Source organism: Gekko japonicus, unplaced genomic scaffold (assembly GCF_001447785.1).
Source record: "Gekko japonicus isolate JY-2015 unplaced genomic scaffold, Gekko_japonicus_V1.1 scaffold1141, whole genome shotgun sequence".
In the NCBI taxonomy this organism is placed as follows: Eukaryota; Metazoa; Chordata; class Lepidosauria; order Squamata; family Gekkonidae; genus Gekko; species Gekko japonicus.
The window spans coordinates 30,777-102,865 of NW_015167573.1; positions in this window are offsets into that span (position 1 = coordinate 30,777).

Below are 72,089 nucleotides of genomic sequence, written 5' to 3' on the forward strand. Positions count from 1 at the left end.
ACAACAACAACAAACCTCCGACGCCCGCTGTGTGTGAACGGGTATACAGCAATGGGCTCCACAAACAGGAGGGAAGTGTGATCGCGTTTCAGCCGGCATAAACTGCAACGGTTCCAACCGGTACAGTTTATGTTGGCTAAAACGCCCCTTCTGAACGCACCCTGTGTGTGGTACTCAGGCCAGCATGACTTCTAGAGGCTTAGCGAACCAAAGGAAAACTCCGTAGGCAAGGGCTGCAGTCCTTCATCTACAAATTCATACAAAGTCGCTGCCTGCTAATCGAGGAATCACTTGGGATTACTCCACTTGCGCCCAATCACTGAGGCCAAAGAGATGTTTCCCTCCCACTTCCTTCATGGGAAGCACAAAGCATTCAATATTTCGCCTGTCACGGGCCACTCAGGAACGGTAAATGCCTGTGAAATAGACCGGTGTGATTCAAAGATCTAAGCAGAGAGACAGTAAAGCAGCATAGTGGATAAAAGGTGAAATATGGACTAAGAGAGATTGGAATCTCTGCCCGTTCTAGGGATGCCAGCCTCCAGGAGGGACCTGGGGATCTCCCGGAATTACAGCTCATCTCCAGAGGACAGTTCCCCCGGAGAAAACGGATGCTTTGGAGGGTGGACTCTGTGGCTTTGCACCCCACTGAGGTCCCTGTCCTCCATCCTCAAATCTCCAGGAGTGTCCCAACCTGGATCGGGCAACCCTAACCCACCCACCCCAATTCCCTGGGGTTGCCAGCCCAGCCGAAATCAGCCTTGACGGCTATTTGTGATGATAAAAGGTGGATAACCCCCATATATGTAACCTAAGATCCTTGAAGACGGGGCGATCTAAGAGTTGATAAATACCTCCTGTGAACAATTAAGTGCCATTCATCGGTCCTCCACCCTGAGATTCTTGAGCGGGGTAAGATTCCTGAGACTCGGCTCCATTTTCATTCTGGCTCAGTTCCACGGCCTGCAAGCCTCCCTTTAATAGATTCGACTACAAGAATGTGTGTGTTTCAATTTTATATGTGTGTTTGCGGGGGAGCTATAAACAACTGCTGCAGCACAAGGATAATCTTCAAGCAAATCTGATCTCACCATCTGGATCTTCTGAGTGGGTAGGAGATAGATGGTCGCTGGGACAAACGACGCTATCCTGCCATTCAAATATTTGGTGTGAAGTTTGATTGAACTCACCACTGAAGGCTTATCTATAATGCAATTCAGTTGGAAGTGTTGGGTATGTGAAGCAAGACATTGGTGAAGCCTCCAGGAAAGCCAAAACACTTCTGATAAAACTAGTGGATGCAACAGGTCTCATTCCTCCCCCTATGAACTTTCAGACTTCAGCCCAGGCTCCTGATGGGGTGAGTCTGCCACCACCCTCAGCAATAACATGACTAACAGCAATAAGCCTGCATTCAGACATTGCTGGATAATTCACTATAGGTTTGCTATAGCAATCATTTGCCATGGGACCATCCTTTCCTTTCCTTTTATCCCTTTAGAAGCTCATTCATTCACAGATCTTGAGCAGCAGAACATACCTACTTCTTTTCTCTTTTTTATGCAAGGCCTAAAAGGACCGAGACATTTTAAAACATTTTAAAAGGTGTGTCCTCCTTTAAGCAAAGTGGGGTGCTGTAGTTGACTAATTCCCACACTGAGCAAAAAGGTTGGAGTAGGTGACCTCTAGGATCCCTTCCAACTCTGTGTCAAGAAACCGATCGCCTTTAAGAGATTTTTTCTGCCTAAGCGTTAGCTTTTTTGAGTATGGAAGTCATCACCCCCACCTGCCGGCTTGTTCTCAGAATCGTTGCTTAGGCTGGCAGAAGTGATTAACTTGCAGCAGCTGAGAACTGACATCGAAAGTGGTCGACATCTTGCAGTTTAGAGATCTATCCTGGTAACAGCTTTCTTTTGGCTAAATGGTTTTTCTTTCTCAACTGAAAACTTCAGCCGCATCAGGAAAAAAATACATAATTTGTCCCACAAGCCACAAAATCCTGGCCACGGTGCTGACTATCAGCAAGAAAGGCAGACTGTAAATAAACTAAAGAAATAAGAATAAATCATAGACAGACAGATGGATAGATGGGATTGATTTCTTAACATAACAGGGCTGGGGAAAGCAGTGTGGGAATGTGCAGGCGCAGAATAGTTTAAGATCCCAGCTTGAGCACTCGAACCCCCCTCCCTCCCTCAAATGTTGCTTTCCACTGGGTCTAAGGATCTTACTTGCAGTTTGCAAGCCAGTTTGTGATCCAAACAAAGAGGTGATTGAGAGTCCCTGATTCGTGCTCAACAAGAGCTCCCACCGCCCTGTGCGCAGCAGAGCTCCTGCCAATGTTTGGATTAGGGTAAAAAGATTCTTTGGACTGAATAAACTCCAAATAGATAGAAGATGGATTTCCCCCCCTCTCCACTGTTTGCAGTAGCTAGCAAATGTAACTTTCTCAAGGTTTATTTTCTAGCAGCCTTTCTCACAGGATTGGCCAAATACCTTAAGCCCCTCGTCTCTTTCCAGCGAGCTCTGCAGCAATCAGACATCATTGCTACCGAACGCACAAGAAATAAGGTTGCAAGGTCCTGACCTAGATTCTAGTCCACAGGAGCTGGCGTCAGAACATAAAAATTGCTTTTCTGCACTACGCTTGACTAAAACTGTATGCCAGACTGAATCTAGAAGGTGCTATAGAGCTCTTAACACCTTTTTTCATATTTTCTGGGAGGGGGGGGGATAAAATTTTCCCAAGATTCTTTTGTCTTCACTGTTTTTTTCTCTTTTTTTGTAGTAACTTAGTCTCAGTAGAAGGGGGAGGGTGCTTTTGTGTTAAATAAACTGCTACCGTTAGCAGAGAAAATATCTCTGCAGCTCATGACCAGTAAGAAAGAAAATCTTCATTAAATGCATCATTACATTTTAATAACAAAGTATGGAGACGCTCTCCAGAAAATCCATACAAAATTACTTGCATACAAACATTTTCTTAGTGGTTCATCCAATCTGCCCTGCCACCTTTCCCCCCCCCCCTTTCCTTTTCCTTTCTTTTCTCCTCTCCCTTCCTTTATTTCTTGTTTTTGGCCATGTGTTTAGCTAAACCCAGGTTTGACATTTCAGTGTCATAATAACCGTGTGTGCTACGTTTTGTCAAGCTAAGCCCAGGTTTTGAGTCATCAAGCCAAACCCAAGTTTGGTATTTCATTGTCATAATAACTGTGTGTGTGTGTTATCTGCCATCCAGTCACATCTGACTTATGGCGACCCTGTGAATTCATGACCTCCAAAACACCCAATCATTAACAGCCTCGCTTTGGTTTTGCAAACTGAGGGCGGTGGCTTCCTCTTTTTCTACTGCCTTCAGCATTTCCTAGTCAGGGGTCATTTCCTGCAGGAGCGCACAGGAGCGGAACTCCGGCAGTAAAGAGCCCAGGGGGTGGGAAAATGCAACAAGCTCCACCCCCTACACCCAGCAGCCCTCAGTCAGAGAAAAAAGCACCCGGGAAAGTTACGGAGCCCCCCCCCGGTCCAAAACAGTCCAGTGGCACCTTTAAGACCAGGTTTTATTCAGGTACAAGCTCTCCCTCCTCTGCGAGGACAGATCTGCACATTCCCAGGGCCGGCCTGAGGAGTTCCTGCACCCTAGGCGAGGCGCAGATGCCAACCTCCCGGTGGGGGCCTGTAGACATGTGGGGGGAAGGGAAACAAAGCTTCCCGAAAGTTGCAGTAGCGCTGAGCCCCCCCCCGCACCTTCCTCCCGCCGTAACACCTCCCTCTCCTCCCTCTCCCCCCCGCTTGGATGCCAGCACCTGGCGTGCACAGGAGGAGGAGGACTGTGCAGGAGGCGAGGGGGACGTGGCATCTCCTCTGCACCTCCGGCCATGTTGGCGCGGTGCCACCAGCCGGCCTGGAGAATGGGGGGGATTGGAGGGGGGCGACTCCTGGGGGGGGACATGCACCACATCCCTTCCTCCCTCCCCCAGCCGCCGCACTCACTGGCCTTGCCGGGCGCTCGCTCCCTCCTGCCTGCCTGCCTTCGCCTCCTTCCTGCCTTCACTGCCGCCGCCGGGGAGCTCCCGGCAGCGGCAGCCTCCTCCTCCATGCAGCCCTGACCCGCTGCAGCAGTAGCAGCGCCCCATGGCCAGGCGCACCAGAGCCACAACTTCCCCACCACAGAGAATTCGCCCAGAAGTGCCAGGCAGCCTCTCTCCTGCCCCTGCCTTGCCGCGGGGAAGCTGCTGCAGCAGACAGCGGTGCTCTGGGCTGGGGGCGGGGGACGCGGGGCTGGCTGGCTGGGGACGCAGCTGCTTCAGCGGCAGAGCAGAGGAGGCAAACAGCGGTGTGCGGGTTTTTTGGGGGGAGGCAAACTTCGGTGCCCCATCCAGGACCCGCCATCCCATCCAGGGCCCGCCGCCCCATCCAGGGCCCGCCGCTCTAGGGGAATGCCTAGTTTAAATTATGCTAATGAGTTATGCTAATGAGCTCCTGCACTTCTTTTTCTATGAAATGACCCTTGCCTAGCATGATTGTCTTTTCCAGTGACTCTTCTCATGATGTGATTAATTAGGGTGGTCTGTAATAAGGGTCTCTGACAGGTTGTTCGTGAACTCTCAACAGTTCACTAGCTCCTGCAGGATCGTTCGTGAAGATCCAAAAAGAAACTGCTCTCTGCTTCTTCTTCTTCTTTTTTTTAAAGGCTTTTATTTCATAGAATTTGTCTCTGTGCAGCTGAGCTGACAGCTTCATTTCTTGTGTTCTTCTGTTTCAGCTTCAGGAGCAAAACTTGGTGATGTGCCAGGAGGGTGGGGGGTAGAGAAGCTCTGGATAGCCTTCATTACCCAGAAGTAGCTTGCATTTTAAAAAGTCGGTCACCCCTGCCGCACAAGAATACAGTGCATCTTAGAAAGCAGGAATATTTGCTATTAACAGTGCAATCCTATGCAGTCACCCCCGTGGTTCTATCCTGGTAGTCTGCACTGGATTGCTCTTTAACTCTCCCTCAGCATGCTACATGACAATGAAGACCTAACTAGGAAGGAGTGAATGTTCTCTATTGTATCAGCCGTTTTGGTACTCTGTTGGCTTTGCAGAAATACGTGTATGGAGTACACTTGTTAGCCATTAATTAGTCTAATCCCCTTTTATTTGGCTTTAGAAGGGGATTAGGCAAATCCATGGGAGAAAGGTCAGTCCGTGTCTATTAGCCATGAGGGCTAAAGGAAACCTCCGCACTCACAGGCAGTAACCCCCTGAATACCAATGCTGAGAAGGGCAACAGCAGGGGAAAGCTTTGGCCACCAGGCTGGTTTCTGGGGACATCTGGTTGGCCACTGCGTGAAACTGGTTGCCTTGCTAGAATGTCCACTGGTCCCATCAGTATGGCTGCTCTTAGAGTATTTATATGCAATCTCTGTGGTTTTTATATGAATGATGAATGATGTAAGGTAAACAGAATAAGAAGCGAAAGGTGGGTATGGCTGGATAACCACACTTCTGGTAACATGGGGGTGCAGCCTGATGTGCCAATGAGCTGTGCTGTCAGGGGTGTGGCCTAATATGCTAATGAGTTTCTGCTGTTGGGTGTGGCCTATTATGCTAATGAGTTCCTGCTGGGCTTTTTCTACAATGATGATTTATACATGCAATAATAACGCTGCAGAATGTGTACATTATGTGGGGAAAATGCGGTGCCATGAGCCTGGCCCTGCGTAGTTAGGCCTAGTGGCCCCAGGGAAGCATATACTAGAGTGACTACAGGGCCTATATTTCCCAGGCTCCCTTTGGACCCTTTGATTGGTAAACAGTTCAAATATGTGCCGATCCAAAGCCCGTCCTAACCATAGGCGTAATCTTCGTGGGGGCGGCGGGGCGTGAGCCCCCGCCGAAATTTTCAGGAAGGTACTCAGCCTCTAATCCATCTAAACGGAGAAGCGAATAAGTAAAATGGATTTCAATTTCTGGAGGGAAAACAAGGAAAAGAGAATTGTGTACCAGATACATACGAAACATGATGTATGAAAAAAATATACAATGCATTTGTATCTTGTCTTGCTCCATCACAGTGATAAACCGTCTGCTTGCACACACTCTGGTTATAATTCAAATCTATTAAAAATTATTATCTACGATTACCCAACACTTGTAGCGTATGAATCATCCTATCAACCACTTCTATACTCATTCAACTTTCCGATAAGTTTTCATTAACAGCCTCTCATAAAGCAAATACATAATTTCGCAAACCGAACACCCAGCAGCAGCTCAATAATTCATCCTCCCCCCTGCAACAGGTGCTTGACAGCGGCACATGACACAAACAAGCAATTCGTTGGAATTGACAATAAAAGAAGTGGTTGGAACATGGCTGCCTTCCGTTTTCAGGAGAGTATTGGCTCTGCCATCTACTATGTAGCCGTGTGAGAGGCCATCCAGTTAAGGACCATGCATGATTGTCATGCTTCCCTTCTAAGCCATTGTCTAGACGTGCTCCGATATCTGGTCAAGGAAGACTCTTTATGGAAAGGTATTGGTTCATTTGGCTGCAAGCCAGTGTAGTGTAGTGGTTAAGAGTGGTGTACTCTAATCTGGGGGACCGGGTTTGATTCCCCACTCCTCCTCCACATGAAGCCTGCTGGGTGACCTTGGGCCAGTCCCAGTTCTCTCAGCCATAAGAACATAAGAGACGCCAATGTTGGATCAGGCCAAAGGCCCATCCAGTCCAACACTCTGTATCACACAGTGGCCAGAAATAACAGTGCCATCAGGAGGTCCACCAGTGGGGCGAGGACATTAGAAGCCCTCCCACTGTTGACCCCCCCAAGCACCAAGATGACAGAGCATCACTTGCCCCAGAGTCCCTATCTATACCTTGTGGCTAATAGCCACTGATGGACCTCTGCTCCATGTGCTTATCTAATTCCCTTTTGAAGCTGTCCATGCTTGTAGCCGCCACCACTTCCTGTGGCAGTGAATTCCAAGTGTTAATCACTCTTTGGGTGAAAGTTTGTAAGTTGCTTTGAGACTCCTTAGGGTAGATAAAAGTGGGGTATAAAAACCTTATCTTCTTCTTTATGTATGTTACTACTGGACAGGACAATCAAATAGTTGTACCTCCATGCAATATTGAATACAATTCAATTGAATACAATTCAATTGAATACAATGCTGAGCTCGGGGCCCTTCAGTTTGCATTTTTAGGTCCACATCTGCTTTAAGTATAAAGATAAGAGGGAGATAAAGATGTGTTCACCAGCATTTCTTTCATGCAGAGGCAACTAGTCAAAGAAGCCATTACTGGCCAACAGAGTTGGGTCCAGCATAATACGTTAAATGGCCCTCGGTTTCTGCAATCCAGATTCAAAGTTCAGGTGAAACCTCACTAAGAACAAGGCTCTGGACCAAGTTTCCCCAGCATCTCCATCATCCAAAGAATCACCACTTCAGTCCTCCATAACTGATGGCTGACAGTTCAAAGTGTTGGAATGACCCCACTGAAAAGTATCAAATCTCAGATCACATCAAGTGGTATGAAAGTTCTGTGCGTGTTGTTAAGCCCAAATTACACATAATGGTTTGCAATGTATAGGGAAGGGGTTCCCTCTCTCTTGACATCTGAACCCCAACCACACATGTTACAAATCGTGACATATAGTTTGGGTCTCAGACATTCAATGCTCCCTTCGTAAGTCTTCACTTGATTTTGTAGTCATTAAGGGGGATAAACATGTATTGGCCAGCCCTGCAAATCTGAATAAATCTCTAAGTGAGAAAGGATTTTTATTAAGAAAAAAAATACCAAATGTTATATTTGACTTTGTGTGTGTGTGTTTGTTTACAGCTCTAAATGATCAACAGAGAGAGCTTGTGACAAGTGCATAAATTTTGTAAAAATACAGATTGTGCTAACAAAGTTGCCCAGCACTGTCAGATTACAAATGAATAAAAGCTCCTTAATCTGGATACTTGTACTTGAGTCTAAACAGAATGCTCTGCATGTTCCCCATTACAACAATAAATTTGGAGCAAGGGGCATAATGGTATTCTTTTTTTAGTCCCAACTGATGGAATGAAATAATTGCTTTTTGGGAGCTCGCACTATCTCTAGCTTTGACGGCTTTACAAGGAAAGCACTTTAACCTAAGAACAAATGTATGAATTTTTAGAAGGCATTTGCATTGCACTCAGCATCCAGGACAAAGAGAAATCAACTTTGGCATAACATGGCAAGAAAATAAGTAACCAATTATCACTTCAAGTGGAAAGTTATCATCGGAGGTGACAACAGAGCCCATTGCTTTGTTTTAGGTCAGCATATTATGCAAACAGTTACCAAAATCACTGAGATTTGGGAACATGGTTTTTACGCATGCATTTTACACACAAGGCCTAACTATTTCAGACATATCCGAGTCCAGTAGCACCTTAGAGCCAGCAAGATTTTCAGGGTGTAAGCTTTTGACAGTCGATGCTCCCTCCATCAAATGTAATGAAGGGGGCATTGAGTGTCGAAAATTCATACCCCGAAGATCTTATTGGTCTCTAAGATGCTACCAGTCCTCAATCTAGCTCAGTGCCCAAACTGCAACCCAAAACCCACTTATTTATCGCAAAGTGCCAACACGGCAATTTAACCTGAATACTGAGGTTTTACTTTAGAAAAAAACAACTCATACATTAACTTAAGATGATCCAAACAAAGTAAGGAAAGCAATCCCAAATGCTTTCACTTACTTAAAATTATTTGGCAGAGAATTTGACACTTTAATGACGGTCTGGGGCTGGTTGAGGCGATGGCACGCGTGCCCACAGAGAGGGCTCTGAGTGCCACCTCTGGCACCCGTGCCATAGGTTCGCCACCACTGATCTAGCTGTTCTACTGAAGACTAATATGGCTGTTCTCTGAAACTGTTTCAGTAGTCTGCTTTGTTCCCTCCTTTTCTCTTTACGCTCCGTTAGATATAGAGTTGGATCCTATGACTTTGTTCTGCTAACAGTACCCCTGATGGGAAGGCACCTTGTCCTGGAGGAAGGGTCTACCATTAGTGGAACAAATCCATAGAATCCAAACCAGAGGTCATTTCGGGGGGGGAATGCGGGGGATCGCAGTTCTCCCGGTCGAGGTACAGGGGGCGGGGCACATGATGAAGCCCCACCCCCTGCTTCCGGCCGCACCGCTTCCGGCCCTCATTCAGCCAGGAGGAGGCAGGAGAAGAGGGAGGGTAAGTTGCTTCCTCCCTGCCTCTCCCCACCCCTGCCTGCCTGGGGCCAGGGAGGGCCTTCGCAGGGCTTCCTTGTACTCCCGCTGGCCTTGCAGGTCCACCGCCGGGCCCCTCAAGGTTGCTCGGCAGTGGAGCTGCAAGGCCGGCGGCGGCGGCTGGGACCGTTGGGGGCGGGGTGTGTGGCCTTATGACACACTTCCAGTGATGTCAGGGGATGTGGCCTTATGACACACTTCCAGTGATGTCAGGGGGTGTGGCATATGCTAATGAATTACGCTAATGAGTTCCCCTAGCTCTTTTTCTACGAAACGACCCCTGATCCAAACCACTGTACTGAATGAGACCAACCTTTTTCTTATTTTGGTATTCTTGGCTCTAGCTGTTAATGCATCATCAGTAGGGTTTTCAACAAGAAATTGTGAATTGAGAATTTACGTTTTCTGTAGATGAACACCGGAAGATGGCTGTTGGTCTACCGAGGACAGTACCTTGACTGGCAGTGGCTCTCCAGGAACTGAAAATGCCAGGGAGTGAACCTGAGACCTTCTGCATGCAAAGCAATACTCTGCCATTGAGCCAGGGCCCATCCACACTGGAAGGTCTGCTCCTCCTTTAGGACAATCAATCAATTTGGCATAAATCTGGCCTGATTTTTCAGCACAAACCAACCAGTACAGTCTAGATCAGGGGGGTCCCCAACGTTGTTGAGAATGTGGGCACTGTTAGAATTTTAAGAACAGTGAATGGGCACCACCACAAAATGGTGGCCATACAGGCCTGGGGCCAATGAGAAAATGGCTGGGATGGGAATACTAGGGCCAATCACAAAATCTCGGGAAGGTACAAACCAAGCATCTTTCTACTACTATGAAATCAGTTGTTTGGTGGCTCTCTTTCTTCAGTGAATCGGAAAAAGCCAGGATTGTCTGGTTGCTTTGACACAGAGATGCTTTGGGGAAGAAGCGAATGGTTCCCAGGAAACCCACTGGTGGGTGCCACGGTGGCCAGAGGCCCCATGTTGTGGTTCCCTGGTCCAGATTCTTCCAAATGCTACATCAGATAATTGATTCCTGTATTAGGCCTTAATAGAATTGCCAGAGAATTGAATTGAAGGCTTAACATGAGACAATTTTAGAGGGTTTTGCTCAAGCAAAATATCTTTAGGATGGAAATCGGTTGTTAGGAAAATCAACGACATTTCTCAGGAGTCTTTTGTACACATGGCTGCCATGCAACTGAATCGTCACAGATTGCCCTTTGTAATCAGTCACAACTCATCCACTACTATCTGTAGGAAACCTCCAATCTGATTAGGAGCTTATCAAATGACCTGCTAGATCTGAGCCCAGTTAACACCTTAGAGACCAAGAAGATTTGTGTGTGGGAGGAGGGTTCTTAACACAATGTTTTAAGGCTCTGTTCCATGCCATTGTCTCCAAAGAGATTTGAACTCACTCTGCCCATAAGATGAGTACCGAGACACATTTAGGGGTGCCCGAAATTGTATGTTAAAAGTGAAATAGCAGCTTATCAAATTTATCATATAGCTTTGATCCCTTCAATCCATAATAACTGTGCTTCAACCTTTGCCACATAGGCCGCAATGTCTGCTGGGATATACTGTCCTCCATCTGTACAAAAGATATGAGAAACGGCCACAGCTGACTGAATTGCCAGCTTAGTGAAATGTGAAATATGGGGATACCATGAAATACGAGAATGAGACAGGATCCCCAGGTAACAACATTGGGAGACCTGTTCAATTCGTCTTCTATCTAATTCCCATGGATATATATGCTGAACGGATTGAAATATCAAAACTTTAGTTTTATTATATTTTATAGAAAGTTTCTCCTTTTGACAATAGGCCAATAATTGATCAAATAACTGATCAAATGACCTTGTACTGTTGCAGACCATTGGTCCATCCAGTCAAGTAGACCAGAACTACACACCCTGACTGGTAAACAATTGGCTCAAGAAGATTTCCCAGCCCTGCAGTCTGAGAACTTGCAATTTAGGACTGAAACATGACCTTCTGCTTAGGGGCTTGGATTGTATCTCAGAGCTAAGGTCTCTCTCCTGATGAGGAAGAACGCTTTCCTGGCAGACTGGGAATAATGCCTTGATGCAAAAGGCAAATCCAGTTAGTGTAGTTAGGGGGGAAAACAAAACAACAACCTGTATTGCATTAAGTGATTACGTAAATCAAAGCTATGCTGCCGTAAAGATTAACTTGGCAATGGAAACAAGCATTCTTTGTTTACCATTATATATACTATTCATTATAGATGCCTCCTTCTGACATTATGTACATTATAAGATACAATAAGACATAATGCATGTTTTAAGAAAATGGTATCCATGCTTCAACAATGAACTGGTAAACCAATATGGGGGATTACCCTTGCAGGATATCACTTTACCACCCTATGGCACAGTGCATAGCAATAAATCTGTGGCACGTCAGAGCAAATCCTTTATTGTTATGGATTCCTACTATTTAAAGATATTTTAGGAATCATCTTAATACATAATCCCCTTGCTAAACTTCTGAATAATAGGTGGCTCTGGCATGGCTAGAGTGTAACGACAGAGATTCAGGTAGCCGATACGGCCTCCTTCTCAGTCATGGGAAAACCAAAAGCAGATGGGAAAGCCGAGGGATCAACAGACCCGAGTGCAAATATCAGGTGAGACACGGTGGCAATTGCAGCACCACGGAAAAAGGGATGACACTGAGGTGTGCGACCAGAATTCCAAATCACATGTCTAGCTATCATCAGATTCCATCTCCTGAGGACCAGCATGATGTGCTGGATAAAGTGTCAAAACAGGATCTGGGAGACCCAGGTTCAAATCCAAACTCTGCCACGGGAGGTTGCTGGGTGACCATTGGCCAGTCTCTCTCGCACTCTTCACCCAACTTATCTCACAGTTGCTGTAAGGGGAGAAATGCAGGGGAGAACAATGTCGTAAGCCACCACAGGTCCCCACTGGGAAGAAAAGCAGGTGATAAAGATCTAAAGCAGGGGTGTTAAACATGCGGCCCGGGGGCCAGATCAGGCCCCTGGAGTAGGGTTGCCAAATGGGCCCGGGGGGCGGGGAATCCCCCGCTTCGGAGGCCCAATTTTCGCCCCAGCGGAATTGGGCCCCGGGGGGAACCCTGCCCCCGAAGCTGCATCACCAGAGGTGACACAACCACGTTGCTGACGTTGGGGGCGTGGCCCAGCTCGTTGGGGGAAAACCATATGGTTTTCCCCCTGACGAGCTCAGCCACGCCCCCAACGTCAGCAACGTCGCACGTGTCAAGCAACAACTCCCGGACCGCGGCGAGGCTCCCCCGCCGCGAGGGGTAAGTCCACTTGGCAACCCTACCCCGGAGGGCTTCTATCAGGCCCGCAGTAGAACTGCCTTCCAGTTCTGCTGCTGCTACATCATCGTAGGTTTGCAGCTTGCAGTTACACACCTGAACAGTATACTCAAGATTGCAACAGAGCAGACATTTTAATGCAATAATTCAGAGCGAGAGGTGTAAGTTCTCAGACACCGTTAAATAAACAAAATATTGCAAGAGTGCTAATGTTTTAAGCATGTTTTAAGTTTTAAAAAAAACTTCGTGTTTGTGTCCTTTATAAAGTTTATATCTCGGCTACCTGGCATTACATTTTATGACACACATGGCCCGGCCCGACCCGACAGGGTCTCATTTATGTCAGATCCGGCCCTCATAACAAATGAGTTCGACACCCCTGATCTAAAGTGTATAAATAATAGCCAGGCACAATTTTCACTTTCAGAGGTACTTTAGCTTTAAATAGTAAATCCTAGCAACAATTATCAAGGAGGATATTTGCAACCATGACCTAATTCTGCAGAAGCCTCCACCTGGTCACCACGGGGGACAGGACGAGTTGGGCTCTGGTCTGATCTAACAAAGGCCATTCTTATATAAAGGAAATGCCCACAATTTGTTCCTTGTCTCACCCACTCTCGTAATGATCTGGTAAGGTAGATCATTATTAATTTTCTTTCAGAGACAGGGAATGGCTAGAAAATCTCAGGCTTGTCCTAAGTACATGTCTACTATTCACTGTTTAGCACTTCATTAGTGTGGGGAGCCAACTTGGTGCAGTGGCATGTCAGGTGATGTAATGGGTACTATCCAATCAGTCCTGACTGTGTCTATTTCTCCCCATTTGTAATAATCGATTAGGAAAAAAACAGCAGAACAGAGCCTGCTTGGGAAGAGAAAAGATGTGCGCTTGACCTGAACCCTTCAAAGCTGCTTCCAAAACAGCCCTGCTGTTCCTATAAATATTAAGGATGTATTCACTCAAAGGGTATTTTCATACAAGACACTAGAAAAACAATCCTTGTATTTCTGATCTCTACAGTTCAAATTTTAAAGAAATTGTCATGGGTGAGAACATAGAGTACTTAAAGAACATCTCTCATCTTCTTCCTACCCAGCATCGACAGCATTCTACAAACACGTACCAAAGCACCCACCAGGAGGTTAAAGGTACCTTGATGCATTCTGAGACATTATAGCAAAAGTAAACGCACAGTTCAACAACTGATGTCAAAGAAGCTTTAGAAGAACAAAGGAAGAAGAGACACTCAGCGAGCATTTATGTCTCTCTCATTCGGTTGATGCCAACATCCACACACATTTTCTGGCCTCCTTTCCTTTCATTTTGTTTTCCTGTCTCTAGGAGAATGGATTTGTTGGCCCTTGTGTTTGGATGCAGAGATTAATAAGGAGAAATGAACAGGCGGGATATTTTCATGTTTGCCAAACCCTCCACTAGAAAGAGGCTCCTGTTTGGGCTTCATTTTCATTTGAAAAGGACGCGGTGTCTGTGTGGGAGGGATTGTCGCTGGGAAGTTAATCCTTGTTTTCACAGACTGTTTGGACCCTTCTGACTCAAACTTTACACAGCTTCCGAAAGGTTAATTTTTATTATCGCAATGACAAAGAAGTTACCATGTATAAAAACTCTCTCGCGCAAGCCAAAAAAAAATGACTAATCCGAGAGCTTACTGTCCGACTCTTGGAATAGGCATGTTAATGTCAAATGGAAGTCAAATCCCATCAATGACAGGGACATTCAGACACTTGCTGGAACTAACCTTTCTCTCCTTTTAGAAACCAGGGAGATTTCCTTCTAGTAAAGCGGTGCCAAAGGTGCAGAGAACAAAACTGGGTGTTTTCGCTATTGGACTTTGGCCAATATATCGTCTAGGACAATGGTGGCCAAGCTTTGGGGCAAGGATCCTACAAACTAAGGTTGAAGCATTTAGATAGTGCCCATCTCTGACTTCCAAAGTCACATGGAGGATATATTCAAAATGAGATCGAAAAATGAGATCGGCAAAATCAACAGCCGCCTGTACACACTTTCTCTGTTGAGGCTCCTGCCCTGTGGAACGGCCTGCCCCAGGAGTTGAGGGAAGCTCTCACTTTCCGTAAACTAATTATGCTGAACTTAGTGCAGACACCCGATCGGCACAGCCCGTTGCAGCCCAGAACTCCTGAGCTCACGCGATCCGCCGACCTCAGCCAGCCCGGTAGCCAGGATTACAAAACTGAGCTATTCAAGAGGGCTTTTCTGTGCAGGTAATAGAGCTGCAGTCACAAACTGGTTCGCAGACTTACTTGGATAAATGATTGGAGACTGTGGTCTATACTGCTGTGGACCACCTATTCAGTAGGATAGTACTGCGTAATTTCTGTACCACTTGACGTGTCATGTGAATACTTATGCTGTGCTTCAGTTCTTTCTGGTGGTTTCCAGACTTCAAAAATTTTAATGTGTTGGTTACTGGATGTCTCCTTTTGTTGACTGCACTGACTTGCTATGTGCAATCCACCTGGAGTCCCCATGAGAAAAGTGGACTATAAATAATATAAATAGACATATTCACAAATCAATAAAAATTATTGTGAGTTGAGCCTCAGGCCAGGGCCTCCTTAGATGGCCAGATGGCTTCCCCATTCTGACTCTACCTGGGCCCACGTTTACTTCATTGGCCCCCTTCTTTCTTCACAGATGGCGCACCTCCAGTGCTCTCTCACCCAAGTGCCTTCCTTACAACATCATGCCTTCCTCCTTCCACAGTCTGTGGCTCCAGTTAAGTACTGTTGGGGGACTCAGGTTGTCCTCCCTGGGTGCTGACATATCTGATTTGCCCCAGGGTTCCTGAGGGCTCCTTCTCCCCTCCAAGGGTTCTCTGTACCCATTCTCAATGCCCCCAACCTCTCCCTTCATTGGTTCCTGGCTGTCTCCCATTTGACTCAGTGGTCCATGGGCACGGGACCTCCTTTGGTGCATCACTTCCGGCCCAGATATATTTACTTCTGGCCATGCTGGATGGAGTGCCCCGCAACCACATGAGCCTTGCGGGCCCAGCTCACATCTCACAGCTGGATTCTGTGGATTCGTTTCCCCTTCTTCCGGCATACGGTGCCTTCCCACAGTGCAAGAAGCTCAGGGAGCATGCCTTGCACTGAAGGAAGATGCTACTGTTAGGGAAAACAAACCTACCGGTTTCAACCCCTAGGTTTTCTCAGCTGCAGAAAACCCTGATCAATTTCATTTTCAATACAGGGGGTGAGCGCAGGGCCATGCAGGTTTACACTTGGCACAAACCAAACTGAAACCACTGAGCTTAGACTGGAGTAACTACTCACAGGGCTACAGAGTTAGCACAATAGATTGTGCGGAAGCTCGGCTCCACAGCTGGGAACTTGAATTGTAAGCAAGATCGGGGGGCATGGCTCAGTTGCAGAATCTCCGCTTTGAGTGCAGAAGGTCTTAGGTTCGATCTCTGGCACCTCCAGTTAAAAGGACTAGGCAGTAGGTGATGTGAAAGACCTCAGCCTGAGACCCTGGAAAGCAGCTGCCAGTCTGAGTAGACAATACTGACCTTGACGGATCGATGACCTGATTCAGTATAAGGCAGCTTCATGTATGTTTAAGGTATTCAAACACCCCTGGAGCAACCAGAGCCAATAAGATCTGGGCTAGGACTGCATAGCTCCCTTGAAAACATCACTTACAATCTATGCCGGTACAAGCAAGACACAAATCCATCACCTTGGTGAGAACCAAAGCTGTCAAGCACACCCAGAAGAAGTTGTTGTCATTTTAAGAGAACGTCGCTTTCATAGAAGCGCAGAGCATGGAGCCACTTCACGTGTGACATATTTTTAAGGTGCAAACGGTACACCTAAAAACAGAAAGGACAAATGCAACAAGCACCTGCATGCAAACACACAGGGACACAGATGCAGTGGTGAGGGATCTGTGCCTAGTTGCCAACTCGGGTTGGGATATTCCTGGAGATTTGGGGGTACTGCCCAAGGAGGGTGGAGTCTGGGGAAGGGGGGGGAGCTCAGCAAGGATGTGATGTCATAAAGGCCACCCTCCAAAGCCGCCATTTTCTCCAGGGGAACTGATCTCTGCAGTCCGGAGATCAGTTGTAATTTCGGGAGAACTCCAGCCTCCACCTGGAGACTGGCAACCCTAGTTGCAACCCCCCCTGACAGGAGTACACTTGCTACAAGCTTTCTTTTTTTAGTCTCTAGAAGAAGTGGGCAATGGCCATTGTTTCAGGCTCAAAATAGTCCGCAAGGCATGGCTGGTTTGGAAGGCATCTTCATCCGCGATCGATCTGGAATGAGTGAAATGGATTATCGACGTCTCCTCTTTCGTAAAACCCAAAGCTCTGTCTTCTTGGAACTATCAGGAATTCCAATGGCCAGCAGGGGGATCTGACAGTCTTTGTGCCACCTCGGTCCCCATCTTGTTCCTAAAAGCACCATCTGCATGTTCTTCCAACTGTGGGATATTGGCAGCCATTGTAGCACAGAACACATGAACAGTTTGTGTGTCTCTTCGCTTGTGCCGCATAAACCACGGCAGGCCCTTCTCAAAGGCTCTGTTTACTTCTCTCCACACACACAACCCGCAAATTTACTCATATTGCTGCTTTTCTATTTCTTTTCAGCTTATCAGACATATTGTCATTCGCAAAAAAATTATGCTCAGCACCTTCTTGCTACTTCAAAGACAGGGCAGAATTTTCTTCCTCCACATCAGCAAGCAATACTAAATTATAACTAATTATTTGTCTTCTCTCCTTCCCATGAATTCTCTCTCCCGGAACACCTTCTAGAGCATCATCTTTATTACGCACAGTAAAAGGCTGTGTGAGTAAAATTACAACTGATCCGGAGATTCAAATAGACCTGCACAACTGGTAACCTACTGGGAAGAATGTTAATTTCCCAGCTGTGCATTGGCTCACCAGGGGCTTGTTTCTGGAGCCAACCGGGATTGAAAAAGGCAAAGGTGTGTAGATTCCAAACACCTGGCAGGCAACAGTATAGTAGGGGGACTGGCTCTCTTGGCTGGGCTTGGGTTACAAGTTTTGCAGGTCTGATTATGAAAATCACAGACATGCTATGTAATTTGACACAACAGAGAAGAACGGGGTGGTGATGAACAAATGTCCAGATCCCTTAGAGATCCATGTGGCCTCCTACTGGACTAACAGTGCCATCCAAATGGAACGTCAACCTCTAGGAGGCAGCTGGAGATCTCCTGGAATGACAATAGAGGGCAGTTCCGCTAGAGGGAAAGGCCACTTTGGAAGGTGGACTCTATGGGATTATAACCTGCTGAGGTTCCTCCCCTCTGCAAACCCAACCATCCCCAGTCTCCACCCCCAAAACCTCCTGGTAGTTCCCAAACCAGAGTTCGCAACCCTACATGCAGCGTTCCCTCTGAGCTGAGTTAGTGTGAGCGAGCTCACAGTTTCTTAGCCTCCGGCTCACCCATGTTTGTCTCAGCTCAGGAAGGAAGGCTCCAGAGCAAACTAATTTATGCAGCAGCCAAATCGCTCGCTCACAACTTGAATGCCAGTAGCTCACAGAGTAGAATTTTTTTCTCGCAAGACTCCACAGCTTAGAGGGAGCCCTGCCTACATCCTAAGCAGAGGTACACTCTTCTAAGCCCATTGACTTCAATGGGCTTAGAAGAGTCTAAATCTACATAGGATGGCGCTGAAAGTGCTGAACTTAAGGTAGGAATTGCTGAAGCCAAACTCTGCAGTTCATCACTGGGGGCTTTAATAGTGTTTGAACTGAAAGGAAGATTTTTGCCCGACCTGCTTTGTAGTCACTTTTATTCTTCTAAGGATAAAGAATCACAGCTACAAACTTTTCCACTTTTCCTGTTAAAGGGGTATAGGAAGAGACCCTTGAGATGATCTTGTATACCAAAGACAGTAAACCAGAAGGATTCTATTACCTGCTGTAAAAGTAAAATTAGATATAATTGTTAGGATCGATAAAAATGGCAGCTTTATGACAGTCGTTTCATGATATTGATGGGGGGGGAGTGTTTTGTCATCCTTAAACACAGATTAGATTAAAAAAAATAAGAACTCTACCTGCAAGCAAAGACAAAAGGACCTTGGGGTTTTGTTTTTTTGTAAATCTGGTGACAGCTTGATGAAATAAAGCTAGGCCCCTTTTCAAAATGAATTCTAATGTTATGGAACAAAGGTATTGGACATAGAAGAGCAGGAGAGGATAACAAAATGGGATTGTCCAAAGACGCAGTCCTCAGGACTAGGACACAGGCAGGGCTCTTTTTGTAGAAAAAGCCCAGCAGGAACTCATTAGCATAATAGGCCACACCCAACATCAGGAACTCATTAGCATAATAAGCCAGAAGTTACCAGAAGTGTGCTCATCCAGCCACACCCACCTTTTGCTTCTTATTCTGTTTACCTTGTTTGTTGTCAAAACCCAGGGGCTTTTTTGTAGCAGGAACTCCTTTGCATGTTAGGCCACACACACCTAATGTAACCAGTCCTAATGAGTTTCTGCTGTTGGGTGTGGCCTATTATGCTAATGAGTTCCTGCTGGGCATGGCCAACTCGGGAGCCAGCCGGAACTCCGTTCCTGTGTGTTCCTGCCCAAAAAGAGCCCTGGACACAGGAGAGTTGAGAATCCACACTATACAGGTCAAACATATGAATTCCCTTATGATTCTTCGCACTGCCACCTTCTGCATAAAATGTGTTTTATGAATGACACAAGATGGGATTCCCCAAGTGTCCCTTAGTTACCAAAGCTCTTGGCCCCTTTCATCTTCATTACATTGAGGAAGCAGTCTGAGAGCAGGTTCAGACATAAAATGAAGCCGTGGTTTGTTTTAGCGATGGTTCGTCTGTGAAACCAGAATTTAGCTCAGAGAAGAGCATACAAATGTCAGTGCCTGTCAGAGTATCACCAAGGAACACACCAAGATTAAGGCATTCAGCATCACATGACACCATAGTTATAAGGTTACCAACTCTTGGTTGGGAAATCCTTGGATATTTGGGGGGGGGGGTGAAAACCGGGGAGCATGGGATTTAGGGAGGGGAGGGAACTCAGCTAGGGTAAAATGCCACGGAGTCCACCGTCTGAAGCAGACATTTTATCCACGAGCTCTGGTCTCTGTTGTCTGGGGCTCCGTTGTAATTCCAGATCTCGAGCTCCCACCCGGGGGTTGGCAACCCTACGTAGCTAAGACTAACTGCAGTTAATAAACCACCTTCAAATCCTGGCACCAGATTCTGCTTTTAATGGACCCCAACTAACCCTAGTTAGTGGAGTGGCCTACATTCAGACAACCACACTAACCACAGTTTAAGTAAACCATGATTCTGCATTATGTCTAAACTAAGCCTGTATGTCTGCTAATTTTGGAATCCTAGTCCTATATGTATTGGATGTTTTATGCGGTGGGACTGTATCCCCCCCCTGTTTATTCTGTAATCTGCATTCTTTGCACTGCCCTCTGATTTTACATTCTTAGTCCTGCTGCATTATTAATCGGATGACTTACACTGCACGATGGCATTGTGTTTTATTCTGTAATCCACCTTGAGTCACAGTGAGAAAGGCGGGCTACATAAGAATATAAGAGAAGACATGCTGGATCAGGCCAATGGCCCGTCCAGTACAACTCTCTGTCTCACACAGTGGCCAAAACCCAAGTGCCATCAGGAGGTCCACCAGCGGGGCCAGAGCTCCAGAAGCCCTCCCGCTACAAATAAAGACACTGCTGATGTGCTAGTCTGGAGACATTTACTTTAGATTTGTTCATTACAATATTTATATCCTGCCTTTCCTTGCAGCTCAAGACAGTTTACAGATCAAGGGATACATCATGGAGCCTCGGAATCTTGAAATGAAATTGCTTTCTTCAACACAGAGGTGTGCACCTTTGGTAAATACATAAGAAGATAGAGAGGATAAAGGTTTTGGCTGTTATGTGCCAGGGAAGAGGAAAAGAGGGAAGAAAACTGCCAATTGCAGATGTACAAAAGTAAAGGTAAAGGTAAAGGTTCTCTTGCTCAAAAGCCAGTCGAGTCCGACTATAGGGTTGCGGTGCTCATCTCCATTTCAAAGCCAAAGAGCCAGCGCTGTCCGAAGACGTTTCCCTGGTCATGTGACTGGCATGACTAAACACCAAGGCGCACGGAACGCTGTTACCTTCCCACCGAAGTGGTACCTATTTATCTACTTGCAATCTCTTGCTTTCGAACTGCTAGGTTGACAGGAGCTGGAACTAGAGACGGGAGCTCACTCCGTCATGCGGCAACTCTCGGGTCTCGAACTGCTGAACTACCGACCTTCCACAGCCTGCAGTTCAGCGTCTTAACCACATGAGCAGCTCCCTAGATGTACAAAAGCAGCATGTAAACTCAAACTAAACTGCTTCCAAAAGTGACAGCCCGTAATGAACCAAGCATGTGCAATCAAAGGCCACCAGACATTATCCAGAGTCCATACTAAATATCGGTACTGCACAGATTATGGTTGCCAGTCCATTTACTTGATTCTGGCAGGGGATCTCCTGACAATGCTCCCCATTCGCCCCCTCACCACCCTTGCTCTAAAAAGCAGAGTGGAGGAAGGGGGGCATCAGTTGGTACCTGGATGGCAGCGACAAGTGTGATAAATAATTTTTTTTAAAATGGAAGTGGGGGGGCCTTGGTGGTAAGTGGGGAGGCCGGGCTCCGAACAGCCCCACTGTAGCTATGGGTCTGTGTTACTGGACAGTGCTTCCGGACAGATGCAAGGCTGTTTGTGAGCATATATTGTAGTTGGTTAAACCGGGCATTTCAAACAAAGTAAGCTGAAATGTCAGTCACCATTTGAGGGGTAAAGTTCTTAGCATCCCTGCACAGAATCATTAGGTTATTTATGATCACAGTATTTTAACAGACGTTTCAATTTATATCCTCAGACCAAAAACAAGAGGAAAGGGGGTGGTGGTGGAGGAATGTAATGAATGTTTAATGTTTCTGCTTCCTTCTATAATTATACTGGGTCCTTGCTTAACGACAGCAAGAATTAAATCTGCAATAAAGCACAGTCAGATCTCCATATGTTTAGAAGAAACATACACTTATATTTATTTATGTGCAAATGTGTGAAATACATTTAAGATGACATGTTTATAACATTATTCTACTGCAGATTGGATGTGTTTCACATGCAAAGATAAATGTCTTCTTTCTGAAGGTTCTATTCTACGTGGTATCCCCAAAGAAATGAACAATCAAGAAGCTTGCTCATACATACAATTTGCAAGGGATTATAAAGGGATTACTGCTATGCAAAAATGTAAGATCTGCATAGAGTACACTATTTTTTTAAAAAATGTAATTTTCAATGCCTCAGAAGAACCTTTTTTCCAGATTTCAGCAAAGACATGCATACAACCATCCGGTATTGTTTATTTAATTTAACGATGGTAAACATTTGTAGCTGAGGCTATCAATGCAATTATTTCTGAAGAGGCTTATAATGCCCATTAGAAACCGTGAAATAGGCTTCTAAAAAGCATTAAAAAGAGTAAGAACAGCAGAAAGGTGGGGATTAATAAAGGAAGATAATAAATGAGCAATGAGACTCTAATTTCAAACTAGCAATAAAAATATCAGAACTGCTAGCAAAGATAAAACAGTGCTGGGTGAATAATTCAACCATTCTATCTATCTATCTATCTATCTATCTATCTATCTATCTATCTATCTATTGATATCGATATATTGTATTTGCCTGACTAAAGAAAAATAGGTTGTGGTGTCTCCAAACATGACTGACTATCCCGTTTTGCCATATTTATTGCTTCGCTGTCCATTCCCCCCTTAATTAAATCAAGACACCTGTTGACCGTATAACCTTAGCTTGTTATTTAGTTTTGTCTTCGCATATCTTAAAACATCTTCATCATGTTACATGTTAATCTGCTGTTCGGCCTCTGTCTATAAGTTTGAATGCTTCCTTCCATTCCAATGTATTTGAAAAAAGTGTGCCTGCACAGGAAAGCTTACGCCTTGAATAAACCTTTGTTGGTCTTAAAGGTGCCCCGCTGGACTCTAAGATAGAAAAGTAAGTTCCTCTCTATGCCTCACAGAATGGAGATGTAATGTATCATACTTACTGTGAGAAAAAGTCTCATGGTGAAAATTAGTGGAACACACTGAGAACCAAGATTTTTTTTGCTAAAGAACTCTATACCACACTGGCTTTGCCTTTGGGGTTTTTTTGTTTGTTTGTTTGTTTCCCTCCCAGTCTTGGGAGTAGGCCAAGGAACACTGTCAATTGGTCCTTGGTGATGCAGAACATTCCCTTATCCACTGGGCACCCAGTTGGTACCGAAAGCTGTAGAACAATCTCATAAAACCTTGGCTTGAGGTCATGATAACTCCAAAATAGCAGCTGTACTGATGTTAGCGTCTTCCCAGTGGTGATGGATGTCAGCTGGGCAGTACTTGACAGAATCAAGGTAACCATATAGTTGCAGAATTAATAGAAAAGAACATATACATAGCCCAATAAGGAATAATGGAACTAGATCTATATAGTGGAAAATTAAGAGGCTTTTTACTTGTATATTAAGTGGGATTTATCACCCCCCATCTATGTTTTTTTGTCTAGTATTTGTATGTCTGTTTGTTTATTTCTGTTTGTAGTGAAAATTATAACAAAAATTCTGTCCTTCAGGGCAGTTAAAAAAAATATAACCATATAGTTAAGTCTAAAATTTGGCATACGGAAACTTACCAAAGCAAGGCTTCAGAACAGAGGAGAATTCAGCACTCAGTATCGCTAGCCATTACACACAAATAATGCAGAAGCCATAGTTCTCATCACAAGAACACGGTCTTCCAGCAAGTAGTGTAGCCAACGTCAGGTTGGGAAACCCCTGGAGATTTGGGGGTGGAGCCTGGGGAGGACAGGGACCTCAGTGGGGTACAATGCCATAGAGTCCACCCTCCAATGTAGACCTCTTCTCCAGCAGAACTGATCTCTGGAGTCTGGTTGTAATTCTGGGAGATCTTCAGGTCCTACCTGCAGGTTGGCAAAGCTCTACTTGGAGGTTACCAAGTTATGGATTGTTACTAGAGGGGATACAAGTTCTATGCTGACCTGGTGCTAGAGAAAGAAAGATCATTGTGGGATCATCTTGGAAGGAGGATTGTTAACAAGCCAACAGCATACAAAGTCTTGTGTCCTCGCCTTCCAAATCCACTACAAACTTCACATTACAGAAAATACACTTCCCACTGTTGTTATGGCCCTCATTCACACTGCCCACTGTACAAAGAGCCTGAGAATGATCCAAGATATTGTGGGATCCCTTCACACGACACTCAAAGTATCCCGAAGGAAGAATGGAGCATGAAGAAAACCAGAAGTGGTCATTCTACGCTAGTAGGGAATGCTGCCTGTTCCCCCCCCTCCACAAAACCACCAAGGAAAGCATGTCTCCTTCTTGCCCACTGCAATGTGGTACAGCAGAGGCAGCCTTGCATTTATGTTTCACTACTCTGCATACCTACTATGATCCCCTAAGGCAGGGGTGTCGAACTCATTTGTTATGAGGGCCGGATCTGACATAAATGAGACCTTGTTGGGCCGGGCCATGTGTGTCATAAAATGTAATGCCAGGTAGCTGAGATATAAACTTTATAAAGGACACGGACACAAAGATTTCTTTTTTAACTTAAAATAAAAACATGCTTAAAACATTAGCTCTGTAAACTGCAAACCTACTTTTGATTTATTGGCATTCACCACAGAAATCTCATGCTCAGAGTTCTGAGTCTAGGACCCAGGTTGAAACATGGAATGGCTGAGCGATTGAGAGAGTCTGGCGAAGCAAGCTATAATGCAGCAGCAGCAGCAGCAGCGGAAGGGAAGACCTATCTCTGGCCGCCAGGATGGAAGCACCGACCCGAAGGCCGCCGGAAGAAGAGGAAGGAGCCGAGCCGGAAAAACAGCGAGCCCCACCACCTGGGTGCCAGTAGGCAGCCCCCCGCCCCTGCACTATGTGGCCGTAGATAGGGAAAGCAGACCTAGACTCCTATATAAGCCGAATTCACTGCCACAGGAAGTGGTGGGTGCTACAAGTATGGACGGCTTCAAAAGGGAATTAGATAAGCATATGGAGCAGAGGTCCATCAGTGGCTAGTAGCCACAAGGTATAGCTAGGGGCTCTGGGGCAAGTGATGCTCTGTCTTCTTGGTGCTTGGGGGGGGGTCAACAGTGGGAGGGCTTCTAATGTCCTGGCCCCACTGCTGGACCTCCTGATGGCACTGGTATTTCTGGCCACTGTGTGACACAGAGTGTTGGACTGGATGGGCCTTTGGCCTGATCCAACATTGGCGTCTCTTATGTTCTCTTATGTTCTTATGAATGTATAAATAAATAAAATAAATAAATAAAAAGGTGAATTATCACCCGCCATATGTGTGTCAAGCAGCTGAAACAGCAAGAACTGGTGGAACTGTCCAGCATCTCACAGGGCACCATATATAGCTGATGTCCTGCATTCAACTTGGTGGCTCATAAGAGTGTGTGTGTGTGTGTGTGTGTGTGTGTGTGTGAGAGAGAGAGAGAGAGAGAGAGAGAGAGAGAGAGAGAGAGAGAGAGAGAAATGTTGTCACGTCGCAGCTGACTTATAGCAACCCCAGTGGTCTCCCTTCCAAGTACCAACCCTGCTTTGCTTACGAGATCAGGCTGTACCGATGCCACCTTCCCTCCCTCTTAAGAGCCCAGGCCTGATTTATTAGTACGAGTTGCAATCATAAGTGCTGGCGGATAAATGCAGTCTGTCAAACCACAGTGGAGGGAAGGCTTGCACGTATCATTGCAATTCTAAATGCTGGAAACCCTTCTGTTTTGATCTCCTCGAGGAAGTTGTTTTCCGACTGAAAACTGAACAGATCGTGTCATCCACTGTCCAAACACTCAATGATATGAGCAAAACAATCATGCAGCCCTGTGGAAAAGGACAATTTGGAATGGCGGGACGAAGCAACCATTTGGAGCCGGCAGCGTTCCACTATGGAAAGCTGGGAGCCCGGCCCCCCATCTGCCAGTGTGGCATCCCTTTAGCCATTAAAAATGGTAGTCCAATAGTGCAGTAGTAAACAGAGTTATACCCTTCTGATCCCCTTGACTGCAACGGATTAAGGCTTAGATCCTATGACCACGCTCTGTGTGCCCTTTACTAATCCAGCCAAAGCACAGCTTACTTTCTCTGCCTCTAGTACTTTCATTGGCTCAAGATCAGTGTTTGTCAAGGAGCCCTTGGGGCAACCAAAGTGTCAGCAGTGGAGGAAGAACATGGTCATAGGACCCAAGTCTTAGAAGTAGGGTCACCACCTCCAGGAGGGGAAATTCCTTGGGATTTGGGGGTGGAGACTGGGGAGGGCAGTGGTTGGGCTTGGGAAGGTCTTCCACAGAGCATAATCACTGCACCGCACCAAGTGTCCCATTGTGACTAGTAACAGCACCGCTGTGAATGTTAACTGGCAGCTCCTTTCCAAGGTCAGTGGCTCAGAATGCTCAGCCAATGTTCTCTCCATGGACAACAATGGATCAGAGCTTGTCCCCGATGTACCAGTTCAATATCCACGGGAATCTGGTGGAGGTGACCTTGCCTGCTAAAAGGGGAGACAAATGTATGTATGTAGTTACACCCATATGTAAGTATGCATGCAAGGGGAGACAAATGTATGTATGTAGTTACGCCCATATGTAAGAAAATGCATCAGCTGTCATTTCTGATCAAAATATAGGCACTTAACACAAATCATGATCAATTTAAATCCTCTGTTGCAAAAAGAAAAAAGTGATTTCTGTAAGGGAAATAAAAGAATGACATACAAACATCTACTCTGTGTGGCAAGGAGAATCTGTAGGAATATTCACCAGCACCCAAAGCAGAGGAGAGGAAGGATCCTCTCAAGCCTCATTGATCTCTAAAGACGAGATTATTAACATTCCTACTTCTGCTTTCCATAGGAAGGGAAACCACATCGATAGGGCGTAATGCAGCCCATTTACAACCCTGGGAAGCAGAATGGATTGTGTTTAAGGGCTTCTCATAAAATAACACATTTTAATCAATTCCTAAAAAATACGTCTCAAATCAAACTGCTAAAGGAATAGACAATTAAAAAAGTAATCGAACTGTAGCAGCAAGAAGTCCTCCAAAGTTGGGTTTTTGGAGAACAGCCAAGGAAGGTATGAAACAGGGCTCCTAGAACACTGAAGAACCCCTAAAGAGCCCATTATTCACGAGTTTCTGCATCCTTAAGCACGAGGAGAACAAAAAAGAGACTCAGTTCTTGAAATATTTAGCTTAAGAAAATGAGCTGAGCCGTCCAAAAGAGACTGTAAGACGAAGGCGAAAAAGAAGGCAGTGAACGAGTATTCAGGAGCCGCAAAATGTTAGAATGACGGGATTTAAGTGCAGTCAGAAAACACAGCTGTGCTATACTCTTCTATGAATTGTGAAGGGATGTCAGCATTTTCTGGGGTGTTTTTTTCCCCCCCATGACTGCTGAAGTTTTAAGAAACCCTTTAATGTAAGAGTTTCCTTTTTCTCCCCACCCTCCCCGTTTTTAGCTATTCTGTTTACAGCAGTCAAGAAAACAACAACAGGTTAAAATATGCCAGGGGGCCATATCAGGTTAACATGTTCTGGGGAAATTTGTTTATTTTCTTTGACCCACCCAAAGTCTGTATTACTGCAACCCCCACTCCTTGCTAAATGGTCAGCATCTTATTAATTGGGTTACTTTCCTCAATATAAAGCAACGGATAAAAGGAAGTACTTCTTCACCCAAAGAGTGATTAACACATGGAATTCACTGCCACAGGAAGTGGTGGGTGCTACAAGCATGGACGGCTTCAAAAGGGAATTAGATAAGCATATGGAGCAGAGGTCCATCAGTGGCTATTAGCCACAAGGTATAGCTAGGGGCTCTGGGGCAAGTGATGCTCTGTCTTCTTGGTGCTTGGGGGGGGGGTCAACAGTGGGAGGGCTTCTAATGTCCTGGCCCCACTGGTGGACCTCCTGATGGCACTGTTATTTCTGGCCACTGTGTGACACAGAGTGTTGGACTGGATGGGCCTTTGGCCTGATCCAACATTGGCGTCTCTTATGTTCTTATGTTCTTAAAATAGATCCTGAGGTTAAAAAGAGGGCCATCATATCCTCCAGCAAGGAGCTCTCAGAGGTCCACTCACACACACAGGGTTGTCACGTGCCCCCCCAGTCACCAGTGGGGGATGGGGGTAGGGGGTTGCCAGATCCAGGTTCGGGAACTCCTGGAGATTTGGGGATGGAGCCTGGGGAGGACAGGGACCTCGGTGGGGCATAATGTCACAGAGTCCACCCTCCAAAGCATCCATTTTTCTCCAGGGGAACCGATCTCTGTAGTCTAGAGATGAGCTGTAACTCCGGGGGATCCCCAGGTCCCACCTGGAGGCTGGCATCCCTGTCACCACCTCATTAATTGATTTACTTTCCTCAATATAAATTAAAATAGGCCTTGAGTTAAACAAGAGGGCCATCCTTTCGTCCAGCCAGGACCTCTCCAGTCACACATTGTGGGATCGATTTGCAGTATCTTCAGCGGCAGGACTTGATCGAAGACCATTTGGTGGGAGTTCGCTGAAGTGGCTCTTCGGTCGCTGGACCAGGGGCAAAACAGCCTGATGATACACCATGGCTAATTAACTGGGATCCACACAGGAACGAGAAGCAAAATTTTTTAAAAGGTAGACTGTAGCCCTGTCAGCAAGAATGCACCTGGGAATTCTGCCGCTGAGTATTCAGCTTTCTTATGAAAGAGCGACTGTCAGGTGCACTGATCATTGTTTCATTACTGGAGGAATCTGTCTTTGCCCCCTGGCTTGCACCTTATAAAAAATAATGTTGCCTTTTCCCCTCATTTTTTCCCCTCCATTTCATATCGTTGCAGTGCCTCGAAAATGACATATGTGTCACAGTTACTGCCCAGTGTCTGTCAGAACAAGTTTTTCATCTTCTCCTGATCAGGAGCCCTGGTGTGTGCCTAAATGAGGACCTCCGGAACCAGTACAAAAGTTTCTCTTCTAGTCTTGTTCTTCGGGATTCAGTTTTACGGCTTTAGGGTATCAAGACTTTTTTCCGGGAGACTTAAACCCAACTTTTGTCGCTACTTAACTGTTTCCTTGCTGATATGTTGCCCCCCCCCCAAAAAAAATTAGTTGCCTATTACAGACAGAGTGCTGTTTACATCACAAACACACCACACTTCTGAATTCTGGACTATTCTAAGGATTTTGAAAGCTGGTTGTCAAATTCTTAGTCATGCTTCATTTCTAAGCAATAGGGTACCTCTTCTTCATCATCATCATCAGAAGAAGAAAGGAAGTAGGTTTCAATATTCCGCTTTTCTCTCCTTTAAGAAGTCTCAAATCAGCTCACAATCATCTTTCCCTCCCTCTCCCCACAACCGGTACCTTGTGAGGTAGGTGGGGCTGAGAAAGTTCTGAGACAACTGTGACTGGCCTAAGGTCATCCAGCAGGTCTTCAAGTGGATGAAGGAGCTGGGTATGTTTAGCATGGAGAGGAGATGACTGAGAGGTGATATAACCATCCTCAAGCACTTGAAGGGCTGTCGTAGAGGATGATGCAGAGTTGTTTTCTGTTACCCCAGAAGGTCAGACCAGAACCAACAGGTTGAACTTAAATCAGAAGAGTTTTCAGCTAAACATTCGGAAGGACTTCCTGACAGTTAGAGCAGTTCCACAGTGGAACAGGCTTCCTCGGGAGGAGGCGGGCTCTCCTTCTTTGGAGGTTTTCAAGCAGAGGTTGATGGCCATCCGACAGCAATGCTGATTCTGAGAACTTAGGCAGATCATGAGAGGGAGGGCAGGAAGGGTTGCCTCAGTGCTTAGTTCTCATGTCCTTTCTTACACACCCAGGGAAATGTCAATCACCACCTTGGGGTCAGGCAGCAATTTTTCTCCGGGCCAGTTTGGCCAGGGATCCTGACTGCCTCTGAATGTGGAGATTCCCTTTAGTCACCATGGCTAATAGCCACAGATAGACCTATCCTTCATGAAGGTGTCTAATCCCCTTTTAAAGCTGTCTATGCCTGTGGCCATCACTACATCCTTTGGCAGTGAGTTCCACATTTGAATCACTCATTGCGTAAAAAAGTATTTCCTTTTGTCCATCCTGAATCTACTGCCCGTCAGCTTCATTGCTAATATGTTTCAAGGGGGCACAGGTGAGAATCCTTTCCCATAGGCAGGAGTTCTTTCATTGCCCCAGGCACAAGGAGGAGGTGAGGCTGAGCACCTAATCTCCTCCAGCCCAGGCTGAAGCTCATGTCCCTTGGTATGGTGTAAATAAACCATGGTTTGTTCAAACTCTGCTTTGAGCAACAAACTTTGGTTCCTTTTCCAGAAACAAATAATAGATGTTAGCTTGTGCTTGAGATTTTTCACCTGCCTTCGAGCAACGGCTGGGAGGTACAGCACTACTCAACTAACTGTAGTTTGTGAATGCAGTCATTAGAACAGTTAATACCAACTGTGGCTATAAGCCAGCTATATACCCTGGTTTGAAACCCAGTTTAATGCCATGCAACACACTTCAGTTTGATGAACCAGTTGCACCATAAACCAAGATTTATAGTTATGGCTGAATGTAGCCATTCACTTAGACCAGTTGTCAGATGTTACCTAAAGTGAAATTGTAGGCAGATTTGAAGACAAAAAACCTGAAGAATTCTTAGGAAAGTCATAAGAATTCTGATAAATTCTAGCCATGATCAATCACCCACCAGTTCAGATTATTTCTTGTTTGCCCATTGTAAGCAGAGAACTGATCACCCGGTGAATTGTTTGGATATGTTCACATTCAGATGTATCCATTTTAAACAATCACATTGCTTTCTTATCCTGTATCACTGTCTCACCACAGCTGTTCCTGCAGCCACCATTGCCTCCAATTTTTAAAAGACAAGACAAAAATTATTTTTGTGTGTGTGTCAAGACTTACTACTTAGTTGTCCCCATGTGCTTTCAGTATCTGTCCATAAATACAGCTAAGCCTTACACTTAAACATTATACTTGTGACCAGTGTTCCCTCTAAACTGAGTTAGTGTGAGCCAACTCACAGTTTTTTAGCCTCTGGCTCACACATATTTGTCTTAGCTCAGAAAGGATGGCTCCAGATCAAACTAATTTATGCAGTAGCCAAATCACTTGCTCACAACTTTAATGCTGGTAGTTCACAAAGTAGAATTTTTGCTCACCGGACTTCACAGCTTAGAGGGAGCTTTGCTGGTGACTACAAGCAGACTATATGATTTGGCTGATACTGGTCATTTAAAGGATGCCTCTGACTGTACAAGCACAAAGAAAAGAAGTACTGCAAGTGATTCCCTGCTTTACAATACGAGTAAGTCACATTAATGACATGACCATATCTACGTGGAAAATATGCTCACGAGCTGCCAATGGCCTGACCCTGTAGCAAATCTGGATACTGCCCAGCTGTTTTAGTCCAACTTCCCCAGGGGACATTGGGGGGGGGGATCTAATAGCATTTTGTCTTGTGTGTATTTAGGAGGATTCAAGCATAAGGTAATCACGTTCATGTTGAGGTTCTCAGCAGGTCTAATGCATTCCTCAGGTGGAATTTCACACCTTGTTGACTCCCATACTCCTCATATATTCTCGTAGATCTTCAGAGATGAATCATGCATGAATTTACCTCCTCTGACCATTCCAACCATTAGGCCCAGCCTCTGAACTGTTCTATTGATTCAGAGAGCTGGTAGTCAAATTCCTGCCACAGTTGATTTTGTAAGCAATAGGGCAAAGCCGCTGCAGCCTGATCCACGGATTCCCCAGAGGAACGCCTGGTTCTCAGCTGCCGTACTCCTACAGCATAGCACACATTGTTCTCTTTGAACAAGGCTAATGACCTATCATTTCAAGGGCTGCTTTTTATCTCCTCAGGAATACGGCTAGACTGAAGCCACCTCCACCGATATAACTATTCTAAGCTTCTATTATCTCAGAGAGAAGTCACTGCAGCTCATTGAGGGTTTGGAGGATACCTCACTGTTCCGGATGATATTGCTGTGCTTAGAAAAATGTACCAGCCGGGGACTGGTTTCCTTGTGATAAAGCAGGCCTCAGCATCCCTCCTGTGTTAAAGGTGGAGATAAAAAATACTCAGTTGCTTGATCACAGACCGGTCAACTGAGGGCTCAGCTAAACGAGACGGGCACGGTGAGTTCCGTACAGGCAACTCCCGGGATTATTTTCATCCAGTTATCAGGAATACGGGGAACTGGTTCTGAGCATGACCGTGATGTGAGGGAAGGGCTTTTTGCTGACCTAAAACAGCCCTGGGGATAGGGTTGCCAGCCTCCAGGTGGGGCCTGGGGATCTCCTGCTTTTACAACTGATCTCCAGCTGACAGAGATCAGCTCCCCTGGAGAAAATGGCTGCTTTGAAGGGTGGAGTCTATGGCATTGTACCATGCTGAGGCCCAGGGGTCGTTTCGTAGGAAAAGAGCTAGGGGGACTCATTAGCATAACTCATTAGCATATGCCACACACCCTGACATCACCGGAAGTGTGTCATAAGGCCACACCCCCTGACATCACTGGAAGTGTGTCATAAGGCCACACACCTCGCCCCCAACAGTCCCGGGCCCCCGCTGCCGCCAGCCTTGCAGCTCCACTGACGAGCCCCATGAGGGGCCCGGCGGTGGACCTGCAAGGCCGGCGGGAGTGCAAGGAAGCCCCGCGAAGGCCCTCCCTGGCCCCAGGCAGGCAGGGGTGGGGAGAGGCAGGGAGGAAGCAACTTACCCTCCCTCTTCTCCTGCCTCCTCCTGGCTGAATGAGGGCCGGAAGCGGGGCGGACGGAAGCAGGGGGTGGGGCTTCGTCATGTGCCCCGCCCCCCGTACCTCACCCGGGGGAACTGCGATCCCCCGCGATCCCCCCGAAATGACCTCTGCTGAGGCCCCTCCCTTCCTCAAACCCCGCCCTCTCCTGGATCCACCTCCAAAATCTCCAGGTATTTTCCAACCCAGACCTGGCAACCCTACCTGGGGAAGCACTGTTTGGCCCAACAGGGCAACTATATCAGCACTTGTATGTTTTCCATGATACTTGGTACTCTTTTGACTGCTTGAGTTTGCTCGTTCTCCAGACCAGATGTTTGTATAATTCCCATCACTAAGTTTTGTTTCTGTTCTTCACTCGGTCTGGAGCTCAGTATTACTTCCCTACTGCTGGACCTCCTGATGACACCTGGTATTTTGGGCCACTGGCCTGATCCAACATTGGCTTCTCTTATGTTCTCATGTTCTTAAAAGGGAACATTTCCCAGCAACTCCCAGAAAGCATAAAAAAAAATGGAGACAGAAATCTCCACAACCTATTTTTTTTCCCCTCATTTGTTTTTGGTAGAACCGGATGGTGACAAGAAGGTTGCCCCCACCCCCCACAAAATGACACTGAAATTCTGAGGGAAATTTCAATATAGAACTAATTTCATACTCTCTCCGGGATTCCCATTCTTGAGCAAACGAATAGTATTACAGTGATCCTGACAAGAACCTTGAAGGAAGATCAGTAATATTATATCGCAGATACATGTCTGAGAAATGATACCCTGGATAGACGCATTCCGTCAGTCCGTAGAAGAAGATCAAATCTGAACTGGAGGCTTCCTGGCTCAGTGATGATCACTACCCCCACCCAGGAGTTTACAGGTGTGCTCTCCTGGACTGCGGACATCTTTTAATTTGGAGACTCAAAAGTGAGAGATGGATGAAAAGTCCCTGCCCTCGTGTGGGACTTCATCTCTCCACCATCTTCCAGGCTTAGAAGACAAATGGGGAAGCTCATTCCACCCATCTCTGCCTCTCAAACTCATTCAACTGCAGGGGTGAAACCCTCCGCCCTTCTCAGCCATTGTGCTGATATGAGAGGTGCACCGAAGAAGACATTACTTCTGAGGATCTCCCATGCTTCAGACTTGAGTAACCATACTCAGGAGAGAAGAGGGATAAGTTGCCAATCGAGACCAGTCAAAATGGAGTAGGGTTGGTAGGTCCCCCCCTGACCACCAGTGTCAGCTAGCTGCCATGTTTTGCTTTTTCCATTCTCTGACCCTGGCTTGCTCGCTGCTCTGCCGCTTGCTGTAAACAGCGATAGGGAGACCGTGAGAACCAATGCTGCCGGACTCCATTATCTGTCTGGCCTTGTGAAGGGGGGAGGGCTTGCGTTCCACCGCTGGTGTCAATCTTTCAGCTCTCATGAGGCACTGAGACTCTCCCGCTTATTATGTATCCTCCCGCCAGGAGAATTCCTGCCCGTGCGCTCGAATTTCATTTGCTTAGCCATTTGCCTCATCCTGCTATATGTAGGGATGTTTCCGCCCCTTGGTTATTCCTAACAATAATCCTGTGGACATGGTACCAGTTTTGTACTCTAATAAAGCATAATGCTTCCTTGGAAACGTGTGTGGAGATTTACTTGCTGTTGAATTTGACAGATCGGGTTGCCAGCTCCAGGCTGGGGAACGTCTGGAGATTGAGGGGTAGAGCCTGGGGAGGACAGGGACATCAGTGGGGTACAATACCATAGAGTCCACCCTCCAAACCATCCATTTTCTTCAGGGGAACTGTAGTCTGAACTGTAATTATGGGGGGAGTGGCAGCCCTAGGGTGGACCCTTCCCCCAGAGGAAGAAGCCTTTGTCCGGAGGAAAAGTTGCTCTCAGTGGAGGAAGAGTACCCCGCCCCAGAGAATACCTTCTTCCAGAGGAAGTCTCCACAGTGAGCTGAGCAGAGATACAGAAGACAGACAACATCTTCCATGCTGCCTGAATGAGAATCAATCCTGTCCCCGTGCCAATGAAAGTGGAAGCAATTTGTCTGGCTATTGATGGCTCACCACCATTGTCCATTGTGAACACCAGGCCACGGACCTGGCTTCTTTCAATACCTCACCAGGTCTCTCGAAAGCAGACAGCTTGATCTGCCTGGCCCCAAGCTAATGAAAACTCTATAAGAGCTCCTTAGGCCCATGAGCCAGCCAATCCTAGACGCAAATAGGAATCGGCAGGAGCTTTCGAAAGCTACTATTAGGTGACATGGCAACTGACACAGAATGGCCGCCCTCCCAGCAGCGCCTCAGTCGTTTCCACCTAGGAGTCGGCAGCAGAGCCGATCAGTGTAAACATGTTTCCCTCCCAGTCGCTGCCCCTGGGCCTTTGGTTTTCACCTATCCCCAACTGGCATCTCGGTCTGATGCAGAAGGCAGACACCGACCATGCTGTTCGCTGCACAATGACAGGCGAACAAAAGAACAAACAAGCTGGAGAGATTTAAAACACGGGAGCTCGGGGACCCGTGTGAGTTTCCCGGTGCCTCTCCGAACCTCCCACTAAATACAAAAGCTGTTATTCTCAGCAAAGGAAGCCAGTAATGAATGGCTGTCCTTATGTCTCTCCGCAAACCCTCTGGGAGTCGGGCAATAGAGTGTGGCATTCGGCGTGTACAGCCGCGCGCACACACAAAATGTCACTGGACAGATGTGATTTACATACTGCCAGGTATTACCACCTCCGCTGAGGCCAGGTGAAGCCTGGAAACTGGAAATTCTCTTCTTGTCTTTTAAAGAACCCTCTTTATTTATGCTAGATATTGTATTTGAGAGAAGCACTGACCATTGTTGACCGTTTCTAATATATTAGTAATCTCCTTTGTCTTTTAGACCTCCTCGTGATTCTGCATCAAGCTAGGTACCAGAAACAGATGGTACCAATCTCTCTCGAGTATTCAGCGGTAAATACCAAAGCATCCAGAGACGTTTCAGTTCCAGTTCCCCCCACCCTGATTTCTTTCCCTCAAAAAATATGAGAAATTCTCCTGAGGTAGGTGCCCAATTTGCTCGTAAGGAAATGGCTGGCTGCGTGTACCAGGACAGAAGGGAACGGGAGAAAGCTTTGCCTGTTCATAAATGCAAAAATGTACCAAAATGAATAAAAAGCTCATCATTCTTTGCCAGATTGCTTCGTCAAGGGTAATAGTTTCTTATGTTTAAGAGGAATACTCAGTATTCTGGTTTCTGAAGAATGTCCTCGCAGGGTGCCTCTAAGGCTCCATGGAATAACTAGGTACTGTTCTGTTGTGTTTTGGTAGAGCATGGTACACGGTACCATTTTGGTACACAGTAATACAGTTGACCTGCGGTGGCTCAAGTGGTTAAGATGCTGAACTGCAGGCTGTGGAAGGTCAGTAGTTCAGCAGTTCGAGACCCGGGTACCGCATGATGGAGTGAGCTCCCGTCTCTAGTTCCAGCTCCTGCCAACTTAGCAGTTAGAAAGCAAGAAATTGCAAGTAGATAAATAGGTACCTCTTCAGTGGGAAGGTAACAGCGTTCCGTGCGCCTTGGTTTTTAGTCATGCTGGCCACATGACCACGGAAATGTCTTCGGACAGCGCTGGCTCTTCGGCTTGGAAACGGAGATGAGCACCGCAACCCTAGAGTCGGATTCGACTGGCTTTCGAGCAAGGGAACCGTTACCTTTACCTTTACTTAATACAGTTGTAATCAATGTGATGCAGCAGCAGCAGTGGAAGAGCTTGGCTTTATACCCCGCCCTTCACTACCCGAAGGTGTCTCAGAGTGGCTTACAATCTCCTTCCCCTTCCCACAACAGACACTCTGTGAGGTAGGTGGGGCTGAGAGAGCTCTTTCGAGGACTGCTCTTTCAAGAGCAGCTCTGAGAGAACTTGTGACCGACCCAAGGTCATGCCAGCAGATGCATGTGGAGGAGTGGGGAATCAAACCCGGTCCTCCCCAGATTAGAGTCCGCGCTCCTAACCACTACACTAAACTGGCTTTCAGAGTGCCACACTAGAATCTGAGAGAACCAGATTCAAATCCCCACCCCGCCATGGTAGCTTGATGGGTGGTCTGTACCGGCACACGTACTCAGCCTCACCAAACTCCGAGGGTTGTTGGGAGGATAAAACAGAGATGGGAGAACCAAGCTCTTTGGAGGAAGGGCAGGTTTAAAATGTACCAGACCAGGGGTCCCAAATGTGGAGCCTGTCGGCACCATGGTGACCACAGACTCCAATTTCGGCACCCACCAAGTATTTTTTAGCCAGTGGGCAGAGCCAAATCAAATACGTGCCCAACAGAGCTTTTGATTGACCACTGGAGTGCAGACTGTCCTGCAGATTAAAATAATGCTGCTTCAGCAGCAGCTGCCATCACAGTTTTGGTTTTATTCTCTCTTACACCTCTTTGCCAGTGCTGCTTTGTTGTTTTTTTAATTACCCCACTTCTCTCCGGCACTTGGGATTCGCCTGTGTGGTTGGCTCTGCCAGTTACAGCAGCCATTTTGTGGTTGCCCATGCCTCCAGTGGCCGCCATTTTTGTTGTTCTGCCCACCCCCGTGTCCGACTTCCAAAGGTGCCCACAGGCTCAAAAAGGTTGGGGACCCTGCACTAGACAGATACACAGATGAGACTTACCAGGTTGTGCCCATCACGGCAGGCAACCTCCCGCCCTCGCTCAATGGAGCAACAGGATCAAAACTGGAGGCGGGACAAGGTCACTCAATGCTGTGAGGTCACTCAAAGTCATCCAATGCGCTCACTTCTGGGTATTAACTGGGAAGTGATGGCACAGCTAAACACAATATTGTTTCTCTCCAGTCTCCACCCCCCCCTCAATGTTTCTGCCCCAAAAGGCTCCCAGCTGATAGCCCCAAGACAGACGGATATTGTGCCCTACAAAAACTCTGAACAGGTTCACAAAAGCTGGAATGGCAAATGAGTCACGGTAAAACAATAGCGTTTCTGGCAATTTCTCAAGAATGGCAAATGAGTCACGGTAAAACAATGGCGTTTCTGGCAATTTCTCAACGTACCCACCATCACTTCTAGATTTTCCCTGGAAGTAACATATTGGCTAACATGATTCCACTGTTTGGTGTACTGGTTAAGTGTGCAGACTCTAATCTTGGAGACCCAGGTTTGATTCCCCACTCCTCCACTTGCAGCTGCTGGATGATCTCTTGGGCAAGCCATAGTTCTGTCAGAGGTATTCTTGAAAAGAGTGGTTTCTGTCAGAGCTCTCTCAGCCCCACTGACCTCACAGGGTGTCTGTTGTGGGGAGGGTATAAATCCAATCTCTTCTTCTCTTCTCTCTTCTGTTTGGTTTCTCTCTCGCCACTTCTCCAAGCAACAGGAGCTGGGGGTGAAAAATTCCCGATCCCGACTGAGGGACTGGAGATATTACTCACAGGGGAGCTTTCATGATAAAGTTGGACATGTCCATCGCACCAGTCTTAGCTCCTTTGAACAATCAAACTATGTCCTGAAATGCTGCTCCAAACAGGTGACAAAAATAATGCATCGATAAACACTGTTTCTGGGCACTCTTCGCATATGTCCATTGCGATCTCTCGAAACCAAAACAACATTGAAAGCCTCTTAGCCAGGACAACGAAGCATTTAGCCAATTGTGACGTGCAGTAAAATACTCGTCTCTGCAATACTGGTTAAGACCAAATGCTTTTTCCCATTCCTGGAGTTGGTTTCATTTCTCTTGACTACTCATGAATAATGAAACCAGCCATATATACTGATAAAAATAAATCTAACGATTCAGGGAATGGGCAAAGGCTGATAGAATCAGGTGGAGGGGGCGGAGAGGGGAAAGTATCTTGCACAAAAGTGTCTATAATATACTGACAACCACAGTCACTGAGCTATGCCATACGTTTATAAGCTCCCCAAACAGATAGTTGAAAGGAACGTATGCTTCTTTTTCTTTTAATTCCTGCACAGGCCTCGCTCCCATCTACTTCAAAGACATGGCAGAAGGACAGGAATTTATCCCCTGCCTTTTATAGAAACCTCAACACGGATTTAATAACCTTTGTAATATTGTGTGGGGTTTCCTCTCCAATGGCAGGTCCTGCCTCAGAGGCAACTAGGCTTTCGTGTGTGTGTGTGTGTGTGTGTGCTAGGGTGACTGTAAAAACAGTGCAACAAGAAATTAAGGAAATGTTGGTCGAATCTGCATTTGCATTTTTAAATCAGTTTCATGCTGCTGTGGTGCCATCTTTCTCTGTGCTTGTTTGAAAGTTGTTTGGAGAAGATTCATTTAAAGCGGTGCGGAGGGGCAGTGACAATGGGGCCACCACAAGAGGGCAATAAACATATGCAGACAGGCAAAATTATACTCGCACAGTTGAAGTGCGAAAACGAAAACAAATGTAGACAGGGGTTTTTTTTGAAGATGGAGTTAAAAGGCTGGGACACCGGTGGGAAAGACAAATGCAGGTTCAATTGTTGTCTCCAAAAAGTGTCTCGCTTTCCTTATGCAAAAGGCAACAGAGAAGTACTCTGGGGCCAGGGCCAAGCATAGCCTTGGCGGGGGAGGGTTTCCTCTTGTACGTAGGGTTGCCAGCCTCCAGGTGGGGCCTGGGGATCTCCCGCTTTTACAACTGATCCACAGCTGGCAGAGATCGGCTCTCCCGGAGAAAAAGGCTGCTCTGGAGGGTGGACTCTATGTCATTGCGCCATGCTGAGGCCCCTCCCATCCCCCAAATTCTGCCCTCTCCTGGACTCACCCCCAAAGTCTCCAGGTATTTTCCAACCCAGATCTGGCAACCCTACTTGTACGCAGGGTTGCCAGGTGCATGCTTGGAACCTTTGGAAGACTCTGAGTGTGGGGCATGGGGAAAAGGGCATGGTTGATGACACAAAAACCTGGGAGGGGTGTCACCAATGCTCTAGGGTTTCACCAGTCTCTACAGTTAAAAGCCACAGAGATCAGCAAAGTCTTTGTGCGTTGGTGAGGTCACTTCTGGGGTCTTGAGGGAAATGACATTGACACACGGACAACATCCTTTCTCCCCCCGTCGTCCGTCCATCCCCCCCCCTACTGCTCATTTGAGCAATGGCAGGAATGGGGGAGCACCGGCAGGAAATTCCCCACCAGGTAACCTGGCAGTACGACTTACGCGCACCCACGCACACCCCAATGCTGTCACTGGGTAACAACCTATTGAAGCATAGGGAAGAACAACATATCTAGTTAAACATGCAGAACTGGATGGCGATAAACGTATTGATCACCGTGAATATACACTCACTAGCTGAGCCAACAGAATTCCTGTTTGATTTTGACAGCCACTGCCCTGAAAGTGGTAGGGAGATTTAAATTGGGGAAATGGCGCATCGAAAAGGGTCACCCCCTTACCATGGTTCTGATCCAAATCAGGCATTGGGGCTATTTTTTTTTTTAACGGAAGATTTCCTCGCATAACTATTAACTTAGCTGTAAACTGCTCCTACACGAATGACATCCCAGACTGGCACATAAACACACCAAATCACAGCTGCTGTTTCCTTCCTCTTGTTTTAGTTTACTTCCCTGGGTGTAGCCGAATAGGTTGGGGTGTTCCTGGAGCTGCTCGCTTTCTAGGAACAGCGTCTCCCCATCGCTGGATATTGTGCTATCATTGCATTACAGCAGTTATTCGCCTCCTGGAATATCTTGCCCAAACAGGTAAATCCAAGGGTGAATGATTCCTACAGGTCAGCAGCAGTGTTCCCTCTAAGCTGAGTTAGTGTGAGCTAGCTCACGTTTTTTTAGCCTCCGGCTCACACGTTTTTGTCTTCGCTCAGGAAGGAGGGCTCCAGAGCCAACTAATTTATGCAGGAGCCAAATCGCTGGCTCACAACTTTAATGCCGGTAGCTCACAAAGTAGAGTTTTTGCTCACAAGACTCCACAGCTTAGAGGGAACATTGGACTCAGCAGTAGCACAGTTTACAACAGGCCAGGATGACTGCAGAATGACGAAGAGGCAAATGTGTCGCAGTACAGTAACAGGACGGTTATCTGTTCCAGATTTCTCCCTGCCTCGGTAGGAAATTCCTAGAAGAGTCGGCCGCAGATGTGCCAATCAGAAGTGAGACTGCCGTTTCTGTGATGTCGTCTCACAGAATGAATCTTCCGGCCAGCTACAATGTGTGTGTAATTAAAAATGCTGTATGTTGTCTTCCCTATCCCCCACGAATATATTGTTAGTCCAATTGTCAAAGAGTAACTGTAAATCGCTCTGAGCCCGCAGGTGTGTGGGAAAGAGCAATCAATAAATCGAATGTATTACTATTATTATTATTATTATTATTATTCCCCCCCCCATTAGCTCCCACTGCAAGAGTGGGGGAGAACTCAGAGGGGCGGGAGGTTGCGCACTGTGGGACAACCTGGTAAGACTCCGCATCGGAATGTGTCACGTGGATCACTTATTTGAGAGAAGAAACCCAGGGTGAAGTATAGCTTCAGACTGGAACTCGGAAGCAATCATTTTGCGTCCCATGCCAGTTGCCCAACTTGTTTCATTAACAGTCTTCCTTAGGGCTACTGTAATTGGCTGCTACGTAGGAAGCAGATATCAAAATGAACGTGAAATATAAAAGCAAATCAACGAATGTTTTCAAATAGAAGCTGAACGTGACACAGCATCACATGTGTGGCTCACAATATCTGATCATCAGCCATCATGTTCCGCCATATGTCTGGTGGCAGCTCCATTTGCAAAACATAGAAAGATAAACAATTATACATGTGAATGAACTGCTTTAGGAGTCATCATCCAACTGATTGCAGGGCTAATTGCTATCCTGACATAATAGAGCTGAAAGCATTAAAATATCGTTATTGTTTTTTTTAAAAAGTAATAGCCAAAATGGAACAGTAATTAAATCTAATGGGAACCAAAGATCCAGAAACTGGGTCTCGAGGTTGCTTATATAAGACTTGAGAGAGACACGGATCACAAAACCCACAGTGGTGTGATAGATGTAAAGATTCCACATAAGACTAGACATCTAGCAGCCAGTTTATGGTGAATAACAAATGCCTCACGTATATAGCCACTATCAGAGAAATAAACCATATATGTGAAGAACACTCTGTGAACATAATCTTATTGCATTTCTACAGTTTGAAACATCGTATAGTTTATATGACGGCCCCATCTACCTCCTTCCCTCAGAGGCAAGATTTTCCCTGTTTTTCTTTCCCATTACTGACTGAGCCGCCCTAGTAATGTGTTTATTTTATTTTTTAAAATTTTATTAATTTCAGCTTGTATTCTGCCCTCCCCACAAGCGGGCTCAGAGTGGAGGAACACAGAGAATCCACAACAGGAGTTAAAACATTTCACAATAGATATTTCACAATAAATAATTAAAACAATTTTTTAAAAAGTCATAAAAACATAAAGCACTGCAGTTTAGTATAATAATCTTGAAAACTGGAGCCATTAGGCCATAGGCCAGACTGTGGGCCTTCACCTAATGGGCCATTCGAAGATGGAAGGTTCAGTAAGGGAGGCCAGTAGGTGGAATATTTGGACACCCAAATATTCCTGAAGAACTCTGAAGAACTTTGCTGAAGAACTCTGGCTGTCCCACCCTGTTACAGTATGATATTTTGACTGTTGGCTCAGCCCAGGAATCTGAGGGAAGGGTCAGGAGCCCACTTCAACTTAAATAACTGAAATGGCATTTTGAAATTCAAAAACAACAAAATGTTTTATTTAACATAGAGGAGAAAGGTCAGGTGAGGAGAAAGGTCAGGCGAGATCAGAGGTTGAAATTTCTCATGTAACTCAATATAGATAATTCTGAGGGTAAAATCAGTACATGCACAGACTTTAGTGCTTATGTTTCAGGCTAGTGAGAGTTTCTTAAACTTTTCACAGTGACTTAAATCTATGTTCGGATGCTTTTGTTCCAGTGTTTTCTCAAACACTCCAGTATACTTTCTTTTGAGTATTCTCTGACTATTTTGGTTTCCAGAAGGCTGGTACACTTTTTCCAGTACCCAACCCCCTTCTCTTGAAACACCAGTACTCGTCTTGAGTTTTTAACTGACTCCTAAGGCTTCTAAAGGCAGTTTCTAACCACACCAGACCAGGGATCTCTGCACTCTTCAGAACTAACTCCCTGTTTGACTGGGTAGGGAATTTCCTGCTCTCTCTAGAAGATCTACCGCCTTTCCTTTGCCTGAATGGGAGTCTCCCATCTAACTATCCACTCATCCTTGCCAACTTTCCCCAGTTCTCCCATCTGTGTTAAAACTGCTCTCAGCCAGGGCTGAATTTCAGAACTGTCAGTACTCAGCTCTTCTCAGCTAGGGCAGACTCAACTCAGTCAAGGCAGAAATCTGACTGAATCTCCTCTCAGCATTCAGCTCTAAAGGCTTTCTCTGCTCAGCTGATGCTAACCAATCAGACTGCTTGGAGCAACCTCTCACTCAAGGTCCTCTGTTTCTGTGATGAATTAACTCTTCACAATCCTCCAGCTATTTGTACAGCACTTCTAACCTTTTAAAAAAATGTGGTCCGTCACAGCTTACAACACAATGAATTTTTTAATTAAAAATAAAAATAAAAGGCTAAATATACCAAGACAATTACCCAAGCGCTTCTACAATCTTATTGGACACACGGCAGGGAGAAGGTAAAACTACTCATTAATTGAGAAATAAAAAGGTGAGGAAAAGACATTTGCTAGTCATAAGGGTGCCCATGTTTCTCAGGCCATATGTGACGAGACAGTAGAAGATCCGTTACTCGATGTCCCACTTAAAAAAGAAAAAGGTCAAAACAGCCATTATTGTTCTCCGCTACTTAGAAAAGGAAACGTGTATCAGCAGCATTGACTACTAGATGTTTTTGAACGGTATTTTATCCTGAGAATTTTAATCACAGTTAGGGTTACTAGGTACACCCTTGGCAACCAGGCAAGGAGGGACAGTCACTGAAAGCATTTCAGATGAAACAAAAAACTCTTTACCTACTGATGGAAGGCAGTGATGGAAGGGGACAGATGCATATGTTGGATACTGTAAATCTGCCATGCAAGAGGATCTGGGAGGGAAAAGGTCAAGAGAATTCTCTCACGCAGGTACACTTGGCAGGTGGCCCCACCCTCTCATCTGTGAGGTGTTGATGCAGAGCCTCTATGGCCATTGGTTGCCTTCTGTGTTTTACCTTATAGAGGACCTCTCTTCTTCTTCTCTTTCTTATCTGGGCCCGAAGCGGTAGCAATTTAACCTTTTCTGAAGTTAATCTGTTCACAATAAGTTAAATGTACCTCCGTGAATATATCCTGTAAGATGCGCTTCTGTTTCCGTCAGTAAAATTTCTGTCTCTTGTTACCACTGGAGACAGATCATCTTTGTCATTTGTTTGAACAGCAGTTTCCTTTCACTGGAGATACTGGGTAAAGCTTCTGTGCTTCCAAGGCAAATGTTGTTGGGGTTTTTTACATTTAACCCAATAGTGTGTCCCTGGAAAGGGAGTTCTATAATGTTAGTGCCATAATTGCAAAGGCCTTCTCTTGGGTTCCCGCCCACCTAATCTCAGAAAGTAAAGGAACATGAAGCAGTGGATGACCACAGTGGTCAAGTAGGTTAATAAGGGAATAGCTGGTAGAAGAAGACGAAGAAGAGATTGGATTTATACCCCGCCCTTCACTATCCAAAGGAGTCTCAGAGCGGCTTACGATCCCCTTTCCCTTCCCCTCCCCACAACAGACACCCTGTGAGGTAGGTGGGGCTGAGAGAACTCTTTCGAGAACGGCCCTTGAGAGAACAGCTCTGAGAGAACTGTGACTGACCCAAGGTCACCCAGCAGCTGCATGTGGAGGAGTGGGGACTCAAGCCCGGTTCTCCCAGATTAGAGTCCGTGCTCTTAACCATTACACCAAACTGGTATTTAAGGCATGCTAGTCCCAAACCATCACTGTAAATGCCCCATCCTATGTTCATGTCCCCAGCCAAGGGAAGGTACACCTCTGCTTTCTCCCGTGTAACTCAATGGCAACTATCTACTTGTGCTGTAAAAATCAATAAGACCGCAGAGCAGGCAGACTCAACATGCCATGACTCACAGTGCGGAGCCCGTGCGGATGGGGGCAATGGGTCCTTTTGTGCCTAAAGTGTGTGGCGATTGTCTCAATTCCTACCCATTCCCTGAATGTCCCTGCTATACATGTACTGCATCCATCCCAAGGGCCCCTGTCTGCATCCTGTATCATAAGGACAGGAAGCTTGCTATTGAGAATAAAAGAGACGCCCAATCCATTTAAAATCCTTCCCTGATCAAGACCGCTCTGACTCCGGTACCTTTGACATTTCAACACTCCGTCCTCGCCATCACCGCATTAAAAAAGGCGACAGCTTTCCCCCCCTCTCTTTTGATGCTTCTGCCCTGAATGTTTTGTTCTCGCAGTCCCATTTTGAGAAATGTCAGCCTGAGGCCATGTTTCCTCTCCCTTCCCGATGGATAAATACAGGGTGCGGTCAGATGTCACTGAAAAGCATGACCGTCAGATGTGACACGGGGAGATCTCTGAATGGCGCTCCCAGCAGTTGTTTATTCCCCCTTTAAAAACCTGGCATGCAGGGCCGGATTCTGCACAGGGCCAGGTCACAGGGGAAGGCGGTTAAGCATTCCCTCCCCATGCCCTTTTCCTCGGTCGAAAGAGCCCCGCTGTTTGCCTCATTGTGGAGACCATGTAAGTACTGATGTAGGCACCTGCAAGTCGGCCATGTTGGGGGAAATTAACCACTCCACAGGACCTTTTAATGTCAAGGAAACTGGGAGGGAAAGGCTTTTAGTCCCCTTCCCAGCTGGGATTGGGTCCCCTATGTGCCTGATTCTTAAGGGAAAACAACACTGGGAACTCCCTGACTGCCCCTGCATGCAAAATTGCATAATGTGAATGCAAGAGGAGATCCATGTTCAGAGGCAGTCAACCTCTATATCCCAGAGCAAGGAGGCAACATCAGGGGAAGGCTTTGGCCTCTATGCCCTGTTCCTGGCCCGCCAGAGGAAGAAGAAGAGATTGGATTTATACCCTGCCCTTTACTTGGAGTCCCAGAGCAGCTTACAAACTCCTTTCCCTTCCCCTCCCCGCAACAGACACCCTGTGAGGTGGGTGGGGCTGAGAGAGTTCTTTCCAGAACAGTTTTTGAGAGAACAGCTCTGGACAGCTTGCCCAAGGTCACACAACAGCTGCAAGTGGAGGAGTGGGGAATCAAACCCGGTTCTCCGAGATTAGAGTCCGTGCACTTAACAAATACAACCAAACTGGTTGGGCACTGATCCAGCAGGGCACTTCTTACGTTCTTAAGATTTCGTTTCACTTTCCACCTGCTTCCTTCCCATTTTGAAAGCACTGAAACAACTGCTTCATGATAAATCTCCTCTCCTAAACTTTGGATACGGTGGAACATTGGGGTTTTTTCCTGCTTTGATTTTTACAATCCTTGTGGAGCGTCAAGGGTGGGGATCCTTACACGCGGAAGTGAAGCTCTACTGATGGAACCAATCTCCCCCATATCTACAGTTTCCATCTGGAATTGGGAGGGGGGACGACCCTGGGGAGGATGGAGTTGGGGGAGGAGGCTCAGCAGGGGTGTGATGCCACTGTTCTGAGCACGTGGGCAGGTTCAGCATTTTGAGAGGTGCTCGTGAGCACCACCCCAAAATGGCTGCCGTGGGAGGCCGAGCCAAAGCCAAAGGGGGGGGCTTAGGGGGTGGAGCCAAATGGAACCCCTCACTTCTCACACCTTCTGGGAAGAAGGAAATCCTGAAAGGCGAATGAAGTCACACACGAAAGGAACGCTCGGGGACTCACCAGTTCTCCAGCGGAAAACCCTTTCATTTGAGAAAGGGCAGCCAATAACAAGTCCTGCCTTGCAGTGGCCCCACCCACTTTCTGAAAAAAGCCAGCACCAATGGAAGTACTGGAAGGTGCTGTGGTGCCCACACTGGGGAACCCTACTACAGATTCTACCTTCTAAAACTGTCCCCCCCCCAACCCGGAAACTGATCTCTGTAGTGTGGAGACCAGTTGTAATTCTGGGAGATGTGCAGGCTGCCCCACTGAGATGCTGACAACCCTGAAAATGACTGTTGCCTGTCCCATTATTGCCAACCAAAAAAACACTCATTGTCAGAAAATACTGATGATGGTGATGGCGATGATGATGATGGTGATGATGATGATGGTGGTGGTGGAGGTGGTGGTGATGGTGGTGATGATAAGGCACATCAAAGGTGTTGTTTTTTCCAGTTTTGGTGACCAGAATATATCCGTAAGGATAGTTCTAGATGCTCCTGTGGCTCAGCAACAAAAGAACTGACCTGTGAAAGAACATGGTAGAAGAGCTGTGAAAAGGAGTCTAGCTTTGTTCTTTTTTGGGGGGGGGAGGAGGAAAAGGCCAGCGCCAACTCAAAAGCTTTGAAAATCTGAAGAGGAAATGAGGGATATAAGAGAGGCACACACATGATATCAGAAAGGGAAGAGGTAATTTGGTCCTTACACGCTCATCTGGCCATCTCCACAGCCAGGTTCCGTTTCCTTCTACTGGGTTTCCACAGAGAATCACTTTAAAGGCAGCAACAATGAATAAATGAAAAAGTAAATTAAATTAAATCTTGACGCAGCTCGCTCCTTCACTCTGAGAGATTTACCATGCAGTCCCACGCAGAGGTACATCCTTCCAATGACCTCAATGGACCTAGATGAGTGTAACTTTGGGTTGTCAACTCTGGGTTGGGAAATGTACCTGGAGATTTTGGGATTTCAGCCTAGGGAAGGTGGGATTTGGGGACAGAAGTGACCTCGTTGGTATATAATGCCAGAAAGTCCAGCCTCCAAAGCAGCCATTTTCTCCTGAGGAACTGATCTCTGTCACCTTGGGAGCAGCTTTAATACTGGGACATTTCCTGACCCCACCTGGAGGTCGGCAAACCTATTTGTGTACTCCAGTCTAAGGCTAATGGTTTCAGTGCCAATTCAGCACTGGTCTACAATCACCTATGGTTTCTTTATCCAACCACTGAACAAAAGTTGTGTCTGTGTCCGATAAAGTGAACTTTGACTCATGAAAACTTATACCCTGGAAGAGCTTGCTGATCTTTAAGGGGTTACTGGACTCATATTTTGTTCTACTGTAGACAAACATGGCTTCCCACCTGACATCTTTTTAAAGAAAGGACACACCACTGCCCCTTTGAGGGCTTTCAGAAAACTCCCCTCTACCAGGGAAGTGTAACATTTCAGGTCAAAGGAACTTTTATGTCATTTTAGGAAGACTTAATCAGCCCAAAGGGACATGGATCTAAATTACACATGAGGGTCTTCACAACTATAAGAATCCTGTCAGCACCAGCTAGGGTAGGGGTGTCAAACACTTTTGTTACGAGGGCCGGATCTGACAAAAATGTCACTTGTCACGTGCAATGTTACCTCTAAGCTGTGGAGTCTTGTGAGCAAAAATTCTACTTTGTGAGCTACTGGCATTAAAGTTGTGATCCAGCGATTGGGCTACTGCATTAAATTAGTCTGCTCTGGAGCCGTCCATTCCTGAGCAAAGACAAAAATGGGTGAGCCGGAGGCTAAAAAACTGAGAGCTAGCTCACACTAACTCAGCTCAGAGGGAACACTGGTCATGTGTGCCATAAAATGTAATGCCAGGTACTGGAAAGATAAACTTTATAAAGGACTTTGGCAATCCCAATTAATGATATTATTTACTCAAAATGCCAACATGCTTAAAACATTAACACTCTTACAGTATTTCCTTACAGTATCTCCCTGGTGCCCGTCCTCCCATTACCACTGCCACGCATTAGCACTGGGACAGTGCACAGTAGGGTTGCCAGCCTCCAGGTGGGGCCTGGGGATCTCCCACTTTTACAACTGATCTCCAGCTGACAGAGATCAGCCCCCCTGGAGGAAATCACTGCTTTGAAGGGTGGACTCTGTGGCCTTGTACCATGCCGAGGCCCTTCCCCTCCCCAAATCCCACCCTCTCCTGGATCCACCCCCAAAGTCTCCAGGTATTTTCCAACCCAGACATGGCAACCCTAGCGTACAGGGACATAATGCACAGCCTCTGTCATCTGGCAATAAAGGTAATCGGTTGCTCGCGGGTCAGATAAGAGCCCTGGATGGGCCAGTTGGACTGTATGTTTGACACCCCTGAGCTAGAGTAAACAGGCCAAAATGATGCTGGCAAAATGGACAGGTGGATGCTTCTGACCCCCATGGAGCGTCTGAGAGAAAATTCTAGAAATCAGAGCAGACTCTGGATACAGAAACACACAAGGACCCGGCGAGCGCTGCCTCTGTCGGCCTTTGTAAAATACCGGCTTCATTATAACATACATACATCCCTTCCAGTAAGAGATTGCTTTAGTTTAAAAATAACAAATTTCCCTGTGCTTTTTTACTTTAAAGACACCAATTTGATTTGCAACTTTAGAGCAAATTTCATTGTTTAAGAGCAGGGCTTTTTTTTTTCTCAAAGGCAGGCTCTTTTCAAAATTATAGTTTGAGACTTCTCCTTGTTTCCATGGAAATGACCTTTTACTATTCTATGGAAATGGAAGTAGTTTTATATATTTCTCTTCTTCTGGGCTTTATTATAGCAGCAAAAGCTATAATTCAGAAATGCCGTCCTCACCGCACAGCTGCCCACTCACCTAAGAGAAAAACGGTGAACCATCCCTGGGACTACCTGGGCATATTACATTTTGGTACATCTTTCCAAGATAGCATATGTGTCCAGGGATCACCTAGAACACGCAGTCAGTAGTGTATTTTTTTTTTTTTACCCATTGATAGGTTCCTAAGGGAGTCTTTGCATTTTTTTTTTTAAAAAAACCCTCCCTTCCTTTCCAACTTACTTTTGAAGTTGGAGAAATGTAAAGTTGCTTTCTAAAAGGGTGAGGCTGGTATAAGGAGTCTATCTCCCTCGGCAATAGAAGTGCAGGCTCCTCATTTAGAATCAGAAGAACTGAGCCTTTTCCTCCAAGTTTCCCCTCTCTTCTCTTTCACCTCTCAGAATAAAACTCTTCAGTAGGCATGCAAGGACCTGATATGGATGGACCAGGATAGACCTCATCAGATTTTGGAAGCTAAGCATGGTTGGCCCTGGTTACTATTTGGATGGGAGACCACCAAGGAATGCCAGAGTTACAACACAGAGACAGGCAATGGCAAACCACCTCTGTTTGTCTCTTGCCTTGAAAAACCTCTGGAGTCACCGTAAATTGGCTGTAACTTGGTAGCACCTTCCACCACCACCAGTAGGGTTCCCATCCCCCCCGATGGGGGCACGGGTTCCCCTGCTTTTAAGTCCCTAAATCTGCCACTAGCCAGTTGGCCAGTGGGGGGAGCCTCACCCCCAAAGAGCCCTGTTGCGCCCAACATGGCAAGCGCAATGATATCACCCAAAGATGACGCACAGGGGATGCTCTAGCATTTGGCTAAAAACTCTGTGGTGACCAGAAGACCCCGGGGAGCAGCCTGGAGCCCCCCGCTGGCAGACAGTAAGCACCTGGCAAGCCCAAATTTCCCAACCCAGAGCTGGCTACCCTATCAGTTGTACTTCCAGAAGATCTCTGGGCACCACCTGCAGGTTGGCACCTTAATCCTTGAGGAGAGAGGCCCATTCATGCCAAAAATGTAGCAATACACGTCTGCAGATTCCCCTGTGAAAACGGTATCATGGATTGCACAGGGGTTAATTAATGATCCAGATTAACAGGCAGCATCTTTTGTCATGCTCTCTTTAGGGTTTCATTTCTTCTGCCATGCAGCCTCCCTGAGGGAGGGCATCGATTTATTTTAAAGACAAAAAAAGAGAGTTATAACATACAGGCTGAGGTCACACACATGGTCGAATCTGCATTGGTATCTTCCACTGGTTTGGCAATGCTCCCGCTCCGTCTAAAAAAAAGATGTCTACATCTCTTTCGGAATCGCTCTCCTACTGTACCGTTATAATTTCTGGTGTCTACATTAAGTTACTGTCCTATGGTTTTGACGCCGTTGCGATTGCGACGTCTCGTCGGCTCAAGTGGACAATGTTCCCTCTAAGCTGTGGAGTCTTGTGAGCAAAAATTCTACTTTGTGAGCTACTTGCATTAAAGTTGTGAGCCAGCGATTTGGCTATTGCATTAAATTAGTCTGCTCTGGAGCCATCCTTCCTGAGTGAAGACAAAAATGTGTGAGCTGGAGGCTAAAAAACTGAGAGTTAGCTCACACTAACTCAGCTTAGACAGAACACTGGTTACAAAGCACTCTAACCCCCCCTCCGAAAATGCCATCTAGTGATGAGGACTTGAATCGACCAGATTGGAAGAATTTCTTGAACAAGCATCGCTCCAGCCTAAAGAAAGACGGTGCTGAGATTGCTTTAAAAATGAGGATGCAGACATGACCTAAATAATCCACTTTCAATACACTTTTAGTGCGCTTTCCAACTGGATTTTACTGTGTGTGAACTGGCAAAATCCAGTTGGAAAGTGCATCGAAAGTGGATTATCTGGTGTGGGTGACCACAGCCACTGACCGTGCCACGAAAAGCAAGAAGAAGAAGAAGAAGAGATTGGATTTATACCCCGCCCTTCACTTGGAGTCTCAGAGCGGCTTACAAACTCCTTTCCCTTCCCTTCCCCTCCCCACAACAGACACCCTGTGAGGTGGGTGGGGCTGAGAGAGCTCTGACAGAAACTGCTCTTTTTCAAGGACAGCTGTGTCAGAGCTTGTGACTGACCCAAGGTCACATCAGCAGGTGCAAGTGGAGGAGTGGGGAATCAAACCCGGTTCTCCCAGATTAGAGTCCGCACACTTAACCACTGCACCAGACTGGCTCTGGTAGAACATCACAAGATTCACAGGTATTGTACTTGCAGATGATCCCTTTAAAAAGGGGTGTGTGCACAATTTCCCACCAATTCCTCATATAGAACTTGGGAGAGCCCCACCCACCCACGCAAAGGTGCTGGTACTCAGTATTATTGCGTACCACCACGAGAAGCCATTATTATTATTATTATTATTATTATTATTATTATTATTATCATCATCATCATCATCATCATCATCATCATCATCATCATCATCACTACTATTATCAAGTAAATGAGGGTGGCAAGAACAACATTTTTGGTGCCTTATTTATCTTCCGCACAAAATTGCCATACGGCAGCCGAGGTATCTTTGTCCATTTTCTGACCACGTAGCCAACATTTCAATTTCTAAACATCAGCAGCAACAAAAGAGGGAAATGTAGAAGCACTGCAATATTCTGGGGATTAACTTTCAAGTCACATTGTCGAAAAGCACTTCACAGTCCTTTACTGAAATTATTTTACACTTTGTCATTTCCCATACTGAGACTCCTGTATTAATTACCCAAATATTTCTTCTCACGGGAGCCATTTTTGGTAATGTCAGTTCCCTCCTTCCTTTCTGATAAGATGGCAGCTGTGTCACAAGGGAGAGAGGCAAAGGGAGAACAGGTCTAGGGAGGCCATGTGAGAATGTTAATTACGGGAAATATGAAACAATCGCTCGGCAGCTCGACGGTGCCCACACGGGCATGAGTTACAGATCAGCAAAATAAGAAGGAAACAGAGACAAAAGGCAAAATAATATTATGAATAAAACATTAAATCCACAAAGAAGTGTGCCGCGTTAACACTCTTAATTCATCACAAGGCCAAAAGCCTTCCTCTGATATGGAACGCGGCCCAGAGAAAACGATTATTTCTCAAAAAGACGGTCTAGAAATGCTTGCGGAGGTAGTTTGTCCAAGCACCTCTGGTTCCTATCCTCTTTGGATGCACGCCATTTTAAAAAGGACTAAACCCAAATTATCTTGTTTAAATTTTACTGTGGAAAAAACAATAGGTTTGCTTTTTGCTGTATGGTTGAGGGGCTTCTTATCTTAATACATGTTGATGGGGTTCAAACTGGCAGAGACTGACCAAGAGAGACATCTTGGACTCTTAGTAGATGACTCACTGAAAATGTCGAGACAGTGTGCGACTGCAATTAAAAAAAAAAGTCCAATGCTATGCTTGGGATTATTAGGAAGGGAATTGAAAACAAATCAGCCAGTATCATAATGCCCCTATATAAATCAATGGTGTGACCTCATTTGGAATACTGTTTGCAATTCTGATCACCACACCTCAGAAAGGATGTTATACCATTGGAAAAAGTGCAGAAAAGGGCAACTAGAATGATAAAAGGGTTGGAACACTTTCCCTATGAAGAAATGTTAAAGCACTTGGGGCTCTTTAGTTTGGAGAAATGATGACTGAGGGGTGACATGATAGAGGTTTACAAGATTATGCATGGGATATAGCAGGTAGAGAAAGAAGTTCTTTTCTCCCTTTCTTACAATACAGGAACTCGTGGGCACTCAATGAAATTGCTGAGCAGTCGGGTTAGAAGAGATAAAAGGAAGTACTTCTTCACCCAAAGAGTGATTAGCACATGGAATTTACTGCCACAGGAGGTGGCGGCGGCTACAAGCAGGGACGCTTCAAGAGGGAATTGGATAAGCATATGGAGCAGAGGTACATCAGTGGCTACTAGCCACAAGGTATAGATAGGAACTCTCAGTCTGGGGCAAGGGATGCTCTGTATTCTTGGTGCTTGGGGGGGGGGCAACAGTGGGAGGGCTTCTAGTGTCCTGGCCCCACTGCTGGACCTCCTGATGGCACCTGGTATTTTTGGCCACTGTGTGACACAGAGTGTTGGGCTGGATGGGTCATTGGCCTGATCCAGCATTGGCTTCTCTTATGTTCTTAGGACCTAGATGGGTGAAGTCAGCTCCAGTGTTCCCTCTAAGCTGAGTTAGTGTGAGCTGGCTCACAGTTTTTAGCCTCCAGCTCACAGATTTTTGTCTTCGCTCAGGAAGGAGGGCTCCAGAGCAAACTGATTTATGCAGTAGCCAAACAGTTTGCTCACAACTTTAATGCCAGGAGCTCACAAAGTAGAATTTTTGCTCACCATACTCCACAGCTTAGAGGGAACATTGGTCAGCTCCCCCTTGCTGGAGATGTTCAAGGGAGAGTGGAGAGCCAACTCCCATGCATGCTCTAGTGTTGGGTTTCCTGCACTGAGGGGGTTGGACTAGCTAGCCTCTAAGCCCCCTTCCAACTCTATGATTCTATGACTGTGGTGGTGGTGGGGGAGCAAAAAACATCTCTGCAATGGCATTCAGCGTTTCTCATAAGCTTCCTCCAATACATTTCCTGATAAATCTAAACTGCTTTGTCACTGGGTGAAGCTGACCGCATGCTTACTTATTCTACAAACTGGCAAAGCCATTTGGATTCAGAAAAAGGATTATGTTCTTCTCAATTTTTAATTACCATATTTCTGGCCACAGTCAAAGCGGCGCACTGAGCAGTTTCCATTTAGCATTTCTCATGCAACGGAATCTTAATCCACCCACACTTTTTGATAAAACAGTGAATTATGATCTAAAAAGGGGAAGAAACGGTACAAAAAGACTTTTTTTATTTTAAATATAGAACTGAAAATATTCTAAGGCAATGGTTACTGATTGAAATGGCTTATTAAACAAAAATATTTTCCCTCTCTTTTTTAAAAGTGTTATGCTAAAAGAACAGAAGGAGAGCAAAATCACTGCAACCATAAAACTGGCATTTCCAGAATATTTGCCCTTTTTCAAGGCATGAAAGCATTCCATTGGCATGAACGTAGACAAGAGTGTTTCCTGTCATCATTCATAAACTGACAAATAACCACCAGAAGATTAGTAATTAAAGGTTGCAGTCATAAAATAATGTGCCCATTAATTCCCACGGTGAGGGCAATGCCCCATCAGACTACTATTTGGCAAGGATCTGTGCATTTCTAAAGCACACACTATCAGCCACGTCTCTGTGTACAGGGAACAACTGCGACATGCTTCCACATGAAATAAATTAATGCAGGACAGGTCCACTGGCTATCGTCATGCTTGCAGAGTGGAATTTCCATATCCGGAGACAATATAGAAAGTTGTACAGCCGTCTCAATCCACACAAAATCCCAAAACAAGAACAAATAAAACCTTTTTATTGGACTGACCAAATTAGTGCAAAATTCTCGGCAAGCTTTCAAGCTCACCCGAGCTCTTTGTCTGGCCTGATGTTAAAAACGACAGAAGGTGAGAGTATGCCTATCTGAGAAGGAGAACCCCATGACCTCTGGGCCACGCTTATATGTTTTGTGGAACAGGGATAACCGAATTCCGCACCCGCCAGATGCTAATCCAAGGGACAGAATTTTGCAACGAGGTCTACTAGATGTTCAGGGTGTACAATAAAGATGACACTATCTAATAGAAGTTAGGGATGCTCGGGTACAGAGTACATCAGGAGACCCCAGTGTGGCACCCATTGGGGCCACGGTCCCCCACCAACACCTTTCCTGGTGCCCACAAAAGAGTTTGTAGAAAGTGGGTGGGGCCAGGCGGGGCTTTTGACCAACAAGGCTTCTGATAGGCTATTGGAAATTTGATTGGCTGTACAGATGTTTAGAAACGTTGCTTTGGCACGTCACCATTGGTCACACAGCGAAGATCTTTGCGTTGCGGTGGCAGCTGCCGCCAAAACAATGTTTTTAAAGATCTGCACGGCCAATCAAATTCCCAATGGCTTATCTGAAGCCTTACTGGGCAAAAGCTCTACTTGGCCCTCCTCACTTTCTGAAAACGTTCGGTGGGCACTAGAAAACTTGTTGAACACACGGACACATGAAACTTGCCTTCTACTGAATCAGTATTGTCTACTGAGACAGGCAGCAGCTCTCCATGGTCTCCGGCAGAGGTCTTTCACATCACCTGCTGCCAGATCTTTTCACTTGAGATGCTGGGGATTGAATCTGGGACCTTCCACGTGCCAAGCAGTTGCTCTGCCACCAAGCCACAGCCTCTCTGGCACCACATTGGGGACCCCACTCTAGTCACTGTGCTGCACCTTTTCTTATGGAGTAGTCAGTAAGAGAAAGCCTTTGCTTATCCTTTCCTGTCAGGCCTGTAGGTACAGTAGGGCATTTCAGGGCCTGCTCCCCCCCAACTTCCCACCAAGGCCCCCCGACTTTCATCCAGCAAAACTGACACACATCTGCGCTCCTACCACATGCTTATGTTGTGTTGTGAGCTGCTCTTCAGATCGCCACCACCTTTGGGTGCCCTGCCCAAGTTCCCATGGCGGACCACATGACGATGTCGATGAGCCATGGTGTGAATGGACTGCAGAACTACTGGATGGGAGTGAATGGGGGTGAATACCTGCTTGCTCCAGCTGGCAAGCATGAGTCTTTAAAATTTAAATTTATTTTATTTATTTTTTATTTTGTGATGTCAGTGCCCCCCAACTTATTTTTTTAAAAAAACAGAATTACAAAAATCCTGGCTACGGGCCTGTTTCATATCCAGATGAGAACACCTCCCCCAACTCCATAGATAACCCCTTACGGTTAAATCACAACTTGAGATTTGGTGAGAACAAAGGCAAGCACATGTCCTGGACACCAGTGGCAGGGAGCGCAAAAATAGCTGTGCAATGCAACATGGGAGCTGCGGTGGCTCAAGTGGTTAAGACACTGAACTGCAGGCTGTGGAAGGTCGGTAGTTCAGCAGTTCGAGACCCGAGTGTGCCGCATGACGGAGTGAGCTCCCGTCTCTGGTCCCAGCTCCTGCCCACCTAGCAGTTCGAAAGCAAGAAATTGCAAGTAGACAAATAGGTACCATTTCAGTGGAAAGGTAACAGCGTTCCGTGCACCTCGGCATCTAGTCATATCGGCCACATGACCACGGAAATGTCTTCGGACAGCGCTGGCTCTTCGGCTTGGAAACAGAGATGAGCACCGCAACCCTAGAGTCGGATTCGACTGGCTTTTGAGCAAGGGAAACCTTTACCTTTACCTAATGCAACATGACATCCAACTTCCCCCTAAATCCCCTGTTTAAAAGTTCCAGTGTGTGTATCTTGTCAAGGGCTGCCAAGGCGCGTTCTGTTTTCCCCTCTGCCACAGTGTGACAAAAGTCTGTTTCATGTTGCCTGCAAGAAAGGGGGGGGGGACCTTCCTTATGAAATGCAAAGTGAGCAAACGAGAACAAAGAGGTTCAGGTTCCCGCTATAAATCCTCTCCATGCTTCCGATCTAGGGGAACCCATTTTCAAAGAGGAACACTTTCGACTTCCATTCTTACAAAGCACACTCTGGCAAGACAACGGCTGCCGGTAAATGCGCTAGCACTGCAGACACCAGTGGCACAGAGCGCAATAATACAGATTGCTGCTCATAGACGTGAAAGCACTCTCAAGGGTTTTTTTTAAAAAGTACTCTTAAAAATGGGATGCAATATTTTATTCTGCTTTTCTTCCAAAGACACATGAACACATGAATCTGCCTTAGACTCAATCAGACCCTCGGTCCATCAGAGTCAGTACTGTCAACTCAGACGGGCAGTGGCTCTCCAAGGTCTCAGGCAGAGGACTTTCACATCACCTACTCCTAGGTCTTTTAACTGGGATTACCGAGAACCGAACCTGAGACCTTTAGCATGCCGAGCAGATGCCCTACCACTGAGCCACAGCCCCTCCCCTAAGAACTCAAGGCATGGGGCTGGATCCTGCAAATGTCCTCTGTAATAACAGCATAAGCATCCTTGCTTGATGCATTAGGTCCTCATACACCCGATTGAATTCCAGGGGAACTCCAGGAAACCTCCCCCCCGAGGCTGGCGACTCCAGTCGTTGGCAAGATGATGAAAAGTACCAGACAGAATTCTGCAGCACCCCAGCTGCAACTTCCCTCCATACTGACCAAGTGCCATTGATGAGTATTCTTTATGGACAATTGCCCAACCAGCTGTGAACTCAACTGACGTTACTACCACGTAGCCCCACTTCTAACTCGTCATAACTGGTTAAATGCTAACCAAAATATCACCGGCAACTTCTGTCCAATGCCTTGCTGAAATTGAGATATATTTCACCCCAGCATTCTCATAGGTGTAGTGGTTAAGTGTGCGGACTCTAATCTGGGAGAACCGGGTTTGATTCCCCACTCCTCCACTTGCACCTCGCTGGATGACCATGGGCAAGCCATAGTACTGACAAGAGCTGTTCTTGAAAAAGAGCAGTTTCTGTCAGAGCTCTCTCAGCCCCACCCACCTCACAGGGTGTCTGTTGTGGGGAGGGGAAGGGAAAGGAGTTTGTAAGCTGCTCTGAGACACCTTTGGGTAGTGAAGGGTGGGTTATAAATCCAATCTCCTCCTCCTCCTCCTCCTCCTCCTCATGATCCATGGAGTGAAGGAATCCAGATTTTGAGCGTGGGGGGGGATATTAATCTGGCAGGATTTATTTTTTACCACTCCAAGATGCTTTCTACTAATCACTGCATTGTTGTCAAGATGCTTATATGCCTTTCTAATCTTCTCTGGCATCTTCCCTGAAAAGAAACCAAAGTGACTGGTCTGCAATCCTCCCTCTAAGCAGTGGAGTCTTGTGAGCAAAAATTCTACTTTGTGAGCTACTGGCATGAAAGTTGTGAGCGAGCCATTTGGCTGCTGCCTAAATTAGTTTGCTCTGGAGCCCGGCTCCTTCCTGAGCTGAGACAAAAATGTGTGAGCCGGAGGCTAAGAAACTGTGAGCTAGCTCACACTAACTCGGCTTAGAGGGAACACTGCCGGTCTGTAGTTTCCCAGATCCTCACCTTTTTCCCCCAGCCAGAAGGTTCGGAAAATGCTTCCTTTGTTTCCAGCCTCACGACAACTCACTTGTCCCCCAGGATTTTCTCAAAGGAGATTCAGCAAGTTCCATTGAAATCCTAGGATATAATTCATATGGCCCGTGTAGGGTTGCCAGGTCTCCCCTGGCCACCGGCAGGGGATGGGGGGTCGGGTTGCCAGATCCAGGTCGGGAAATTCCTGGAGATTTGGCGGTGGAGCCTGTGGAGGACAGGGACCTCAGTGGAGTACAATGCCATAGAGTCCACCCTCCCAAGCATCCATGCTCTCCAGGGGGTCTAATCTCTGTAGTCTGGAGAGGAGCTATAATTCTGAGGTTTCCCCAGGTCTCACCTGGAGGTTGGCATCCCTACCCTAAAGACCAAGCTAGCTAAGTAGCTCCTGACCAACTCATTATCAGTCTTGAACAGGAATCCTGTCCCCTCCCCATTATTGTTACTGTCGCAAGGTTACAGAGTTCACCTTTGGGGAGAAGACGGAAGCCAAGCAGGAACTGAGCAATTCTGCCTTCTCCTTCTTACCCATTAACTGTTCACCATCCTTTTGGAGGAGCAAGTCAACTGCTCCCTTCCTTACACTTTTAACATACCTGGAAAAATCCTTTTTGTTTGCTGTTGTTGTTCATAGTATTTCTGGCCAGTCTTGGCTCATTTAGGTTTCCTGACACAGTCTGCTTTTCCATTGACTCTCGCCCAATATCCCACCTTACTACAGACCACCGGCCTACGTGGCTTTTGTACATGTAGGTCCTAGATTCCCCATAGATTTTTTTGGATGGTCAAAGGCGAACCCGTCTTCCCTTTTCACCAGCAGAAAAGTTGACTGGATTCTTACTTAACTGCCCATACCAATCCGGGATACTCATTTGTAGACCTCATGCGCAACCTGCCTCACTTTCCATTTCTTATATGTGCCTGTTTTGGATTTTCAGCTCATCACTTAGCTGTTTATGCAGCCGTACTGAATTATTTAGAAATTTCCATTTCTTTAAAGTTCTGTTTGATTGCAAACCCCTGTATTCTATTTTTTTTTAATCTCCACAGAGATCCTGTGGGGATTGCACAACAAAAAACATTTTAAAAAATTAGAATCCACATAAAATGCACATAACCCAAAACACAATTTTATTCTAATTCAACCGTCCGTACAAAGATCCTTCTTTAAAAGTTCAGCCTTTGCACTGCTTCCAGACCTGTTCCAAAATGGAAGCCTTCCTCACTTATCCTTGCAGGTCCATTCCTCTGCATTTTGCTTGGCGGAACAACCAATGCAGATGCTTTCAGGAAATATATGACTTCTAAAGTGGGAAACCTCATTCAAATCAGTAATCTTTGTTGATGACCTAAATATGGTTCCCAACCTCCAGATGGGGGCTGGAGATCGTCTGGAATTATAATTGATCTCCAGGCGATAGTAGTTGATTGCCCTGGAGAAAATGGTTGCTTTGGAAGGCTGACTCTATGGCATTATAACCCACTGAGGTCCCTCCCCAGGCTCCGCCCCCATAATCTCCAGGTATTTCCCAAGCTGGACTTGGCAGCCCTCGACCTAAATCAGTGACTTAAATCACCTTGATTTAAATCATACAGCACTGGTTGGAGCAGTGGTATTTCACTGTGACCACTAGCCACCAAATCTAGTACTAGGACTCTCAGCTTGGATATTACTGAAAAACTTTTGCCTGCTTACAGCTCTCTTCTAGCCTGCTCCACAGATATTTTGCTCTGCATTTTATGCGGTGGTATTGGAAGAGCATGGAGACAGCAGCATGGAAGCATGGAAACCCCATATGCTACAGCTGGTCCCAAAGGCATCAAGAGGGTATTAACACCGGAATGCTTAAAAACACTTCTTTCCCGCATGTCTTCATAAACATAAAAACACTCTCCCCCCCCCAAATCCGCATAATGTATATAAAACTATTAAAGCACCGCTGAATAAAAATGGCATGAACGCATCACGTAATCAGTCAAGGTCAGATCACAGGTCCTTAGAAGGTGACTTAAATACATGCAGGGCTCTTTTTGCAGAAAAAACCCAGCAGGAACTCATTAGCATAATAGGCCACACCCAACAGCAGAAACTCATTAGCCTATTAGGCCACGCCCCTGACAGCACAGCTCATTAGCATATGAGGCCACACCCCCATGTTACCAGAAGTGTGGTTATCCAGCCACACCCACCTTTTGCTTCTTATTCTGTTTACCTTGTTTGTGGTCAAAACCCAGGGCCTTTTTTTGGAGCAGGAACTCCTTTGCATGTTAGGCCACACCCCTAATGTAGCCAATCCTAATGAGTCTCTGCTGTTGGGTGTGGCCTATTGTGCTAATGAGTTCCTGCTGGGCGTGGCCAACTTGGGAGCCAGCCGGAACTCCGTTCCTGTGCGTTCCTGCCCAAAAATAGCCCTGAATACATGTATCTCATGAATACCAGAATACCAGGATTTTATTGTGTATATAGCCAAAGGCCATCACAATACAGAATTAGGGTAATAAAAAGAAAATAATTCTAATCATACGTAGGTAAAACAGCGACTAAAAAGAATTTCCGCACCCATAAATACGGACCAGTTATAAACAGTAAAGTTGTAAAATAATAACCCAGTTAGTCGTAAAAAGGTCAGGGAAAGGTTAATTTTCCGAAGCTGCAGTCTTAGCCCTGATTTTTTTGGCAGCCAAGGGGAAGAGAGACACTTTACAACTGAAGAGCGGATCAGTGTCAGATAATAGAAAGACCAGCTTGTCAATGTCAGAGGAAAATTTTTGTCCTGTTAGCAGATTATCAAGAAATTTAGATCCAACTGCTGTATACATAGGACAAAATCGCATATAATGAAGACAGTCCTCTGGGACTGAGGCATCGCATATACAAGGACGTAAGGCCAGAGGTATTTGAGAGTATCTCCCCGTGAGTAGACCCGTCGGCATTGTCAGAAAACGTAAGGAAGTAAGTGCCTTTCTGAGATTTTGAGATGTGATATTCACTAAGTAAGGAGATCTATTGTGATCTCTTTTGAATAACTTAAACCAAGGGGAGAATTTAGACCTAGAGACTGTAAAATGTCCAATAATGATGACATTTATAGATCCAGTTTCGTAAGTTGGTGCCAATATTGAGAGCCTCCAACAAATTGTTTGGAATAGAATAGTAGGCAAGTATGTTGTTGCAACATGTAGACCAGGAAGTATCACTACGTGACATTAGTTGAAAGCATTGCTTGCTAAATATGTTGGTAAAGGCACTATTAGCCTTATTCCAGGATTTGAGTGAAGCAAGGTGGACGCGAGCCCTAACTGAGGGCATACCAAGTTCTGCCCTCATTAGGGCTGCAGGGGTCCCCTTGGGCAAAGCAAGGAGTCATCTGATTAATAAGTTTTGAATTGATTCCAGGCTGGAAATTATGTAGTCCTTACAGCCCATGTATCCCATGTGATGGAGGGACAAGCTTCTCTGGGGAAAGAAACACAGAACTGGAGGCACCACTATAAAGGCCTGGCTCTTTGCTTACACTTGTATTACGCGGAGTATATGGGTGGCCACCTGCCATGTTCTACCTTGATGATCTCCACATGCAGGGCTATTTTTGGGCAGGAACGCACAGGAACGGAGTTCCGGCTGGCTCCCAAGTTGGCCATGCCCAGCAGGAACTCATTAGCATAATAGGCCACACCCAACAGGAGAAACCCATTTGGATTGGCTACATTAGGGGTGTGTGGCCTAACATGCACAGGAGTTCCTGCTACAAAAAAAGCCCTGGGTTTTGACCACAAACAAGGTAAACAGAATAAGAAGCAAAAGGTGGGTGTGGCTGGATAACCACACTTCTGGTAACATGGGGGTGCGGCCTAATGTGCTAATGAGCTGTGCTGTCAGGGGTGTGGCCTAATAGGCTAATGAGTTTCTGCTGTTGGGTGTGGCCTATTATGCTAATGAGTTCCTGCTGGGCTTTTTCTACAAAAAGAGCCCTGTAGTAGCGGCAGTATCGTAGATTCATATAGCAGTGGTTAGAGGCTCCCAAGAGAGTGTTATATGGTATAGTCCCAACACAGCTTCCATGACCTGGATGGCCCAGGCTAGCCCAATCTCTTCCGCTCTTAGAAGCTGAGTAGGGTCAGCCCTGGCTAGGATTTGGAAGGGAGAGACCACCAACAAAGTCCAGGGTCACTATGCAGGGGCAGGCAATGGCAAACCACCTCTGAATGTCTCTTGCCCCTAAAACCCTACAGGGGAATCACCACAACTCAGCTGCGACTTGACAGTACTTTCCACCATTATGCAGATAGCTCATAATATCTGAACCTTTGGAAACCAGACTACCGTTACCAAATTCAGCACAATGGAAAATATATTTAACTGCTTGATGGATCAGTTCAAAAACCTTCCATCCCAAATTCTCAGACTGATGTGTTTAAGGAAGTTGCTTCAGTAACCCCCCCCCCCACACACACACACAATGTCCCCTGATAACACACTTGCCAAGTGAGAAGACCTAAGAGGAAAAATTTCAGGTCCTGTGTTGCTGGGTACGTCACATCAATTTACTTTTATACAATGTTTGGGAGAGGGGGTCCAAACAAAATCGCTGTCTGGGGCGGGGAGGGGGGGGAGGTGTCCCTCATCGATCCTTATTTTTAAACCTTCAATTATTGGGTAAAACTCTTACCATTCAGGCGGCTGCCACCACTTCACAGAAACGGACTTCCCATCCCTGTTTTAGGGAAGATCATTTTGAACCCTAGATGGCAGAAAACTCTTTTCTTGGTATCATCTCCTCTTGTTTCTTCAGAGATTAGGACTTCCTCTGACATAGAGGGTTAGAACATAACAAGAGCCCTGCTGTATCAGACCAATAGTCCAACTAGTCCAGCATCCTGTCCCACACAGTGGCCAACCAGTGCCTCTGTATGGCCAGCAATAGGCATAGAGGGCGAGGCCTTCTCCTGATGTTGCCTCCTGGCTCTGGAATTCAGAAGCTTCGTGTCTCTAAATGTGGAGGTGCCCCTCAGCCACCATGGCTAGCAGTCATTGATAGACTTAATAAGAACATAAGCAGAAGGGTTCCTAGCACACTCGAAACCTCATCAGTCTCCTTTGGTTTAAAGAGCACTCAACTTCTCCCGGCGATGCTGAATTTGTGATGTAACACTGTCACCTGTAATTGTGCTCTACTGATGCTTTGCACAATTATGTTGGACGAGTTCTAGTAAACTTGAAAGACTGCATCCAATACCAGAAAAAGGGAGCCTTGATTGCCCTATATTTCTTGTTCTGTGAAACAATCTAAAACCCTGCTGTGTTCTCTTTTGAGTGCTTCGGATGAACATTATGTACGACACCATCAATGTACCTGTTAAATCTCTGCTTCGGTTACAATATAAGTGTGCAAATCCCACACGTTCATACTGTCTCAGAGATGGCCTACCTCAGAAAGCTGTCTCTTCTTTCTTATCCTTATGGCAATATACAAAAAATAAATTGTTTTAGAGCCCATCCCATTCTGAAGCTCAGAGAGGGTGACCATGCCACAATATCCTCAGCACAACAAGTCCGTAAAACTTGTGGCTCAGCAAGCCGAACATAGCTCTTTAGTTGTATTTCGGGGCCTCCCAAGTGCTTAGCTACATATTTTGGACAGAGACCCCAGGAGGTTTATTTAGACAAGTTGGGCCACCATATATGGCTGGTAGACCATGTCCGTAGGCCACAAGTTGTTCAACCCTGCTTGCTTACATATTTCCAGATTTTGAAACTAAGATGTGAGTAAATGCATGTGAGATCCCATACCTCTATTAAAGAAATTCATTATATGAAAATGTTTTCCACGAAACTGTGCCTGTACTTCAATACAAGCTTTCGCACAGGGTGAATATTTACATATTAATCATTTACTGTAACGGTCATTTAAATATTTCATAAACTGGGCATTTGTAACACCCTACTAAGGAGAGGAGAATTTGCACCGGATTGAATCATGAGAAAGAAGAGGAGAGATGGAAAGACTAAGGTCACATCCCCACTCTAATAAGTTGGTTTGCAAATACCGCCAAAATATTGTGTGTAGAATAATAAACAGTGTGCACACCTTGGAATTCATCATGGCAAGTATAGCCCACTAGCCATGTATGGCAGGTAACCTTGTTCTAGATAACCTTTTGGCTTGGGACTGTAAGGAGTTAAACAGAATGTTCCTCAAGTACCTGGAAGACCAGAATGTATGATGGGGCTTTGGACACAACTTCTACAAGCCCTGAACCTGGTGAAGAACTTTGGAAGAGAATGGTAATACGGGGCTGAACTTCTATGTGGCTATCACCCAAAGTAAACTTGCTTGCAGAGGGCTTTGCTAGAACTCAGTGTTGTAGGACCAGGGTCACTTGACCTAGCAGAAGAAAGAACACTGACTGACAAAGAAGACACTTTCTCTCCTTGAGCCTCCAAGCATTGGCGACCAATGCTGTATATCATCGAATACTATGTAGAGCAATCCTAAGCATGTATACCCAGAAGTAAATCCCACTGGGTTCAATAAGACTTAAAGGTAAAGGTAAAGGTTCCCTTGCTCAAAAGCCAGTCGAATCTGACTCTAGGGTTGCGGTGCTCAACTCCGTTTCAAAGCCGAAGAGCCAGCGCTGTCCGAAGACATTTCCGTGGTCATGTTGCCGGCATGACTAAACACCAAGGTGCACGGAAGAGACTTACTCCCTAGTCAATGCACTTAGGACTGCAGTCGTAGTGTGCTATTTCTGTGTCCTACATCTAGGATGCTTACAGACACTGAGTGAAATCCAGACAGACTGGGAATGGCCAGCTCTGACTATATTCAACTGGATTTTCTTATACCATTAAGCACTTTAATGGGACTAAAACTCCTGTTCACACAAGAATGTTCACCCCATGACTTGTACATGTGAATACGCTAAGAACACTCACCAGTCAGCCTTTATTGTGAATCCTTTTGACCTCACAAAAAGGCCTCCTCTTTCCAGAGATTGTCTGGGGAAGTGGATTGGGGATAAAAATATTATTCGTTTCTTCCCATCCATGCTTTGCTGAGAGAAGAGAGGAAGACCAGACTGCCCATCTTGGTGCAGATTACCACATTAATGGTGCCATCCCAAGTAGAGTTGCACTCTTCGATGCTCATTGAAGTCAATGGGCTTAGAAGGTCATAGGCTTAGGAGAGCAGTGTCAGTGTGCCACTCAGGGCCAAACTAGACATGCGGGTTTTTAAGGGGTTGGATCCGGGTTCCTCAGACTCGGCTCGGCTTCCCCGCAACCATGTAGCAGCTGCAGGGAGTGGCTGTTAAAAAATAAAGTCCATTTGGCCTCAGAACGCCACCACAGGGAGTATTCTGTGCACTTGGAGCGGCAAAATTGGGGAAATTCTGGCATGGGAAGGTGGCTTGGGGGGAGTCAGGAGTCCTTCCTCTGCCTGCAATGATGTTCCAAGCACGAACAGGCTCTCCTTTATTTTTTTTTAACTACCATTCCCCATTTTTAATGACCACTCCCCATCCCCCATCCCCCGCACATCTAGTTTGGTCTGAAGAGGTTAATCCCTAGTGTGGTCTATCGAGCAGTCCCTCCACTTTTGTCTTCCATTTGCAAGCACTTCAGCCATTTTAAGAGAGACAATGATTGGCTGAGATTGCCCAAGTGACCAATCCGGGAAACAGGGCCCTTACTATCTATCTAACTCAGCCATATTTGCCTTCACTTAAACTGTCACATTCAACACATGTGCCTGATTGGCTGGGATGGAAGGGAGATTAGTGGGAAACAAGGAAAAACTGCAAAGGGCACCTGCAAAGCTTAAAACAACGGAGAACTATATTGCCCTGTCACAACGTTTGCCCAGAATATTCACGGCCGAATAGTAAGCAGAGCCCCGTCCTACGAATACAGAACTATCAATCTGACTTTAAAATTATTTAAAAAAAACAACACCCTTCCTCATAGAACTCAAGACACCTTATATGATAGTTTGCTTTTACTCTCACAATAGGGTTGCCTGCTCTGGATTGGGAGATTTTGGGGGGTGGAGCCTGAGGAGGGTGGGGTTTGAGAAGGGGAGGGACTTAAATGGGGCGCAATACCATAGAGTCCACCTTCCGTTTTCTCCAGGTGAACTGATCTGTCGCCTGGAGATCAGTCATAGTAGTGGGTGATCTCCAGCCACCACCTGGGGGTTGGCAACCCTACCACGGCAGCCCTGTGAGGTGGTTTAAGCTGAGAGTAATTTGCCCAAGGTCATCCAAGGTCATCCTTTTTGTTGTTGTTGTGGTTGTTGCCAATGTAAAAACAGTATTCATTTACATTGAGATGAGGACTAGTTCATCCAGAAGGTTGTAGGATGAGGCTTAATAGGACCCAAGGCCTTGCACATTCATGTATGTGTAGATCTTTTCACGCTTTCTTGCAACAGGACTACACAATCAAAGCCTCATGCTGCATCGGGGGTCTCCAACATAGTGCCCATGGGGGCCAAGGTGCACACCAAGACTTTTCCTGGCACCCACCAAGTGTTTTAGAACGTAAGTGGGGCCAGACAGGATTTTCGCCCAGAAGGGCTTCTGACTGGCTACTGGAGATCTGATTGTCTGTGCAGATCTTTAAAAACATCTCTATGGCAGCAGCCGCCAACCACAGCCCAGGGATCTTCACTGCGTGACTGAAGGTAAGCTGTGTGTACACAAGAAGATATTCTGACACAACATTTTCTTCCATCTCAAAAGGCATCCTGTTAAACAGAGCTTCTACCTGAAATGTTGAAGAGTTACTATTAGAGTTATGCCTAACCTCACTCCCTGACATTTTGTGGTTGGCCCCGCCCCCTGCAGCAGCCATTTTGTGGTGGCTCCCACCACCCTGTGTCAGAAGGTGCCCGTGAGCTTGAAAAGTTTAGGGATCCCTGTCCTACAGGATCAGACACTCACAACCCTTGGTTTGTATAAAATAGACTGCACATGGATATATGGATCCGAAACTTTCTTCCACAGCATAAGCCACACAGCTTTAAAATCCTCCCAGCTCCTATGTGGAGGAAGACGTGTATGAGATGAAGCAACCACATCGATAGGTCCCGTGTCACACCTGCAACTTGCATGAGCGTAGTGACATGTTTGGATTTTTTAAATTCCTTTTTTTGGTCAACATGCTTGCATGAATTGCACTGGGACATGGTGCAGGTCAAAATGTTTGAACCATCTCAGATGTTCCTTCTTCCGAGCGGCTGCACCTTCAGGGCTGCTTCACATGGAAGGTTTTTAGAATGTATGAACCAGCCCTTCCGAACTGTTGAGTAAACGAATGATGGGGAATCAAGTAAATAGGTCGGCCCATCTTGATGTGTGTGGATGTCCCTGGACTGTACACATGGTGGACTATTAAAAACAACTGAATTATACGGATCTAAGAGCACATGAGTGCTCTCTCTCTCTCTTTTTCCTTTTTCTGTGGATCATGATGACCTCTGAACTTCAAGGAATTTTAGGTCACAAACCTTTGCCTTCTCTAGTAAAAAGTGCCACAGGAGTCAGGATTTGTCAAGTTCAGCCTGGCAGGTTTTCAGATTTAAACTGAGACAGCACTTGACTGAACATTCATTCATTATACGACACACCAGATCTATATCATTTTGACATCAAGGTTATTTATGTATCCAGTGGAGGAGAGGCACAGCTAGAACTCTCCGCTTTGTTTCAGTTTCCCCACAAAAATTCAAGACAAAGCCTCAACACCGTAAAAAACAACTTCTGAATCTTTATTGTGAATTTCTTCCCCCCCCCAAAGTACATTTAGCAAACCATCATTTTCTCAAAATCCTCAGTTAAAAAATAAAGCTGAAAGAAGTTCACATAGTAGTAATTTAAGCATAGTTAAGTTTCAGTACAGACTTTTGAAGTCACATCATATAAATATATACACAATTAATACAAGTGCAATAATCTTGCAGTTACATTAGGTATATATTATATATTGTAAATAAATAGTAGGGATTTTTGACTTGACAGGAATGAAAGGCATACTGTTTTACAATTGAACGCTAACAGAATTATGATAAAAATGGAATGTAATACAGTTTGTAAATACAGCCATTTAAATACTTTCATAGTTTGTTTTGCAATTAAAACTGAAATTATAGTGTACAAAAAAATTCCATTTGATAAAAGTCAGGGTTGTTGTTGTTTTTTACCAGGCTTGCAAATAAGTCCAGAAAAGTTACTAGTCCACAGCCAGAAAGGAACTGCGGGTTGGGGGGGGGGGGGGGGGCTATCATTCCTGTCCTCATACAGTTGTTTTAAACACTTCTGGGATTAAAGGGTGGGGGACAACTTTTATAAAGCTTTTCTGCCTGATCAACTAGAAGCAATTATTTTATTATTATTATTATTTAAATTGGGACGAGGCAACTGGGTATTTGCAAGCCTGGTTTTCACCATCCACCACTGATCGAACTGAAGCATTACTTAGCTGTACATGTACTCAGTGAATTTCCAGTTAACAGAGTGGCTGATATAGAATAGACAAAGTATCTCGGATAAATGCATAGAATCTTCTTATCTAAACTACTTATATGATAAATACATAGCAACAGGACCGAAACCCTAAAATAGACTATCTGAATTTTGCAGCTGCTTCTTGTACAAGAGTATGTCGAGGAAGTGTATTTGTTAACCAGTTTGATGAATACGCACAAAGCTTGAGTAAAAATATTGTTTACTGGTACATAGAAGGGGTACATATTCCCCTTTACAGATCACTATTATTGATGCAACTGTTGAGATCATATTATAAATCCACAGTGTCCATGTCGTACATACATAACGGAACAATATTATATTACTGTGCCTAGTAACTATTTAGGAATAATAACCACTGAATAGTAATTGCATTGGAAATGTTCACGTCAAGTGGCTAACACTGTACTTTTACAGCACCATAGTCTTCTAAATGAAAATCGTGTGAATCTTACCCAGTCGCCGATGAGTTCCTCTCCCAGCCTAAGGGTTATAAGAGTCCTGATTGGGTAAGCAAGCAAGAAGTCTCTTGCCTCATCACCCAATCAGGCTCTTGCATGTTGTCTGTTCCCCTCCACTTTTCCCCAATCCAGCAACAGATACCTGTACCCAGAAAACATCAACTTGTCAACACAGCCAACAGGGATGCAGATGAATCTCCTGATGGCAATGTTCATTTCGGCCTCACTGAACTGGCCAAATGCACTTCTGCATTCACTCAGGAATCTTTATTCCCATCTGGGGCCCTCACTCTATCAAAGTTACCATCCTTATGGTGCTGAATGCAGATGTCTGCGTGTGTGGAGAGAGCAGAGCTACCGTGTTTTCGTGTGTATTCCCTTTTCCTCTCAAGATGTTCTGCTTAGTGACCTGAAGACACATGTTCAAATCATGACCTCTTCCCCGTTCCTTGTTTAAAATGTGCCCCAATAGTTCTCCAAGCTCTCCATCTGGTGCCTATACTAGCTTTATTAGGGCCAAAGGAAATGTGATGCAGGAAATAAGAAGATGAAAAAGAGGAAGGTGATGAACTATTATTGCTGTTCTTGTTTTAAAATGAGAGCAAGGCTGTCCAGTGGTGTTACTGGAAGTTTCGCTCTGTCCCTTGCTGTCATTCTTTCAACCTAGCTCCTATCTGCCCCTTGAGGGGGAAATCTGTGGGATGGGAAAACACCATCCGTCTCAGGGCTGCCAGCTCTGGATACCTGGAGATTTTGGGGGTGGAGCCTGGGGAGAGTGGGGTTTGGAGAGGGACCTCTATGGTATAATGCCACAGAGTCCCCACACTCCAAATCAGCCATTCTCTCCAGGGGAACCGGTCCTGGTCATCTGGAGATCAACTGTAATAGCAGGAGATCTCCAGGTGCCACCTGGAGGCTTGGCAACCCTATGTGTTGCTCTGACCAACTATGGAACCGTCTGTGCCTGTTGTGCAACAAAGGAGAAAAAACAACCACGCTGCGGTTCCTTCCACATCACGCATAGCCCAGAACAGAAAAGCAGCAAAGGATGGCTTGGCTCCCATGAAACGTTTCCACCAATGGGAGAGGAAGTAATTTTCGACTGCTCCCCTCTCCCAATCCATCTCGACTCTCATGTTGTTCTCAGCAGGGCTCTTTTTGTAGAAAAAGCCCAGCAGGAACTCATTAGCATAATAGGCCACACCCAACAGCAGAAACTCATTAGCATATTAGGCCACACCCCTGACAGCACAGCTCATTAGCACATTAGGCTGCACCCCCATGTTACCAGAAGTGTGGTCATCCAGCCACACCCACCTTTTGCTTCTTATTCTGTTGACCTTGTTTGTTGTCAAAACCCAGGGCTTTTTTTGTAGCAGGAACTCCTTTGCATGTTAGGCCACACACCCCTAATGTAGCCAATCCTAATGAGTTTCTGCTGTCGGGTGTGGCCTATTATGCTAATGAATTCCTACTGGGCGTGGCCAACTCAGGAGCCAGCCGGAACTCCGTTCCTGTGCGTTCCTGCCCAAAAAGTTTCTCAGGGGTCTCTAGTCTTCCCCCCCCCCCCCGGCTTGTTCAGGCCTGCAGTGGGAGGTGGGAGGAGAAAATGGCAGAAATCCATTATGGCAGTGGAGATTTACCTCAGGATCCAAGCCGTTGTGCTTGCAAACAGTGCTTGCCTGTCCCCCATGTTTGCAAAGCAACCGAAAGACACCGATCGAGCACAACTCTGGCCCTCCTCCCTGGTTCTGGCCTCGTTTGTTGATGTGTTTTTTGATCGAATTCTTTTACCATTTTTTAAATGTTGTTTTTAATTGTTCAAATGTGTTCATGTTTTGCTGGGTTTTTTTACGTCCACCGCATCGGGGGAACCCTGATTTGGCGAAAGGGTGGCATAACGATAATAAAAAATAAATAAATAACGACAACATACCTATAGTTTAAAAACTGCTTTTTTGCTTACTATCTGGAGAGAATTAACAAAAAAAAAATGTTGACAAAAAAAAAAATTAACGAATTGAAAGTTAGCCTTGAGGGTCTCTTGTAAAATCTTTTTTAGAAAGAAAGAAAGAAAGGAAGGAAGGAAGGAAGGAAGGAAGGAAGGAAGGAAGGAAGGTCACTCCCTGAACACACAAACACAGAACAACAGTGAACAAAGCTTCCGCCCTCAGCTTTATCCATTCAATGTCTACATACTGAAAACGTATGTCAGGTGATATTCAAAAAAAATGAATTCGCCTCCCGTGTTCTAATGCTGTCCCCCACCCACCCCCAATTGGATGATCAGTGCAGACTCCGAGTTCCCTCACTCATTTGCAATGGTGACTTTATTCGGAGTAACAAGGCCTGTCTCTCAATCTTAGCTGATGTGTGAACACAGCTGTTTCAGGAGCCATTGTCAGTGTCTTTCTCCACTATTCTACGGTATTCTTTCGCCTCAGGGTGTGGGATGACTAACACAGCACCAGACAAGACCTATTACTCAGGAGCCATCCTGTGTCGACGTTCTATCAGACAGAGCTGGAGATGTTCTATTTTTGTAGACAAGATGGACTTTTCCCCATTCTTTGCTGCTTTTTAAGGCTTGCATAGAGTGTGTCTATCTCCAGCAGTGTGGCCAAAAAAAAAAAAATAAAAAATCCTAGCGCCAGGAAAAACGAGTCACAAAAAACAGTAGCGTGAAGAAACTAATTGACTGTCTTGAGAGAGGGGGAAGACAGATAGACTATTCTGAGAGGGATTTGGGAAGCTTGTTAATGCGGTCTGTGCTCAAAATCCACATTCGTTGCTTCAGTCTGGATTGAGCT